The sequence below is a fragment of the Gallinula chloropus genome, assembly GCF_964237585.1.
Source record: "Gallinula chloropus genome assembly, chromosome: 19".
NCBI lineage: Eukaryota > Metazoa > Chordata > Aves > Gruiformes > Rallidae > Gallinula > Gallinula chloropus.
Window position 1 is genome coordinate 9,941,628 of NC_140104.1, and position 71,079 is coordinate 10,012,706.

The 71,079-nt window shown below is 48.7% G+C and overlaps 1 protein-coding gene across 1 annotated transcript; it reads right to left on the reverse strand.

The window, feature by feature from the left end:
- Positions 1 to 16,907: 16,907 nt before the first annotated feature.
- On the reverse strand, positions 16,908 to 35,570 carry WSCD1 (WSC domain containing 1; the record flags this gene model as incomplete). Its single annotated transcript, XM_084272928.1, has 8 exons — positions 16,908 to 18,029; positions 19,747 to 19,947; positions 20,676 to 20,840; positions 22,231 to 22,396; positions 27,562 to 27,683; positions 30,519 to 30,703; positions 31,776 to 31,890; positions 35,150 to 35,570. 8 exons carry the CDS (start codon positions 35,568 to 35,570, stop codon positions 17,677 to 17,679), a joined length of 1,728 nt encoding a protein of 575 aa, XP_084129054.1. The 3' UTR covers positions 16,908 to 17,676.
- Between the last annotated feature and the right edge of the window lie 35,509 nt (positions 35,571 to 71,079).

The window sequence follows — 71,079 nt, forward strand, 5'->3', positions numbered from 1 at the left end:
GCTTGAGGGGAAAAAAAGGTTTGTTTTCCTTTTAAAAGATGTATCTTATTTCTGGAAAGACCTTGTGGCTGGAAAAATGGGCTGCAAAGTAAAATGCAAACCCTCCAAATGTAAGTAATTGCACCACGTTTTTTGTACCTTTCAACTTATAGAGCTTATTTAATGCTAGCTTTCTGCTTCATAGCCAGCCCAACTCTAGATAAAACCTCCCTTCAGTAGCACCAAAGATCAATTCTGCCTTCATTTGGGGTTGTCTTTCAGTGCTGCAAGCTCTGTATTAATTTCAGCATGTGTATCTAGACACTCATGTTGGACCCTATGAAGGGACCATAAGGATCAAGCTCCCCTTCATCCTTACCCCAAGGCTCTCAACTGCAAGCACTCTATGCTTTGACACCTCCCCTCCATCGCTGCCCTCCTGAAGAGGCTGAAGCCATGTGTCAGGGCACACCAGCCATGGATCTTATCCCAGCAGCTTTTGCTTATGCTGGTTGCTTATTGTTCCTCTTATTTATTCCTCATGCTGCGTGTGTTAGTACAGAGACATTTCAAACATGGTGGAGCAGACTGAAGGACCCTGCTAGCACTCCATCCCTCAGACATTGGTGTCCTGCCCCCAGGCTTATCTTTACTGAGCCTGGTTTTATCCCTTTCCCCCTTCAAATCTAGTTTAAAGCTCTTTCAGTAAGCCAACTAACCCCTGCACAAAGATCCTTTCCCCCCTTTTAGAAAGGTGTGCCTGGTCTGTCACCAGCAGGCCTGGTGTTGTGTAGACTGACCTGTGGTCAAAACCACCAAAACTCTGTGATGAGGCCAGGCACAGAGCTTGGTGTTGACATGTTGGGTGTTGAATGTGGCGTCTGCCTGTTCCTTCCCTGGAAGCAAGGTGGAGAACACCACTTGTACAGTAACCTGTGCCCCCCAGCCCCTGAAGTCTTTCCTGAGCTCCTGGGGCTTCTTACTGCAACTTCACCACTGCCTGTCTGTGACCCCAGGGACAGCCTGTGTCCTGAGGGGTTGTTTTCTTCTATGGGGGAGCTTGGTCGTGATGGCTCCTGGGCTCACATAGGACTCCTCAGCCACTGACATCCACTGCCCACTACCTTCAGCTCTAGCAGATGACAGCAAGTCCAAAGAAGGTGTTTGGTGGAATCGCTTGCGCTCTATTTAGCCAGTCCTTTACATACCTGGGCTTTGCCTGAAAGAGCACGCCTGCTCCCAGTCCCAAAGCAGCTGCCCACCAAGGACCCCCCAGCCCCATGTTGGGTGGTTTGAGGTGACAGCCCCTCAGGCCAGCAGTGGGGTTCAGTGGCTAGGACCGAGCTGGCTCTGTGTGGCCTGTCCCTGGGCTGCAGGAGGTGGGAGGGGGTCTGCTGGGCCCAGCAACCAGTGGCGTCTCCCACCCACTCTGACAGGGTCAAAAGCAAGGTGCTGGATAGGTGCAGCAGGGGTGCTGTGACGGGAGAGACACAGTGTGTTTGGAATACAAAGATGGAGGCCAGGGCGGCAAGGACAGGGCAGAGGCCTGCACGGGGAGCGCACGGGGCGCTCGTCTGTGGCTGCTCGAACCTGCTTTGTCTGGCCAAAGTGGGTTTGGGGCTTAATGCTGATGTTCTTGGCCTCTCTGGCATCGTCTGTGCAAGGACATTCCCGGAAATCGATGTGCTGCTGCCAAGTGCATTGCTGATCTAGATTAACTGGGGATTTGGCCTTGAACGTTGCATTTGGCCAGGGCCAGCGGAGCACTTTGCTTGCCTCAGGACTGTAAGATCTCTTGACAGCCTTTGAATGTGTATGTCCTGGGATCATCTTGTCCAGCCTGAGCTGTCTGGAGGGTGATGACACCTGTGGCTCTATGGATCCTTTTAACAGAAGCTCCCTTTCCTGCCTCCATCACTCGGAGATCCTCCGGGCTCACGCTCAGCCTGAAACACCACAGTAGTTGTTTTCTTCCTTTGTTGGGGTTCAGGTGCTTCTGAAGGTCTGACTTCTCTCTGCTAAGTTGATGATGCTGAGCTGTTTCATTGTTTCATGTGCCAAGACCTTCTCACTCGTGTCACTGTGAGGGGAGTTTGTTCCTATTAGCTTATAAACTGATCTGGAACAGCAGGTACTGGCTCTGAAAAAACATCACTTCTAAACACAAAGTTTGGAGAAGTGTAAATGCTGTCTAGCATGGATGTATAATGTGCATCAAAGGAATTGTGCAGCAGTGGTGCCTGTCACTGCCAAGGGTACTAAGCTGCTGAGGCTGAAAGGTGAGTGCCAGTGCTATAATATCTTGGTCCAGGCAGACAAACCCAGCCCAGGTCTGCTAGCAGAAAATCAGGACTGTGTCCCTCCTGTGTGGAGGAGCAAGGTGGACTGATCCTGTAGAAACCCTTGACGTTCCCGTGGAGAACCCTAACAGAAGCACAGGGAGCTTCTGGATTAATGTGACACTCAGCTCACAGGACACAGGCTGTTTGCTTTGTGGTCACAGGTACTGCACTGTGCAAAGCCCTTGCAGTCTCAAACTGTGAAACCTGTGGTGTCTGCCACAAGTAGAGAAGATAGTCTAACATGTTACTGCTTCTGGATAGTTTTCTAAAGCTCAAGGAAAACGGTGTCTTTGAACCTTGTCCACTGCCAAAACGCTAATCCTTGCAAAATGAAAATTACCATCTGTCCCTCTGATCGGTGACTGGCATCTGCCTCTAACTGCTCTGGTGGGTTTGGATGGGGTAGTGGGCAACGCACATGAACGCGTGGCATTTCCATGAATATTTGGTTTATGTTCCTCCACAACATTATTATGTATGACATCTGGCATATATAGTAATTTAACACAGCCATTTAATTCTCATTTCTGTTTCACAGAAAGCCAGCGTGTAGGTAGTCCACTTCTTCTACCTGACTCTCCTGGAAGCGGTAGTGGCTATAATGACTGTGACAGTGCCTTTCTCTAGCTAATCTCATTATCATTAAAATCTTCTGAAATCTATGCTACTTCAGTGCAGCACTTTCCCCTCTATTTGCCCTATGGTGTATCCAAACCCAAGTCACTTTGTGACTCCCTTGTCTGTTTTATTGCACACATGGTGATATAAAAATATCATTGAGGTATCTCTTCAGACTTACAAACTGCACTTAGAAATCTTCTTTAATGTTTCCTTGCATGGACTGTTTATCAGTCATAATGGGTTTTTTAAACAACCTTTTTATTACCCTGAAATGGCTGAAGGAGATGATCCTCAGCAGTTGATAAACCAAAAGGAATCTGTTTGAAGTCGACAGAATGATGCTGACTTTACCAGCTCAAGAAATGGTCCTTAACAGCACTGGAACAGCAGGATGACTGACTCCTGAGCTATATAACTTTATGGCAAAACTCAGGTGAATTTGTGGCAGGGAGGAGAAGCAGAGAGCTCTTTATCTGGTCTTCAAAGCAGGGACAGCTCTCCAACATTAATGGCATGCTCTTCCTTTAAAATCTGGTTTCTTTGGGCACCATTTACTGATTTTTTTTTTCAGTCTTTTCTCAAACTGAAAGGTTGTTCTGCTGCCTCTTTTGGGTTTGGATTCAGTAGTCTGTGTGGCAGGAGGAGTTTCTGGGGAAAGGTGTTTTAGGGTCTGTGGCGCAGAATTTCTCCTGCTCTGAACTGAAATGGAACACAAGGTTTATCTTATAACATGCCTGATCTTTGCCATAACAAATGTGTTCTTGTGTGTAATAGCACCTTCAGCGGGGTAGGAAGTGGCATTGCTGCTTCCCTCCTCCTCCCCTTTCACTTCCAAGTGCAATGGAGGGATGGAAACCCCAAACAAACTGTCCCAGCTCAAAGTTCTGTGTCATTCGCTTCCCTCAGAGGTGATGCTGTACCACGGTTTGTGACATTTGCTCCTAAGGTGCTAAAAAGATAAAAACCTCTCTGGCCTGCAGAGACTTTTGCTCCAGCCCTGAGGCTGTGTCCCCTCCAGAGACCCCTGAGTCACAGACCTGGCTCTCCCGGCAGCGCAGGCATTGCCCAAGCAGTGAGGGGATTCCCTCCACCACTCCCAGCCTCCAAGGCTGCTTGTCTCTGGAAATTGCAGTGACCTTCCAGCTTGTCCCCTGCCATGCGGCATGTGCAAGGAAGGCAGGGCCCCAGCAGGCAAGGGAGCATCCAGTATCCCCAGAGCTGTCAGGGCTGCGTGTAAAACCTCATTTTGTGGTGAGCAGGTTGCCCATATTTCACTGCTGGTGCAGTTAAGGGGCAGCTTTCTAACCCCTGCCTGCTGGGTTCCTCCCCCTGCTGTGCTGGCACATTGTCCCAGCTCTGCAGAATCCCACCAGCACCTCTGGCTGTTGCCGCTCATCTGCTGCTGGCAGATGTTCAGTCTGGGGAGGGGGTGGGAGCCAGTGGCCCCCTGTGTCCCAACCTGCATGCTGTCCTTGAAAAGCACAGCATCCTCAAGAAGGTTTTGTCCCCCCTGCCAGCAGACTTGTAGGGGGGGTGGGGGGATGGGGACAACTCTGGCCCAGGTTCTGCAGGCTTTCAACTTGTGTGTCAAGCTGTTCCTTTGCGGAAGATGCTGGTAGGATTCATTGTGAACACTGCTCTTTCACTGGAAGGTGAAAGCCAAGCAAAGTTTTAAATTTCCAGACGCAGAATCTGGAGAACAAAACCTTCTAGAAGCTGAAGGGCAGCTCACAATGGGCTTTTAGTTTGAAGTCAAATTCAGAAGAAACCAAAGAGACCATTTTCGATCCCGGGAAGGTCAGACTGTCGCTGCCTCTTTGATGTTGCCTCATAATGGCTGTTAGGTTAGTTGAGTTCCATTAATGTCTCCATGCAGCTCTCGACCTGGAGACTTTTTTCCTCAGGAGTATTCTTCAAATGTATTTCCAGATGCCCCGTTTACCCTTTAGCGATGGCTGGCTTCACCCTTTCACGTACCTCAGTGAATACAGAGTACACAGCACCTTCGTGTTACCTTGGGCTAATGGAGCCATCCTTTTGTAAGCATCCTGGCTTCTTCCCAACATCAGTTTGCAGACCACAGGATGCTCAACACGCACGTGCCTGACTCGTGGGGAATCCAGCCTGATCATCTCCGGTGTTTGGAGTCTTTCCATGGTTACAAGCTTGTTTTATTGATTGCTGGAGATGTGCTCATGACTTTTAAAAAACATTTATGGCTTTTGTTAAAAGTTATTTCATTCAGGCGTTGACAGGATGGCTCCTGGCAGTATTCCCCAAGTCTGAGCACTGCACAGGCAGGGAGTAATGGGCACTGTGGTAGTGAAGAGCGTCCCGCAAAGCTTTACATGTGTGTGCAGCTCGTGCTGCAGAGTCCAAGGGCTTCCATGTTGGTCTTGAGTTTTTTTTAAAGTTGCTTTCTCAACTACGTGGTGAAATGTGGTTTAAGATTAAAAGAAACATGATGATTTTTGAAGCTGAAGAGGACAAGCATGGCCCTTTTTGTAGAGTCTTGTTTATTTTAGTCAATAAACAGGCACTCGGAAGACACAAAGCACTTCTCTATGCAGAAAACAGCAGGGAAGAAATCTGAATGGAGTGCAGATAGAGGGGATTAATGAATTAGTGGCACAAAGGAGAAATGAAAGCATGTAGCAGTGCCGAAGAGGCTGAACGGCCCCTTATCTTTAAGCTTGTCAGATAGCAGCACAGTTATTTCTAGACTGACTTCTTAGAAAGAAAACATTGTTCAGTGACAAAAAAATTCAAAAGGCTGTTTTTAATTTGGGAGAAAATGAGGCAATATGAGAAAGCTGTGCCTGGCCTAATTAACTAAATCGATATGTTTTCTTTCCTGAGGCTGGGGCACAATTTTGTTTACACTGCTGTTACAACTTTCAGCTGTAGCTAGTTTTATTTTGGGTTCAGCCCCAGGTCAGTGTGGTTGTGGTGATTTTCATCACGTGTGAGGAGCCAGTCCGCCCTCCTGGCAGACCCCTGCAGCAGATCCCTACAGCTCCCTTCCCTGCTGCTGCACACCCATGTGCCTGGTCCCCTGGGTGTCAGAGTGTGTCCCATAGCATCTTTCCTCACCCCATGGCGAGACACATCCTGGATGTGGAGGTAGATGGAGAAAACAAAATGAAATGATAAAAGTGTTTGAGCCACGGCCGCTACAGGAGCCTGTGGCATCATCCTTGCACTGCTGACACCTGGGTTTGGCTCCCCACTGCCACACTAACAGGCTGGTTTCTGTGTGTTTCCTCCCAACCAGGACCATGTTTGGTGTTAGATCTTTCCTAAAAGCACCATGCAGCCTAAACAAAGCACAGCATCTGCAAGAGTTGTTCTGGTTACATCACACTCCTGCCTCTCATCAGCCCTCTCTGGAAGGAGTGCTGCCCTTTCTCTTCCCACCCTACTCACTGAGAAGTGCTTCACCTGCCCTTGAGCTGCAGCTGTTTTCAGAGGTGAGAACAAACTTTGGGGCTGGAGAGGGAGCTTGCAGGGCACAGCTGGGGCTCTTCTCCTAAACAAGGTGCTAATTGGGTCTTGCTGCTGAGGGGCTGTGCTTTGGGTGTGGCAGTGCTGGTGGGAGCAGACATGGTGTGGAGCTCAGCTTCTGTGCCTAGGGGAGTGGAGGTTCTGCTCGTGGCTGAGTGGGCCAGTTAGTGCTGTTGGTGGATTTTGGGGTGAGGGGATGTGGCTCTGACAGCTGCTGGCCTCTGCCCCTTGGTGGGTAGGGGCTTGTGCTGTGCCCTATGGCTCTGCTTGCCTGGGTTGAGATGGAGAGCAGGCACTTGGTGAAGGAAACTCCTGAAGTGTGAAATGCCAGAGAACTACAGGACTGCTGGCTCTGCCTGTTTGTCATGTCTGCTTGCCTCTGTAAGTAAAACATTCTTATTTCTTTGGTGCTTGGCTCTGGGAAAGCTTTCAGCCAGAGCAAAGGCTCGGGTTTGCTCAGGTGGTGTTACAATCCTTTTGATGATTTTGTGAAAAAATAACCTGTTACTGAAAGTTTGCTGCTGGGGGGAAAGCTGTTACTGCACATGTCATGTCAGATGATTTCTTGGCTGTTGAGAGTGGGTGCCGGGCTGGTAGGACACTGGTTCTTGCTCAGGGCCCTGGCAAGCTTGGTGCTGTTGGCTTTGGGGAAGCTGAGTGGTCCCTTCTGCGTGCCCCTTCCCCGGGCGCTGCTCTAGTGTTACTGGCTTGTCCTGTCTTAGTAAAGCCAATGCAATGGTTCAGCTTAAATGTGCCATGGATGTTGCTTCTTCCTTCTGCTGTGACTAGCTAATCTGTGCTTCTCCTGGGTGTTTTGGTGTCCTGTTTGGTGGTGTGTTGAAAGAACATAAGATGTGTTTGGTTAATACTGTATGTTCTCCTTTAAAATGATGAACCAAACAAGAACTAGGCACTGTGCAGCTGGGACGTTATTTAAATCTGTTTGGAAACCTCATGCTAATATTTAAATTGCTTCTCATTTTAATTGAAATATTTACTTCTGGGAAGGTGGAAGATAGAGGCGTTGCTTGCAAACCTTCGCTGCATTGACACAGCCGGGGTGGGTGATAAACACCAACCTGCAGGAAAAATAAATATGTAGAAGCCTTTTCTCTGGAGGCTCAGCAGTGAGAAACTAGTGAGTTAAAATGTTTTAGTTGTGTGTTGGAAAAATTAGCAAGAGCCTGCATTAATTGAAATTCAGTTCTTCATGTATATCAATTCCTTATCCTTCTGGGATTCTTAGCAGTAAGAAAGAGAGCAACAGATTAAGCTAAATGTTGGCAACGACAGAGATAAATTGAGGGTTTAAAGCCTGTGTTGAGACAAATTACTACTAAAAACCTGCTTGCTCTTTTTTTTCTTGACTTCTTAAAAGACCACATACTCAGTAGTACAACAGACCTGCTGTTTGTAAACCTGGCTAGGGCAGGTACCAAAGGGAATCAAGCTTGGTGGATGTGGTCCTATTAACACCTTTTCTTCCATGACTCCAAAGCAGATGCTGTGGCACCCTTACCCTGTCTCCTCTCAACGCCTTTCCTTGAATCTCCTCTGCCATGTTATCCTTTACAATCAAAGACCTGACAGTGTGGGGTGAGCCAGAGCAGATAGTTGCTGGTGCTCTCTGCCTCCCCTGGTCCCAGCCAGCCCGTCAGCTTCGGCACAGCCAGTGCTCTGGCTGCCTGTGCAGCTGGGCTCCGGTGCTGCTGCCATCCCCATTGTGCACTGAGGTTGAAATTGGGAGGATGTCTTTTGTGGGGACAAAAAGAAGCCAGTCTTGTGGTCTTTGTGGTGTCTTTGAAACAAAACACGTGTTTTATGTGTGCCATGTGTAGAGTAAGCCAATTTGGTATTTGGTGGTGGTGTTCTGCTAATTTCCATCCCCTTCTACCTTGCAGAGAATTGTTTAATCTGAAGTCTGCAATCAGGCTTGGTAATATTAGTAAATTTTAAATCAGTGTAAATAAAACAGAGATTAAACCCCAAGAAAGCTGGAGTGATTTGAACACGGGTACTATCAGAGGCTTTAGCTGCTTCCTGCTTGTTGCTGACACACTGAAAATTATTTATAGAGCGTGTACATGCTATTGTTTCTAATTTAAATATGTGCACTGAGTGTTTTGAGACCTGGAGCCACCCCAGTGGAAGCAGGAAAGCTGCTCTGTGCTGTTAGTGATACTGATCAAAACACACACGTGGCCTGAATCGTGCTGTGTGGCAAAGGACAGTTCTCTGGGGTCAGGGCTGAGATGTTTCATGTCACACTCTGAGAAGCAAGTGGAATTTTTTCTATTGCTGGATGTGATTTCCCTCCTGCTCCCCTCCCCCAATCCCAGCAAGATGGTTAAAAAGTGTTTTATTGAATAATGACAATCAGAAGTGTTTACCCCTGGGACCTCTGCTGTGGAATCCAGAGGCTGAAGTCCAGGGTGCAGTGGATTCAGTAGCCACATGCGAAGGGTAGCTAGCCTCTGGGTATTGGGATTCTTCCTGTAAGGGTTTTTGGTATCAGCTCAGCATCGTCATGTGGATCAGCATGTGTGTGTAGGGAGCTGCTTGTGACTCTGCCATTAAACACATGATGGGAGAGGTAGAGCTGCGAGCAAACAGTGAGGTCTGGGGTCTGCTTAGGTGTCTGTGCTTGAGCGTGGTGGGGGCTGGTGTGATGCTGTGCCCTGTGTGCCAGCCCTGCTTTTCAGCACACTTGAGTCTGTAGACCTGAATAATTGCTGAAAACACCGTGCAGTGGAACATGGTTGCAGATGGTGTGGTGTGGGACAGGACGGGCCGAGTTGCACCTTGGCACAGAGAGAATCTGCCTGGGATTTCCTACCTGCAGGTCTGACCACTCAAACCTGCTGCTGCACTGGGCTCTGCTTCCCAGCATCCAGGATTTACCTATAGAGTCACTGCAAATTAAACAATCAGCATCTGCATTTGCAAGTAAACAGTTGTTAAATTTGCCCAAATATTCAATTTGTTCCATCCCAAGGATTTCCAATCAATATTGCATTCTAGCAGAAAAATAACGTAGTAAGCCATTATTAGAATAATGTTGTGTTCATTTGTTGATGCTCACAATTGACAGCAAATCTTTTTTTTAATTAATTCTGGGATTAGTTAAATAAAAGGCACTCTCGTTTTTCATTCTGTTCTTTTTAAAGTTTTATTATGTGTCTAGTACTGATAAAATTGGTGTAATTTTATGTTCTGATGCTATTTAACTTATTTCTCAGCACTGTTGATGCAGACCTACTGTTATTTTTGGCATGTAGTTGAGTGCAAATAGCAATGTTGGTAGAAACAAGTTGTGTTGGAAGTTCCACGTTGCATGGTTCTGATTAGAGGTATTTTGCATATATGCTAATACTGTTGCAATTTCCAACCTGGCTATATTTACACTTAGCGTGTATCTCGCAGGGTGTGATTAAAAAATGAGGCAGTTTAGCTTTCTTAACTTGAAAGTGGTATGCTGACACCGGGTTATGGTTATCCTATAAGCCAAGAACCTTTCTTGCCCAACTCCAGAGAACATCAGTGCATGGTTCCCATCTTCTTTTATATATATATATGCCTGGCCATATATTTATGTCAATAGCAAATAAAACATCAGCTACAATCCTTGGCCAAATATTGCAGAAAGTACATTGAGAATATTGCTGTGCCTGTTGTACATGCAGAGTTGATGGAGGTTGCATAAGTATTTGTAATAAACCTGTACTTTTAAAAAAAGATCAGAACTTAATTGTAACGCCTCTGTGGATATGAGCAGAAGAAACTTGGGACTTCTGCTTGTTTGCCCTCTTTACTCTCTCCCATTGCTGCTGTTTTAAATGAGAGATGGAAAGACAATCTCATAACAAACAAGCAACCATAAGCCAAAATTGCAAAGCTGCTGTACTCTGAGCTAAACCAAACCTTTGTTGATGAGTGCTGCTTTGGGAGTTGCAGTTTTTCTATTTTTTTTTTTTTTTTCTAAGTTTTCTTAATTTGGGACACTTTGAACGGGACCTTTTTCCATAAGTGGGTTTTGACAGAGCAAGAGGAGGATGTTCTTGTCAGCATCTAATATTTGGTACCTTGCCTCTCCCCCAATGTGCTTAAATGCCCTGAATTGCAGCCCATGAGACGTATTGATCTTGCTTAGCAATGTAATTAACTGTAGAGATGCTTAGGTACTAGTTGTGGGCATCAACGTAAAACTGAGACTAAACAAAGCACTAGATAATAACCTGGAAGCCCGGGGGAATATCCTGTGCTATCAAATTGCTGGACTGGAGATCCTAACAGGATTTCTGTCCCTGGCAATTAGGATTAATCCTGTTCACGGCTGGTAAAGAGTTGTCAATGGGTAGAACTTCTAGTCTCCTTCCTGAATGAGCATTAGGAGAAATGAATGTGTGCTTGAAGCTCAGGCCCAATTCACCCATCAAAAAGGAAATTTAGTGGTGGCTGTGGGGGGAGCAATGACATCTCTAGTACTGACCAAAGAGCGCAGAGTTCACAGAGGTATTTTGGGTTTAGAGCAGGTCTTGGTATCTCAAGGTGTGAAGAGGGCTGATTTATCCTGACGGGTTTTTCTTCTTTTGTTTCTTACAGTCACATTTGAGGATGCAATCAACTTTTGTTTCCATGAGCTGTTGATGACTTTCCCACTGCACAGCTGTCTGGCACTGGGAATTGCTCCATCCGCATCCACGCCAGGGCCGTTAGGGACTCGGCCAGTTGTGCAGCCTGTCTTTATTACTTTGTTCCTCTCTTTCTCCTGGCTTGCTTGTGTGTGGCTGAAAGCAGGGACTTGCATTCAGCACTTCTCTGTGTGTTCTCCCTCACACACCATGAAGGTTTTAAGAGCAAGCTGCTGCTGTCTTTCACATGCTTTGCATGCTTGTCTTGTGAGTGTGTCGGGTGAGAACCGAGCTGCTGCAGACAAAATGGGTTAGAAAAGGTCCATTACATCTTGTACTGGAACTTGAAAATTAGTCAGGCTTAATTTTAATGTAATCTCACTGTAAACTCCTCGAGCTGAGGTGATTACAGGTGAGTACCTTCACAGAAGCCTCCTCCTCTGGCATGTGCTGCGCTGTTGATGCTCCGAGGTGCTTTCTGCTGCATGAGCTACTACGGGGATGGTGGGCTTAGGAGGGAGGGCGGATGGAGGTTGCAAGTTCTGTGACGTAGGAGGACAGGCTTTCATTAATCCAGGCCAGTGTGTACTAGGTATGCTCCAGATGCATCCTAATATTGTAGTAATCAAATACAAACACTAATTGGAACTAAATTGTCATTAGTATTCCTGAAAATGGAAATAATAGTACTACTAGATCCCCGAAGACTATTAACTATGCCAGGAAAATCCTTGCAAATAGACAGTTTGACAGACTACATAGTTAGTCAATGGCAAACTGGCAGCTACAGAGTTTTATGCAAAATTAAAATGCTTAATTCTTCCCTCCTTTCTGGAAAACCTCACGCACATTTGTAGCCTGCCAGTTTTCTGGGCAATGTGTCGATGCTCCGTACTGAGAGGAGAAGTATGTGCTCATTTGGGTCACTTCCCCCCCCCCCCCCCAATCTGCTGTTGAATATTAATGATGTAAATTGCTGTGTCAAAATATTAAATAGTCATAACCTGTATAAGAAAGGAGTTTTATTTTAACCTTTGAAAACTATATTTCCGTGTTTTAGTGTATATGAATAATGCATAAAGTCAGACACTAAGGTTATTTTCAAAGTCAGTCATTTCAGGATCAAGCTGTAGAAAACAATAAAAGAGAAGAGTGGTTTCTTTTCTCTTACTCTCCCCCTTTCTTTAATTCCCCAGGATTCGGGAAATAGCATTGAAGTCTTATGCCATTGGGATTTCTCTCTAAACTTCAAAGCTTAATTTAGTCTCTGCTGGAATGGAGAGAGGCATAAACCAGGCACAGTGGAATCCATTTAAATGAGTGACTGCGGACGAAATACAGTTTCTAAGAAAACAAATGTTCTGTGCAGTCTTTGAATAAGAACCACTCCACCAGGGTGGTGGGTGCCCGTGCGGTGCTGCCGAGCTGAGCCTGCCCCAGCGTGGGGCCAATGGAGCCCGGCTGGGAATGTGGGCTGGAGGTCCCGACCCTGCATAGCTCAAAGCAGGGCTGAGCCTCCTGGTCCCTCCACAAAGGACGTGGGACCATCTGCCCGTGTGGTCACACGTGCCCGTGCTAACGCGCATTGAGCAATTTTCCAGAACATCATTTTAATAGGCTAAGTCAGCATGGAAGATTTGGTTTATTTTCCAGCGTATTTGATGCTTCATGAAGGATGCAGTTTTACTTCAGACTGCTCCTTTATAACCCTACTCGTCAAAGAAATGTTCTTGTCATTAGCAAGGTGTTTCCTTTAAATCATTTCCCTATCTGTATTTTTATCCATTGTGACGTGAATTTTCTCCTACGAAACGAGCTGTGTAATTTTGCTAAGGCAGTGTTAAGTGCTTTATTTTAGAAGCATTATAGGTTAATGCAGACTTTCGACATATCTTAAAAAAAACGAAAGGCTATGATCATTTGTTCTGCCTCTGTAGTGGTTTTATGATAATTGCTTGTAATCCAGTCAGTGCGTATCTGCAGGAGGTGCTCCAGCTACGCAGTATTTCTTCTGACCCACCCCACTGATGCAGAACTGACCTTGAAAGATCTCTCCACTATGGTCCATGAGAGAAAATGATTCTCCTGTTCATAACTGTAAGAGCTCATGGTTCTGTAGCATCTCCAGCCCGCAAACCTCAGCGTGTTACGTTCAGCGCTGCAGATGGGCAGAGCAATAACCAGGTGGACAGACAGTTATCCCTTGCAGGGGCAGAACCCAGAGGAGCTCTGGTGAAGGCTTTTGTGAGCCTCCAACCTCAGAGAAGTCCCTTCTAGTACCCTCAGGAGCCAAACTGGAGGCTGTGGTCCACCATTCCTCAGCTGGTCCCCAACCACAGGGAAGAGGTACAGCTCTGCGGTAAAGGGCAGGGTGAGGGTGAAGACCAGCCTGATGAAATGAGATAGCATTAATTAGAATGGATTTCATTTTAAAATCTTGGGGCCCATCACGCTATCTTAACTATTGCATAAAACATTTCATTTTAATAATGCACTTTAATCTCATCTCTTCATTTATGGGAGTGCTTGACACCGTTTCATGTGGCTGAGAACAGCCATCCTTCTCTTTGCTGCTCTTACAGATGGCTTGGTCCAAAATGCCTGCCTATTAACGATGCCCGTGCCCCCACGTGTCGAAATGATGTACCTTCTAGTACGGTGCTTGCATTTTCTTGAGCATGTGTGTGAGTTGCTGTATGTGTAACAAAGCTGGCATTACATAATGGTGCTTCTTGAGAGCCCAGCAGATTGAAGCTGAGTGTTGTGACAGGAAAAACTTCCAAGAACCATTAATTGGAAATAAATAGATGCTGTAAGGAGCAGAACAAATGCTGAGATAGATATGGGTGCTGGTCTGAGTATGAAGCAAGCTAAAAAATGCCTTCCTACGAGATGTTGTGGTTCAAAGGGTAAGAGCTGATTTACAGTCCATTATAATTTGTACATCTGGAAATTTGTTAGAGTAATTAAATGTTAATATAAAAAGGAGATTCAAAGGGATAGCTTCCTTTAAAGATTACTCTCAACTACCCAGGGTCAAAAGTAAATTATAAGTAATGCAGTGGAGAAGTTGGATCTTTCTGGCTGAATAAATGTCACAACTGAGAAAAGCAGTAACTCAACTTTCTATATTTGAACATCTCATTATATTCTGGGCCATTGAAAGACACATTAGGTTCCAGAGAGGTGACACGTAAGGTCTCACGCTGATAATCCATCCTTTAATTATTTTATGGAGGTTAATGTTGCTGTAGTAGAGTAGTAGCTTGGTCTTAGCAGTGAATAATAGGTTTTAGGAGAAATGAGTTTAATGGAAAATTAATAAAGCAGGACAGAATGGCTGAATTGCACACGAAGGCTGGTGGTGACGTTCGTGCTTTATTAGTGTTGCTTTAAACACTTCATTTTGCGGCTGGTTTCCAGGAAGCAAAACCATTCCCTCTCCTATTATGTCCTCTGTTCCCAGTAAGGTTTGCCTCCTTTTTTAATTCCACCCCCTCCACCACAGAAGAGAGGGAGCACACTTGAGGAATAAGCAGATCACGAATTGAGACGCCAACCCAGTCTCCATTGGTTGTCTCCCATATGTGTGTTAAAAGTTTTCCAGGACCTCAGCCTTGATGGGACAGAGGGGCTCGTTGTTCTGTCTTCAGGCCAAGTCTGGCAAGCCTTGGTTTTGGTGTTGTGCTGTTACGGTGTGTGTCTGCAGTGAGCTTAGGCCCAGGTGGTGGTTTCGTGTTCGGCCTGGTTTGCAGGGAGCATGGCGGCCTGCGCCACTGCTGCCTGTCGACTTCGGGCACGTGATGGAAGAGCCTGGTTGCTCAAGCTATTGGAGCACTCTTTGACACCATGGGCCTCACTCAGCTTGCAGGGACATGGTGGTGGAGGGGGTGGTCTGCAGGCGCTTTACCCTGTAGGTCCTGGCAGCGGCTGTTCTGGAAGGAGGGGAGAAATACAAACTGGGGGCAGCTTCTGTCTGCAAGAGAAAATCCAGTCAAACTTGGTTGTGTGGCTGGAGGTTGTTTTGAGCTCTTGGGTCAGCAGGAGAGTGGTCAGGGTAACCTCAGTGCAGATATGTGCAGCAGGACAAAATGTAGCTGCTATTTAACAGGGAGTCAGGATTCCTACTTGTTAACTGGGACAGTTGTTTGTTTTGAAGAATTCAAGAGTTAAACTCTGCTCCTTTTTCAAATGTGGCATCTCTGCTCTTTCTAGTTGCCTGCTGATGACTCATCATAGCCTTGACTTCCTGAAGAAAGCCAAAAGCTTGAGGGAATTGCATGCATGTTTCCATTTCTAATATGCTGCTATTGAATTCAAAATTAGAAGGAAAATGTATGTGGAGTGAACATCAACATGGCTTTTAACAGCATGATAGCTTATTTTTTTTGACTAAAACATCCTGTTTAATTAAAGCTCAGTGTGATAAGCATAGAACTTGTTGAGTGTAGGAAAACCTCCCTTGCAGGGAAATTGCTTGGGTTTGGTTTTTTAGTCATTTTCTTCATCTGCCCCTGCATTTCATTAAAATGGATGCAGGGGGAGAAATAATTCAATAAAACCTAACATTTGCCAATAGACTTCTACTGTGTCACAGTCCCAAATGCAACTTAATTTGGCTGATTTTAGTAGATTTATTGCTCGTGTCACTCCCTGACCTGGCATGAAACAGAAGAGTCTCAGGAAAATTTGGTCCAAAATCTGTGCTGGATGTAACAGTCTGCTTCTGCAGAGCTTTTCTGCGCTCAGTCCAGGTGGCAGTTTTGGACTCTGACCATTGCTTTTCCTGCCTGGATACATGGAGACATTTACCTGGGCACCTTGCAATGAGTGTCTCAAATGGGCTGTTACATTGGGATAGTCTCGATTCAGTGATAACCCTGTGGAGGGTGGGAAGGATGAGCAATCTCTAAACCCAGTTCTAGGGAAGATGGGACAAATACAGCTACCTGAGGCAATTCTGTGGGTCTTAACTTGCTAGAAGTCTTCTGTGGTCAGAGGGAGGTGACTTTCCAGGAGAGGAAAGAGACAAAAACCAGATCCTACGAAGCTATACTAGGCTAGAATGGCAAAATAATAACATGTTGTTCTCGTAACCTTGCTGTTCTGTGTCAGACCCGAGTTCTGGTCTGTGGTCTCATGCACATGATCCCATGAGGATGAGAGCAGCTTCTTTCTGTGAAGCAGTTGTGCACCTCGTGTAGCCTGGGCCACGAGCCCCATGCATCAACAGCAGCTGGTGCGCAGAGGGACCTTAGAGGCTTTCTAATGCCTGGTTTAGAAAAGGATCTGCTCTTTACTAAGTCACAGTAAAGATGATGGTAGTCCTGCCTTCTGCCATCCTAATTTACCCACTTCATGCGTAAGTTTCTATTCCTGTGTGTTTCTCCCCTCTGTGTTTCTGTACCTGTGTGTTTATATACTGTCTGTGGTGGTTGCTTCATGCCTCGCACAACACTGTGGTTTCTCAGGCTAGCAGAGACTTGTGAAGAGAATACCAAAACCCTTGTGAACCGGCTCAACTGCAACCCTGCACAGCTACCCTATGGTCCCTGGGCCTTTGTTGCTGGGGGAGGAATTGGGGAGCAGAGATGAGGGCTCGAGAGCTTGGCAGCAAGGTTTCTGCCTGTGGGGGTGTCCTGAGCACAAAGAGAAGCAGAGGTGGAGGGCAAACAGGGAGAGACTCAGGCCGAAGTCTGCTCAATGTCCTGCATTTTTTTAAAGGGTCAATGATACACAGAGGAAGTCCAGCTCCCTTTATATAAACTTCTTGTTTTATTAAAACTAGTATTTTCACTTGAGTTTTTAAGGAATCCTTTATTTCACGTGAACAAAAGCATCTTGTAGCAGGGGACCCCTCGGGCTGCGTGGTTTGGCCACCTCCAAGCTGCCCCACAGGCAGCACCACGAGGCTGCCCCTGCATCCTCCACAGCGCACACATGGCCCAGCACAGGAGGGAGCAAACCCCAGGGAGCTGCCCGCCTCCCTGCCGAGTGCGTGTGGCCCAGGGCCGTGCTGCTCCCAAGCCTGAGGTCAGTCCTGAAGCATCTCCCACTCGGCATCCAGGGCACCTTTGCCCAGCTGGGGCTTTTCTCCCCTTGCACCACTGTGGCAGGGGACCTGGCCAGCAAACCCCGGAGCAGGAACTCGTCGGGCTATATTGAGAAGAAAGCAACTGATTTTCTTCAATGCACAGATGACAGTTGTTGTTGGCTGTTAGGATTTCATTCTTTTCCCCTCCCTCTCTGTCTGCATCTGCTGCTGTGAACACCAAGCAGCAGTGGGACAAGGCAGGATGTCCGCTGGGGAAGCGGGGATGCTCCACTGAAGTTCTGAGCTGCTTGTGCAGGGAGGGGCTGGCGCAGGTAGACTCTAATAGCTTTTTGCCTTGGTTTATAACCCAATTTCCATCCTTCACAGCTTGCTTTCTGAAACGCTTGGTGCCCTGAAGAACACCCAAGAGCGGAGAGAATCTGCACAGCTCAGCAGACTCCACAAGTCTCTTTGCTTGAACTGCTATAAAGCTCTGGTCTCTTTTTTGTTTTTTTTAAGAAAAAAATTATCTTATTTTTAAACACAGAAGAGTGTTACCAGGCTATCATCTTGGCACGTACTCTCTGGGCAGCCCTGTGAAGTTTCTTCCCCTCAGGGCTTCGTCCACTGTCAGGATGTATCTGTTGATAAGATCTTTCATTTCTTGGGTGAATGGCTCAAAATCCTTTTGCTTAGCACCAGACCGCTTGAAATTCCCATCCCTGTTGTTCTCCACACAGAGTAGCCGGTCCTCTGTCACTGTCATATTCAGGAACTCCACCATTTCCCTCAGCTTAGGGATGAGACTCTGCTTCAAGTCCTCATAGTGGATGACAAGCAGGCGCTTCCCATACTTCAGCCAGTCCAGGACGTGGGATGCCCACCAGGATGCGTAGCTGTTCACGAAATCGGGCCAGTCTGGAGGACCACAAAGCCAGGACAGAGAGACACCATTAGCCATGCTGCCTTCCAACTGTTCCCCATGTGCTGGCTTGTGCAGCAAGGCTGGCATGGCAGGGCAGGGCCTGATGTCACAGGGACAACATGCTGGAGCAGCACATGTGGCTTGCTGCTAGGCTATGGCAGCTCCTAGCACAGGGATGGGATGCTCAGCCCTGCTGCCCCCAGTCACCCCAACTGCTTGTCAGAGCCGGCTCTGCACGCACCAGCCACATGTGTGCTGGGCAGGGGCTGGGGGCAGCAGGAGTGCCCAGGGAAGGGGCTGGCTGGATGCGGGAAGGGGTGTGAGCAGGGAAGGCAGCAGGGGTCACATGGGCCATGGCTTAAGCAAAGCTTTGCCATGTAACTTCAGGCAAATTGCTTCACTTCTGTGGTTTTCCTACCCTCTTACCTCCATTTCAAATGTAGACTGAGAGGTTTATTTTTTAATACCTATGTAAACAAATAATATTTATATAGCAATGTATTGACTATTTTATTATGTAAATGCAGCATCAAGACAGTGATCTTGGCTGGAGCCCAAGTTGTTCCTGACTTCCAGGTCTGCCAAACAACCTATCTTTCTGCATGCCTACCAGCCTGCTTACAGGGAGATGGGATAAGGAAATGGGATTTACAGGGAAGATTCTTCTGTTCCTGGCATGTGTGAGGGATTGTCACCTGCCAGGGTCACCAGGACATAATTTACTGGATTATTTTCCCACCTCTGCCTTGGCCTTTAATGACACCTTGTTCTCTATTTGCTGTCTGCAATAATTTAATTTTCTAAGGGTCAGGACAGTCCTAGGTGAAGCTTTTGGGATGGACAAAGAGCATTTGTGGCTGAAATGTAACAGCTCGTAGCTTGCAATACAGGAAAGCCATTCCCCCCAGACTCTTTCTTTTTTCTGAGGGCTATTTTGCCAGCTTTTTGATGAATAGGTCTTGAGTTGTGACTGATGAAAGCTGATCGTGAACTTGGGAAAGAAATCTGCTGTGACAGAGGATGCTTTCCCCCCCTTTCCCCCCAGCCCTGTGCTGCGTGCTGTGATGCCTGCAACATGCATGGGGAGAAGCACGAGCCAAATCCCTCCTCTGCTGTGGGGTGCAGCAGCGTGTGCGGTGCGGTGGCTGTGGTCATACCATCCAGCTTGCCAGCCAAGTGTGTGACATGTCAGAAGCCTTTCTGTGCGCCCAGGGGAACAGGGACTCTCAGGTCCCCTTACTGCTATTATCCTTATTTATCTGCAGTGCAGTAGAACCTGTGCGGTGCTGTAAAATTTCCTTCAGGAAATGTCACGCTCCATTGAATCCTCCAAATCTTAAATTAGATTTCTCACGGTTATTACATGCTGTAGGGGCAAATTTTCTTCACCTGACATAGCCTGGCAAATGGGCTGTACGCAGGGGTGTTGTACCTGGACAGGTCTTCTCTGCCTGACAGCAGTGTTGCTACACTACCCTCCTCTCTGCAATGGGGATGTGCAGCAAGACCACAACCACTCCCAAAGTGCAGGTCTGAGTGCTATCGGGATGGATCTCAGCTGTGGCAGGACTCAAGTCCCACAGAATTTGTTTGCAGTGGTCGTTTGGGTCCCCATGTGTCACCCCCTCCCTGGCATGCTGAGAAGATAGGTTTCAAATGGTGTCCAACACAGCAACGAGCACCCCCAGCCCGTGTGGGGCCCTGCATTACCTTTGCTCTTCCAGTTGCGGTCGGTGGCGTAGCCCAGGTGCCCGGCGTATTTCCTGTTGAACTCGGCCATCAGCGACTTGTACGGGTTCCTTATCAACAGGATCGCAGAGTCAAACATCTCGATCTCTGTCTTGCCGCTCTCATGTGTTTTCACACAGATGGTCCTTCTACTTCTCCAGTGGTCTTTTTCTCCTTTAAAACCTGTTTTACAAGACAGGATTGTTGGCTTTTCCCTCCTGTGCCTTTTCACACTCCATTTCCTACAGGGGTGTCAAACTGCTGTGGAAATACCAGTCAGTTAAACCAGGACCTGGGACCAGGGCTGGATTTTATTCCTGGCCTGATGCTGACCTGCAAGGCTTACTGACTTTGCTTGGTTGGGAACCTGTCCTTGTGTGTGCTCCACACTGGTCGCTGGCGGAGCCCTGGACACAGGGAGCCAGGCTTTCCCCTGCTGAGGATGACTGGGGCGCTGTGCTGCAGCAGGGCTGTTCTTCACAGGGTCACTGCTTGATGCTTGCTAAGTCTGGTGTGCCCTTGGGATACTGGCTTCCCTGAATAATTAGTAACACTTAAAAACTTAAGCTTCATGTTTCCTGTGCTACTGAAGGGTCTTAGGGGTTTAGTCAGCTGGTTTTAGTCAGTTTTTCTGGATGGGAGCTGCACACATGTGTGTGCACGGCAGCACTAGCACTGGCAGCAGGCAGACTTTGCAGGTCGAGAGCCTGGCTGCTGTCTTTGAATGCAGCTGCCCCAGCACTGGGAGCAGTCCCTGCTGCCAGCACCGCCTGAACCGCTCACTCATGGCCTTAAATTTCACCAAACACACTGATGGTGATAGCCTTTCCTGGCTCCAAGCAGGATGCCAAGGGTAAGGAAGCATCGTGCCTCAGAGGGGCTTGTGTATCCCATCCCTCTGGATACGGTACCTTTGTTGTAAAGGGCTCCATCGAAGTAATAGCTTCCCGTGTAGTATCCTGTGGCATGCTCTATCAAATGGCGAGCCCACGTGTTCCCAGCGCCAGGAAAGCTCGACAAAGCAACGAACACTTTGGATTTGGTGGTTAAGAATTTCCTGTCCGTGCAGCGGGTGTCTGCAAGTACAGAAGAGATTCATTGTCAGCAGCATGGCTTTTTAATAATGCCACTGACAGCTCGTGATTATAGTGTTTATTGCTTTTCTTCTCTCTCTTACGAATATAGGATATCAATTTGAGTCCAGTTGTGAGGCAGCTACTCCCCAAAACTAATTCAGCCATGAAGATTATCCTCAAAGAGTTTCTTCTGGCTTTGTGTTAGGCTGCTGCAAACCATTGTACTTGCCAGCAAGTTGTGATAAAAGCCCCTGGGTGCCCGTTTGTTAACAACTATTTGCCTGGCAGGTTGGCTCTTCAGTGAAACCCTAAATGTGCTGTTACACCTGGAAATTGCGAGTTTTATAACCAGGAGAACCCCTCCTACTGCCAGGAGTGGCGTTCTGTCAAAACTCCAGGCTGTCCTTCTCCAAGGCAGCGCTGAGCCCACGTCGCACTTGTCTCCCGTGGGGCTTTTGTAAATCCTAACCTGATTTCTTAGTGGGCCAATAAAAGCAAGGATAGGATGAGAACCAATCTTGAGCCTCTGTAATGATTCAAAAAGAAGCCAGGAAATAAAACAGAAATTACTCTCTTTATTCTTCATAGCAGCCTCTGGATGAAGCTGTGGCTAGAAAGTACCAGCACAGGCCAGAGGAGGCTGTCTTCCACTGCTTCTGATCCCCAGAAACATGGGAAGTACTAGTGATGTCATGAAAACAAGTGTTCCTCTCGCATGATCTTTGCAGTCTGCCTCAACTGAGAGATGGAGGAGGGGAAAAAGGGGTGTTGGAGAAAAACAAGCCCAGTACCAATCCCTAAAAACACTTTTTTAATTTTTAAGCTTGTGAGAACTTTCACCCACACAATGATTTGCACAGAGCTTGGTAAAGCTGCCAGAGCCACCTGGGTGGCTTACTGGATGGGAGCCTGACTCTGCTTTATTTTCTGGATTTGAAACTTGTATGCAGATGAGTATTTCAGAGGGAGATGGCTAGAGCACAATTAAGAGTCTGCAGAGCTGCCATGGAGGCTGGGTGTGGGTTTAAGGAGCAGGACATGATGCAGAGTATGGGGTCCTTGTTCCCAGCTGCTCAGGGTGCTGCATGGCTCGGGGTACACCTTCCTGGGCTGTTTTGCCTCTTCTCCATCTGCAAAATCATCCTATCTTTCCAGGGTGGGAGGAGGTTGTGCTGTTTCCTGAGAGAATGCAAAGCCACATATTTGAGAGTGATTGCAAGGGGGAGATCCAGATAAGGCTATTTCCTAAATTCCTGCCTGTGCTGTGATGCCAGCCGCTGTGGCTCAGGCTGCTGTGAGCTGGATGCTTTTACCCACTGCAAGAGGGGTGCAGGGGCTATTTCCAGCAGCGGTGGCTCTGACCCTGGCCCGATGAGGCTGGAGCTCATACCTTGCACCGGTGTCTGATAGACCAGGCAGTATTTTCCCTCAGCAGTGCCGCTGGCGTTGTGCGTCCTGGTGCAGAGCAGCCCATCCGCGCTGTCGTGCAGCGAGAAGCGGCCGGTGGGGTAGCCGCAGTAACACTCCTGCCCTCGGATGACTGCCAAGGGAAACTCCTACGGAAGAGAAAATAGATCAGTGTGTAAATGCCACGGCATCGACAGCCTGAGGGGAATGCTGCTGCTACACAAAGAAAAATAAATCTTCTCAAGGCCACTGTCAAGATCAAAGCAGTGTTTGATATATCAGGGTAAAGCTCATGCTTCTTATCCTACTACTGTCTCTCACATGGCAATTTCTGAACAAGTGGATTTCAGACACAAACCTCATAAAGCTGGAAAATTTGCAATATTTGTGGTTTTTTCCATTATTCCTACTATGACATTCCTGCAGCACGCAATATGTAATTTCACCTCTTAAACATCAGTGGGGGGAAATTTCTTATTTGACCCCAAATGAGTATTTTGAACTGGATCGTCTCGTCAACTTCCCTTTGATTGTCCCAAGCTGATGAGTCAGCTGTCAGGAGGTTTTCCTTATTCAGTTTATTTTTCCAGAGTGTTTGTGTAGAGGAAACCTGCCCTTAAACTTAAAGAATTAAGGGAAGAAGGTAATTTAGACCCATCAACTGATTTAATCGTGTTTAAAAAGCAGAAAGTTGAGCCTTAGAAGTCTACATCTTAGTGTGACTCCTTCCCAGCTTGGAAAAAATGAACGTGTATGGGGGGGGGCTGACAGAGGGCTTGGAAGCTGTCACATACAGTCTGGAAAAAACATTTAGAAACAGGATCCCAAGTAATTTTTGGCAGATGTATTCAGAGGGACTGCAGAGGCAGACCTGCAGTGCCGAATGCAGCCTCAGCCCTGCCTGGTGCTGCTGGGGTGAGCTCAGGGCATGCACAGCTCTGCCCAGGCATGAGCCCCAGCCCTGCCAGCATGGGGGTCCATCCCCTGGCACAGGTGCTTCTTGCTTAGTGCTACCTTGCTGTGAGGTGCGTGAGATCCAGGCTGACCCCTGCCAGCATGCAACTGCAGCAGAGCTATAGGTCGATTTCATTGTGAGGATATAATTCCCAAGAAACGCTTCTGTCTGTAAGACATTTCAGTGGATCTGGTGAAAGATAATTCAGGTTTTGGTACCAGCCTGACCCAGAAGAGGCCACAGGCTGCGAGGCAGCGCTGCTGTGTGGTAGCAGAGCCTGGGGTTGGGTTGCTCTGCTGATACCGATGAGAATCGAAAGAAGTTTGAGCAAATCGTGTGCTAATTATTTGCTGAGGAAATCAGCAGTTGCTTAGAAGCTCAGCAGGAAAAGCATGCTTACTGCTGTGCTGAAATGGGCCCTAAAGTGAATTTTTTTCTCCTGTTTCCTGGGAGGACAGGGGTTCTGCAGTGCCCCCGCAGCTGGCTCGGCACCCGGGGATGTGCTGGCGTGCAGGGCAGGCCCAGCACAGCAGCAGGATGGCCAAAGGAAGCTTGGGGGTTATTTGGGTGCAGAGTGTTCAATCCTACCTATTCCGCTTCAGCACTTTCTGCCTTTTAAAAGTCTTTTGGAGCCTGGGAGTTCGTGACAGGACTGCTGAGCAGCTTATCTCTTACTCTTCCCCACGTGTTCATCCTCTGATAAGGAGTCAAATACAACACATGTGCCATCTGTGCCCAAACAGCCAACATTTGCTTAGCGAATGAGATATGACATTGTCAAAAACTATTTACAGATTTGATGCAAGGGCAAAACAGTTCTGTCTCTGCCTGCAAACAGGAATTTTCCCTTTACGATGAAGCGGTGTTCCTCAGTTTGAGAAACTAGTGAGTGCATGGCCCTCAAACACAGCTCGGAATAGATATGGGCCTTGCCCCTCATGCCAAGTGGCGCTTGCAAGCGACTGACCTCCCTGGAAGGCTGGAGGTGTGAAGAGGCCGAAGCGAGCGCTCCTCTGTGCCCGGGCGGCTGCAGGGGTGCTGGTGGATGGGGTGCTGCTGTTCTGCAGCTGCTGGCTGTGGTTGTGGTAACAGTGAAGGGCTGGGCTGACCCCTGCCTATGCGGCCTTCCTGCTGCTTGGCAGCGAGCACTTGGAGGGAGAGGAGGGAGCAGGCTGTGTGTCTGAGGAATCATGACAGTGGTGTGGGAGTCGTGCTGGGATCTGCACCATAAGCTTTTTCTGGACTGAGCACATGCCAGGACAGGCTCAGGTGTCCATCTGCGAGCGGTAACTCCCTGAGAGTTGATGTCAATGGCACTATTTGCATAATGATTAGCTAGGTGAAGCCTCAACCGATATTTAAAAGTCTGAAGGGAAGCAGTCATTCTTCCATAGTAACACAGACGATGTGATGATTCAGTCGCTGATTTATTTTTTTAATTAGATTGCATCCAGATTAAGAATTATGAATAGAACAAAAATACGCTTATCTGGTTCTCCTCTGATTACTCTGTTTAAATTCTTTTCGACTTCTGTACTAATTCTCCTATCTGATGCAGTTTGAAGTTTGGGGTTTTCTTTCTCAGGCTACCAGAAAGAGTAAGAGATGGAGGGCTAACCATGGAAGGAGATTTCTCTCCCAAGTAAAAATGTTTGGGTTATTTAAAAATCAACATGTTCATTTTGCAACAAACCTAAACGTAATTCTTCAAGTCTTCACTGAACTGGATACGCTAAGAGCAAAGAAAAAATACCCCAAAGCAAATCATGCCCTTGCATAAAGATTCCATCTTGTCTGATGCTGTGATCTGACAGTTCCTCCCTCCACAGCTACACCCGCTGTGACCCTGACTTACAGTGCCCCTTGCCCATTGCTGACATAAAGTTAGCCAGGCTGTGGTTATCTGCATCAGTTGAGTTCTGGCCTACTTACTGTCTTTACTGTCTTAAAAAATATCCAAATGAAGCTATGGAAACACTGTGTATGAATTCACAACGAGGTCTGGATCAAAATCCTGGAAGTCTTTTGTTTCTGGGCATGTAACAGCATGTAGCTACATCTGGAACTCAAAACAGCAGGTCTGGTTTTGAAATCAGAAGTTTGCTGTATGTTGCCGCATAAAGACACCTTAGAACTGGTAATGCTCAAGCACACAAACTTGCTGGCATGGCTTTGGGATGCACTGAGTTACTGAGGTTCTCTCCTCAAGGCTTGGTGTAAAATTTTCCAGATTCTTTCCAGGAAGAAATAAATAAGAGAGGTACCAACCCTTCTCTTACCTTCCTTCAGAACCTTTCCTCTTAATGTTAACACTTCTGCAGCCCTCTCCATGCCATCTGTGCAGGAGTCTGCTTAGATAATCCTCGAGAATATCTGGGCTGCTGATGGTTTTCTTGTACAAGCTTCATCAGGTGTTGACTCTTTGGAAAGGCACTGGCTGCTCTTGTGGAGAGTTTCCTCTATCCTGCTGCTCTCCCCTGTCCTAGTCCTGTTCGAATGTCTCACTAACATGGTACCTCTTGGTTGTGGTTTTCTTCATATCCTTCTCACCCACCTGTCACTTTAGATGCTTCTGCTTTTTGGCCATGTGGCCAGAAAACCTTCCAGAAACTGCACTTCTGCAAACCCACTTATTTAGAAAAGCAATCTCCTAAAAAACCCCAGTGTGCCATGACTGTGCTTAGAGACACTGACCTCGTGTTTGAGCACAGCTGAAAACAGCTTCTCCAGATGTTTCATACCATTCTCCCAGATGCAGGCACAATCATTAAGTGCACTTCATCAGTAAATATTAATAAAATGATGTTACATGTGGGTAAATTGCCACAGAAAGCTTGAGATTTTTTTTTTTTTCCCCTCCATTAACCAACAGATTAATGGCAGAGCTCAGGAAGAATCGCACGCAATGTGCTGCTTTACTGAACGTTTAAATGCATCGAGGGCAAGAGGGTGTGTTGGTAAGCATGTTTCTACCCTGTACTATATACAGGGTGTCTGGGTGACTCACTGCACGGGCTGCACAGGGCTAATTCCTTGGTGCATTCTTAAAACGATGATGAGCTGGTATAGAGTGTATGTTGACTGGGCAGAGCTTTCCCACTCTACCTAGTAATTCCGATTTGTTGTTCATGCCTTAATAGTTTTAATCAATTTTGTGATGCCAGAAGACAAAGTAATTGAATGTTCAATTTGGTGCATGAAGCTGAGTGTGGCTGCAGGCTAAATGTGACCACACAGTGAACCCTCCTCTGTACAAAGGAAAAAGCCCCATCGGAGTGGGGAGGAAGGGAACCAGCTGCAGCAATAGCCATTAAAGCAGAGGTGGCCCTGGGCCAGTTGTTCCCTCCTGAGTCCATCAAAGTCAAACTCCTTCAGTTCTTAAATCCATGGCCTTACTCTGTGATCAGCATGGGGGATGCGCAAAGGTGATGCTTCAGGCCAGGAGTGTGCACAAGGACAGCAGGTGTTAGCATGTCCCTTCTCACCTTCTGTCCAAAAGCCAGTGAGCACATGACTGACCTTATTCATTGCTTTCTTGTAGCCTTGAATATCATCAGGAAGTTCTACAATGATTCCATCTTAAATGGAAATAAATTAGATTTAAATTATATAGGTTACAGTGAGAGTAGTGTCAGTTCTTCTGGTGAGGAGACGCATTTGTGTAAAGTACCAGGAAAGGCTGCCTGCTTTCAGGGTGCTTATTTGGGAATTCTCTTCTCTGGCAGATTCTTTTCTTTTTATATGTATTTATGATTTATAACATTTCTAGCCAACAGTTAGATACTGGTGTAAAAATAGTGAGTGGATACCTTGGCATTACATCCCTGTTCACTACAGCAGTGCCTGCCTTGGAGTGGAGCACCTGGGATGCATGAAGTGAGGGGTGCTGAAGATCACTTCTGCCTGCCCTTCCCACACACGGCTTCCCAGACCCGACTGGGGACCAGCTCCCTGGAGGGCACTAGAGCCCCGTTTTGGGTGCTACCAGCCTACACCCACCCTCTAGCAGCGTGTCTCCCCGAGAGCCACAGCTGCCAGACCTCCCCCAGGGTCAGAGCTGGCTCTGGGCTTGGTTTGACTGTGACACAGAAATGGTATCGATTTCCTCACAGTCGATACATGTCACTTGGAATGGCTTTTCTGTGCATCACGTTTAGTGGCATTGCTGATGGCTTTACCCTCCCACCTTCCCTGCTTGAGAGTGCCTGGACCACAAGCATCACTGGGTGTTTACTGAGTTTTATCCTTTAGAAACTCACATACAAATTCAAGCTTCTAAGGCACTAATCGCTGCTGGTCCCTTAGTAGGTTAAAATTTAAAACAAAAAAGAAAGGATGTGAAATGAGAACTGTTCTTACTTTCTTGGAGCAAAATTCAGAGCACATCTCCACCGTCAAATTGGGCTGTATCAAAGAGGCTGGAAAGGTGTCTGTTAAATTTTCTGGAGCTCTAAAACATCCTCGATAGATAACATTCCTCCCTGCAGGGATATGAAATAGGTTTCTCTTGAGAAAACAATGTCCGTAGTATCCTGCCTTTTCACAAAGAACAATATTAGGTTCAGATGCTGAAAATAATAAAATAAACTTTATGTTCTAAATGCTGTAGAAATAAGAGAAATACACTAGAAAAGTGTGTTGCAAATGCTGTGGTATTGAAAGGAGCACACGCCTCTAGCTTTGTACTAACCACCCAAAGCAGGGCTGCAGCAAAGAGTTCAAATTAAATTCCGCCAGTGGAGGGCATTGCTATTGTTTGCAAGTCCCGGTTTCTTTTGAAGACATGCTTTCCCCTGAAAGACTTAAAAGCCCCGGTAAAAATCTACAAAGCTTCCCGTGATCAGCACCAGAGAGGGAGAGGGATTTAAACGCATGCTGAAAGCTCCCACTGGGACCCACCTTCCCCTGCGTCGGCTCGGCTGCTGAGCTATCCCCCTCCTCTTCCCACTTGCTTTCTTTTCAGGCCAAGGGACTTTGCTGCAGCCTTCGAAAGCTACACGAGGCTTTTGTGGGCTCTTAGGGAGAGCAGCTTTCTTTGAGTCTTTAGCATCAGCCTCTGAGCTCATCTGCTCCTGCATAAATGCTGCAGAGCTTGGAGGAATTGCTCTGTTTTCTTGTATCGCTATGGCCAAAGGCAGGATTTGGTCCAAATGCTTTAGGAACAGCAATGCAATTCCCCCTCCTGCTTGAGAGCCAAAACTGTCCTGGGAACTCTGTCCCAGGGGAGGCTGTGCGTTGGCACAGACAGGTGGATGGTAAGGAGGAGAGTAACGCTGTGTGGCTGGCTAGAGGAGAGAAACCTCTGCCCGTGTGTGGTGCTTCTGGAAGTGGGAGATCTTGCAGGCTTCACAAAGCTTTTACTGCATTGCTCCATGCTCTCAACAGAATTTGTCTGGCATGACTCAGGAGGGGGAAAGGTGGACTTGGGAATGAATTTGGGTCTGAGTCCTGGGCCGCACCTGCAGGCACCTCAATACTGACCAGAACTGGGGTAGGGAATGTGTTGGGTGGCAGGAGAGATGCAGGGCAGTTTTGAGGGGAAAAAATTGATTCTGTGTGCATTTCCCAGACTCTCCAGCATGAGCCAAGAGCAATCTAAGGAGAAGCTGATTAAACACTGTTCTTAGATAACGTTCCAGCCAGTAGCTAGAAGCAGTGCTATATCTCTGGGATCACTCAGGAGGTGTGCCATGACAGAACTTGATGCATGTCTGGGGGAAACAGGAGCATCCCTGGGACAGCACTTGGCAATCTCAGGATGCTTTTGAAAGACTGCCTACTAAATCTCACACCAATATTGAAATCCTGAAACAAAACGTTTATGAACATGTTTAGAGTTGTCTCAGGTGGTCAGGCAGAAAGCTTGAACTGCCCACTCCGGCACTCAGCAGGGAGCGGGGCTCACAGAGAACATCTGACTACTTCCAGGGGAAGGATGGATGGATGGATCCCACCCCGAAGAGAAGGGAAGATCCCTGTGCCTCAGGGATCACTGGGCTGCAATAGCTGGGGGGGACCCAGCCAACTCTGTGTCTGGGAAGGTTTAAATGGGAATGCCATTAGATCCGCTCTGCATAGGGAGAAGCCTTATGTGAGGTCTGTTCTCTGTAGTGCACAGCGTAAATCACAGATGCCATTATAGCCTCAGAGTTACTTTCCAATACACTTGTTCATCGTGATTAATACTTCTGTTGGCCCCTCAGCTAGCTTGTGTCAGTGGGATTCTTCAAACAGTCAAATATCAGGTATTACTAAGGGCAAACAAAACACAAATCTAGCTCCAGGCTAGACTAATTTGATGACTAATTCATTAATACTTAAGAAAAAAAATAGCCGCCTTTTCCTGTGAAATATGTATATATATTTTATGCTGAAGATTTAAACAGTGATGCACGTCCTGGGAAACCTGCCAATGTGCCTGTCAGCCTGACATTAGCAATTTAGGTCTATGTACCTTTGATATATAATTTATATGCAGCTGGGTGGATTATTGTACAAACCTTGACTTGTCTTTAAGAAGAAATGAAGTACCATCAATACTGGCACAACCTAAGGTCTTGGAGCTTCTTCTCAGCAAATAACATCTGTAAGGTCTTGTGAGCTTGCCAAAAGTAAAGACAGCTCTGCTGTTTAGATATTTCATGTGCTTTGTGTTGGCCCAAAGGTTTATCTCCTGTGTCTGCTGTGGGTGCTAACTGAATGACAAGCAGAGTAAGTGGCGTCATCTAAAGATGAAACAAAAATCCCAACTGCCAGTAGAGCAGAAGCCCTTGGAAGAGCAAAAACTCTGTGGTTTGCCCCTGTCTCTGGCCTCCACTTACCTCTCCTGCTGCTGTCCCATAGTACTTATTTTATCTAGGATCATTTCTGAGCTGAGGGTGGCATTGATGCGAGTGCTTTCCCACCCTCCTGTTGTATGGCACCTGCTTCCAAGGTTGCTGCTTAAATACACGTGGATCTGTGCCTCCACAATGGATGCAAAAGGGAGTAGTTTCTCAGCTGGAATTCTGCTGCGGTTGCAGTTGTTGTACTTGTTTCTTCCCCAGTGACACTAACTGCCTGTGTGGCAGCCCGGTGGCAGCCGTGCCAGGGAAGTCTCACTGCTGCAAGGCAGCACTGTTATTTTGCGGAAGGGGCTGGGGACCAGATCAGCAGCGAATGGACACTGTGCCCCATGGGCACCTTTGGCCTTTGCTGTTTCAAGCTCTGGTGACCAACGGAGCGAGAGGAGCAGCGGGGACAGCCTACATGCTCAGCCCAGCCATGGCAGCATCCCCGCAGGAGAGCAGCCGCCTCTCTGTTGCGCGCACACTTACGTCGCCGCACTCCTGCCCGCAGCTCCTCCACCCTGTACACAGAGAGCCGGTTCACCCCGCCGCAGACGGAGCCCTTCTCCCCCTTGCACTCGCTGTTGCACTCCTCAGGCTTTGAGGCGGTCGCCGGGAGCTTGTTCCCGCAGTAGCACTCGGCTCCGTAGGCCAGGCCCGCGTAGGCGTAAGCCCTGTGGGAAACAAAACCAGGTGCTGTTGGTACTGGCACCTCCTCTGTGCCTGTCCCCACCATGGGGGAGCACTTCTGCCCTGCTCAGAGACGCAGCCAGTCATGGGGACCAGCAGAGTCTCTCTGAGGTGGGTAGCAGTGGTCAGAGGCTGCCCTGCATGGCCAGCCTCACCCAGGCGGTCCTCAGGAAGGCGAGTCAGGCTTTGCGTCCACTGTGGGTGTCTGAGCAACAGCCCCATCTCCAGCTGCAGAGATGTGTTTGTGCTGCTCTCACAGGAGCAGGGCTGGGCCTTTGCCCCCTCAGTGTTGTGGGCATGGCAGCCTCGCTGCTGGGGGTGATGCTGCCCCAACCAGAGCTGCCTCAGGTTTGTCCTTAGGGTGGCTTAGAGCGACCAAGAAGAAAAGCTCCTTTCAGAGGTTCTGTTAACTGGCATGTAGTGTTGGATCCAGCCTGGCTCCGTGTCCTCCACAGCCTGTCTGTCAGAGAGGGACACCCCAGGGATGCTGTCTGGAGCATCTCCAAGTGTCTACAGGGGACTGTGCTGGGGTGAAGGTCCAAAAACCAGCAAGAAGAGCTTGAGCTACAGTTCGGGCAGCCCTAAGGTGCTGGGCTCCGTGAGCACTGTGGACCAAGTGAAGCAAATGTCACAGGAGCTGTGCCTGGGAGCGACCCTGCTCCTTACCTCACACCTGTCCGTCTTCCTATCTCCTGTTTTGGGGAGTGCTAGTTTGTTGTTTAGGGGTTTTTTTATTTAAAATATTTTAGATCAAAGATTTGGGCCAGAAGTCAATACCTAACAGTATCTAACAAAAGCTTTCTAACAGAACAGTAATTTTTGACCAGGACAACAAACAATGTATAGTAAGTAGCCATATTGTAATAAAGAGAATAGGCAGCAGTGAAATAGGCTACTTTAAGCAAGGCAGCAGAGCTACACCATGCCTGAAGGTATGAGATAATCACCATTTTCACAGATGCTGTATGTTTAATGTATGCATGCTTCTCCCATTTCAAATTCAGCTCCATTCATTGTCAGGAGAGAGAAAACTTGCAGTGAGAAACTGCCACTCACCTCTCAGCACAAGCTTCCTGACAGTGAGATACGGTCATTTTCCTTAAGTCATAAAATACAGCTCCCTTCAGGGTCCTCTCCCTCGAGTCATCGCTGAAGCATCCCATGTAGGTGCCTGTGTGTGTGCAAGACCAGAGTTAGGCAATGCATGTGGGATGGAGACAGGGAGAGGGGAAAAGATCCAGCAGTGGTCCAGTGCCACAAGTTGCATCTGATCAAGTCAGAACCTGTCTGGGCTTCTGCCCACACTGCTCAGCAGCGCTGGTACCAGCCCTTTGTCTGTGCTATTGGAGGGTAAGCTCAGAAGTCCAATGTGATGAGAAGGGAAATTGGATTTTCCCCTTGCCCAGCCTTTGCAGACCCAGAGTCTGCGACTGACCTGGAGCCACAGCTCCCTGCTCAGTGCCCTCCCTCTGGTGACAAAGCATGGCACATTTCTGGAGGAGAAGGTAGTCTTCCAAATGATACAAGTCTTGTTGGATTTCTGCCATGTTTTCATGTAAATCTCTAGTTGATCATGATATAGTGCAAGAGAAATATTAAGAAAATCAATTTTGTTTGGGTACATAGAGCTGCATTAAAGCTATGATGGAAAGATAACTTCAGTCTTAACTAGGCAGCACTGTCTCGCTATCGCATTGAACTGTCTCTTTCTCTCCAGTGCAAATGAGTCTCTTAAAAGACATCTTGCTTTACTTAGTGTATGAAGGATGGGATGCAGTCTAAGAGAGATACTTATGTAAAGCCTCTTTTTTGTTGTCGTGAACAAAATGCTATAAAAATTCAGCCCATTTTTTAATGTACGATTGGAAGGATGATGTGGATGCCACTGTTATGCAGTATTTGTGTATATATAAGTATGGTCTATCATTAAAATATGGAGGAAAAAGGAAATTTAATTTTAGAAGTAGCAGTATTGAGATGATAACACAAAAAAGCATTATATTAGCAGTAAAATAATACAGAAGAAGTAGTTCAAGCCACTCCAACCATTTTTGGAACCAGGAGTGATAAATCAAACAGTGAAATGTTACAAACACAACAGTAGCTGCACAGACCTGCACACTGGTAATTTGCAAACATGCAATTAGAAAATTCACAAGCTGTGAATATACACCCACAGCACGCTGTTAATGAGCTGGGAGTCCCACACCTGCAACGAGGATGTTCTGTGTTTTACCAGAGACTTGATTTGGGCACTTTGCTGCTGCTGCTACCGGTCTGAATCCAACTCTGCATGCAGGGCCAAAGCATCGGCATGGGGAGGCACGGGCAACCCAGCCTGCACAGGCAGTGTCCGCCCTCCTCCCTGCATCCCTCCCGTGCTGCTGCCAGCCTGACAGCAGCGTCTCATTCACATCCTCCTGTGAATGAGTCACGGAGAGGCTCCGTGGTTGGAGCTGCACGTCACATCGCGTCAGCGATCCCGTCCCTGTGACCCCTGTGCGGTGGTGGACGCGGTCCAGGGAAGCGCCTCATCTGCTGGAGCGCTGGGAACAGAAAGCTCTTCCCTCTCCCCTGACAAATCCATTTGCACTGGTTGCAGTGACAGGCTCTGCCAGTCTCCCTGGCAGGAGGAGGTGTGGTCCCTGCCCCTTCTGAGCAGATGTGGAGGGGAAAAGGAGTTTTCTCACCCAGGGCTGCAAGATCCTGGGTGGGCACAGAACAAGGCAGGGGGAGTTTGCAGCATGCGGGAGCAGATGCCATGGCTTCTGCATGGGGCTGAGGGTCTGCCCCGGGCACTTGCTGAGCGCTGGCTGGCAGTCCCAGTGCATGAGTGGCCATGCTGTGCTGCATTGGGAGGCACTGGTGTTATTAGGGTGGCACTGACAAGTTGGCAGCCTCCATGGTACAGCAATGTGGGGCAAGGCACTTCCGCAGGCATTATGACCACAGAGGAGTTTGCTGTGCCTTGGAAGGGATCCGCAATGAAATGATGAGCTTGTAGGTCTACTGAAAGTGGGGAGGATAACATGCTCTACAGAGGTAGCTGCATTTTTAATTGATATGAGTGCAAGGCCTGGGCATCCTCAGTGTGTGAAGGTAGAGCTGGGCATGATGTCTTCACACAGTCAGGACTGGGGAAGAGCCAAAGGGCTCCAGGGCCCTCAATGAGTTCAGCGACTCAGGTTTACTTCACTGAAACCACCAAAACTATCAGTGTTGCCAGAGTACCTGCAGCAGTTACTGCCTGCCTGACTCACGCTGTGTAACTCATCTCCATCCTCCGTCACTGTCACCTTTCTGTTCCCCTTTCTGACAAAACACTCAGTAGGAGTTGTGAGGTGGCACCCATTTTGTGGGAGTTTTGCAGAGGGTGCCCCTTTGTTTGGGGGAATTTAGCCAACAAACTAAAGAGCAGTTTAATAACGTGGTGTCTAGTCACCCTGATCCAGTTCCTTTCTCCAAGAACAGCCAGCGCTTCTGAAAGGCAACAGATCGAGGGTTGCAAATGGCACAGTGCGAGCACCCAACACTCTGGGCACCCAGCTTTGTGCCCCTCCCCATGGCTGGTGAGTGGTGCTATCCCACGCTCGCCTGGGATGCGACAGGGACCCTGGGGGGACACAGCCATGCAGGAAACGTGAATGTCTACAGAATCCTGGTTGCTCCTTGCTTGCTTTGGATAGGTTCCTTAAAGGCTTTCCTACTGAAGAAGCCAAAGCAGCCTGTGCACGTATTTATCAAGCAGAATCAGGCTCACAGTGGTGTGAACTCACCTCTGAGAGACCTGCACAGCTTCCCGTTAGGCTGGGAAAGACCATGGTTTTGTACCCTGTGCCGAATTCCCCTTGACCTGCTGGAAGCTCCCAGCAAACACAACAAGCACCAGGAACCTGTCTCTGGCTTGGGAGCAGTCTAAGGTCCATGTCTTGTCCCTGTGAGGACAGTGGGTGTGCGGGGATGGTCACAGAGGTCAGGAACAGTGAATGTGCTTGCAATAGCAGAGTTTAGTATGTGCTAGAAAAGCTTTCGTAGCAGGGGGTAATTGTGGCGTTTTGAGTAGTTAATGTAATAAACCCCACTTTTTAAAGTGTTCCTGTGCCCGGAGAGAAAATCAGTTAAACAGTGTTCATCTCTGCCTGCTTGAAGAGAGAATAATTTAAATTAGGGAAGCATATTTCACTGTCTGGGCTTCTGTTCAATTAAGAAGACCACTTTTTGGTGGAATGTACAGCTCAGCATGACCAGGGAGATCAGGACCCTGCTTTGGTCTATGCATAGGCTCAAGAGCCACTTTGAGAGTGGTGGTGGGCCAGGAGGAAGGTGTCTGCAGGGACACTTTATGGCTCACCAGTCTCTGCCCAGGACGGTCCTAGGAGAGGTGCAGTTTACGTGCGTGCCAGAAAACGGGGCAGGGGCACATCCCTTACCTGTGTGTTCATCCGTGGGCTTCATGGCTTTAAACCCCACTGTTTGTATGGGCTCCTGATCGCTGATGAACCTGTGAAACCACCTTCGTCGCAGCTGCCTGAGCTCCGAGTTGCGGGACATGAGCCACCGCGGGCTGTGCTGCTGGTCCAGGGCCGGCTCCTGCATTGCATCCATGCCCACCAGCAGCCTGGGGCCGGCCCGGGGGTTTTGCAGCATCCGGGGGTCGAGGATCCCGACCCCAGCTATCCCATCCGGCAGGGCCTGATTAGCGGAGGCCCCACGCGAACCTTGCTGGAGAACCAGGCGGGTCCGCTGTAGCAGCAGGAGGCTGCCAGCCATCAGGTAAGCTGCTGTGAGGAAGAAGAGCAGAAACTGGGTCCGACGGAGAAACTTCTGTAGCCTGAAGAAAGCTTTGGCCATGCCCTTACTGAACACGGGCCCTTCACGCCTCCCGACAGGCCCCTGAATCTCCACCTGGCCAGGAACTGGTTCCTCCCATAAGTTCAGCCCATCACTCCGGTGCTTTCTCCTGATGAAAAGCCTTCCTTCTGGATGGCTGCAGCAGAGAGAGCAGCCTGGTGCAGCAGTGCCACCGACCTCATGCGCCCGGCTGGCCCTGGGGCTCCGCACACATCCGGGGCGATGCCATCGTGGTGCTCTGTCAAGCTGCCTAACAGCTGCTGCTGCGACCTGAAATACCAAGGGGGAAAGTTGGTTTGCATCCGAACAGAAAACACCCGCACCAGGGTGACTTTCCCCCACCCACCCCTTTGTTTTTTAGCCAAGCGTTTCTCCATCTGTTGTTTATAATTATGCACTTTAAAAGCTATAATCCAATGAGAATGATTGATTAAGCAGAAGCTCATTTCAGATCTTCAGCCTTACTTTTTCTTCCTTTCTTACAACTTGGAATGCACAAGAAATACCTTTATGATGAGGTTATTTCTCTTGGGATGTTTGGAAAAAAAGGTCTTTATGTTCTTCTGTCAATAGCCAACATCTCCATTCTTTGTCACTGGCTGGAACAGGCAGCAGCAGTGTAGGAATCTTTTTAGGAAGGTATTATCACATTCCTTCCTTTCAGCTGAGCAGTAGCTAAGCTGCACATGCAGATCAGGAGGAAACAGCCATGTGGGTTTGTGGGGGGGAAAAAATTGCATCAACTTGCAATAGATAAGATAATAATTAATCTCAGTGCAACAAAGTCAGGCTTTATGCTGGAAGGACATTTGGGGATTCTGTACTTACACCCAGGGCTGTGTGAGCTGCTGTGCTTGCGGCTTCAAAAGGAACCACAGACCCTGTATTTTTTTAGTAGATTTCAATTGCCAAATATTGATGTGTGGATAAAAATTAGTGAATATTTGAAAAAATTCATTTCAGTTTCACCAGATATCTCTTGACTGTTTCTTAGCTTCGCAGGCTTTAGTGGTGCTGATGTATACCACGATGGGATTGTCTGGGCAAGAAAAGCTCCTTTGTGCTCTAGGGAACCTTTAACCTCCTGTAGCAAATAAAAGCTGGCATCTCCCTATAATTTCCTGTTTTCCCAGTCAATCGCTTCTCTGTGGAGCCAGGCAAGTGTGGAGAAAAGATGCAGTGTTTTCCAGAAAAGAAAATATTATGGCTTTTGCTTAACTTGCACTCGGGGCATGCTCTTGAAATCCACAGTCCTGGCAAAGGAACTTCCCTTCACTGCATTTCTTGTTTCAGTATCTGAAGTTTTGTGGATGTTCCCTTACACCTCTTTCTTAAATAGATGCTACCAATTAGGTCTCCACCCATCCCCTTTTTCATGTAGTTGCGCAACTTCTTTCTATCTTAAGCAGCAATCAGAATCAAAGCTCAAAAACTTCTAGGCCAAAAATATATTAAAGCTCAGCTGAATCTTTTGTCGGTTGAGCCAGAATTCCTTTTGTGTGACCTTCCAGCCTTGGTTGCTAAGTGGGGTTGGCACAAGGCAGGAGTCTCTGATCTTGGAAGTCGGGCGCTCTTGAGAACCTGATCTAGGTGAGGTTTTTGCATTGTTTTGTTAAAGTTCATGGATGCTGGTCTCACCAGTATAGGGTTGAGTAATACCCTGAAATATTCTCTGTTTATCCCCATGCTTTCTTCAAGAACTCAGGAGAGCAGGCAGGTGCACAGAGCCAGGAGGCTGTAACATGCTGTAGTAAATCACGACCGCTTCTCCACTGCAGAAGTTAACACACCTCCCTCCAATGGCTCCAAAGCCAAAGAAAATGCATTGATTTACACCAGCTCGAGGGCTGCCCTTAAAGTTAAATTATTGAAAGTCTCTGACGAACGTTGTGAGTGCTCAAGAATTACAGTAAAAGGGTCAGAAGTACCTAGAGAGATGCACAGGAAATTAGCCATAATTAGATACTGCAGATTGCTCCTGTGCTAATTTACCTGAAGAAATACTGTCTATCAGCATAGGTGTGGTTTCACTCACCAGTTGTTCCTAATGGGGCTCCTGGAAACCTCAGCTATTCCCAAAAGAGTAACGTGAGAGAAAGATGGGTGCGTGCATTAGGTGTTTGAGATTCAGAGTGGGAAAGGACTGTGCTCCTGACAGGACTGTGCTTGAGGGAAGGCTAGGCTGGCACAGGAGGCGACTGCAGCTGTGGTGGCTGAGCAGAGCAGGCTGCTGGAGGTGTCATCTGTAATGCAAAAGGATGGCCCTTCTTTGTAAAAGCCCCTGCAAAGCCTCATCGGTGAGATGATAATGGCTGCAATCACGTAGGTATTCAAAAGGTTTAAGATTCCCCGCCCCAGCAGCAAGATGAGGCCAGATAAATTTGTCAGACTTGCAATCACCTTTGCCCAGCTGTCACTCAGGGTTTTGTAGCTCTCTTGGTTTATTCCCAAGGCACTCAAGTTGCAGTCTCAAGAACTGCTTCAAGCCAGAGTTCTCCAGTGTGTCCAAGCTGTTTGCATTGGAAAGGCAGCGCTGAGGCAGCCAGGATCCTTCAGTCCTCGCCATCAGCAACACTGAGTGGCACCTCGGCTGGAGAAGGTCCATCCAAGCTGGGTAGTGGAGGTCAGGCATGTTGCTGCACCAGTGGGCCAATTTAGTCCCTTTTAATGCCACGTGTGCTTGAGTGTTTCAGTGGATTTCAGTGTGGTTTCTCCATGTTCACTGGGACGTGAAGAAGAGCAGCTGGAAGCTGTGTCATCCCCATGACAGGAGGATCTGCCGCTTGCTTGGGCAGCATGGAGCAATGCCTGCCCTGCCAGGGGAGAGAGCTCTGGCCACCACCTGCTGAAGCCTGTGTGGGGCACTGCCACTGCCTCCCAGAAACCTATTCTGCATCAGAACCAGAGTAACTGCCCAAGATACTGGACCCATTTAAGTACACAGCGAGCTCCGCATCCAAACACCAAGAAACATTTGGCATTGCTCCTGTTGCTCTGCCTAGTTTGGTTATCTATATATTTACCAAGGAGAAGCTGCTTCTGGGTCTCAAAAGGCTAACTTTGCCCTTGCCCCATGGCTGAAAAAGTTTAAATGGTACAAGACAATTTTACTGCAGTCAATATGACATATATAAATTACCTCCAGATGCGTTCGCCCTCGGTACAGTTGCCATGACAGTACATTGTAGTAAAAACCAACCAAATAAATAAGCAGACTCTCTCCGCCCACAGCAACTGCTGCAAATGTGCAACTCAGAAATTAAATGTTGCTTTTTAGTGGGGAAATAGCAGAGAGTGCTGCTGACATAAAAAAAATGTCATTTGATTTTTCCATAAACTGCATATTGCAGTATCATCAAAGTATGCCTAAAAGAATTGAAGTGCATCACTTCTGATGATGATATTAAAAAGGAAAGAGTAAGGAGGATATGAGCTACTATCTGGTAATAGAAACTGTATCGTTTGTCTCTCTCATACATGTTTCTCTTAAAATGAATGAAGTGAAATGGAAGAAAAGTAGAGTCTTCTGTTCCCATTTCTCAGCTCGCACGGCCGGAGGGGTTTTAGGACTGTATTAATTGAGAGTCGAGTTAGTCAGCAAAATGATAGAAGGATAATTGAAAGGACACTGAGAGGGGTAGTGGGAACTGTCGAACAGCAGAGAAGAGGCTTAGGTGAGGACAGCAAGGAAAGGGTTAAGGCTGCAACCAAAACCAGGAAAATAATTAGTGCTGGCAAGGATCAGGGGTTCAGCTTGGAGATGTGAGTGGCAGCACAGTGGACCTACCGGAGTCTTCAGATAGGAAAGGATCCCCTGCACCACTAAAAAGTGGGTGCGTCTGAGGCTGCAGTTTTGGGATGGACAGCTATCTGGCGGTCAAGGGCAAGAAATCAATAGGGTTCAGATGAAGCATTGACTGACCTTATTTTATAAAATGTGAATTTATTCAGTTCGCTAGTGACAGGTGAGTTCTTACCTGCTCAGAAGTCAGGTAACCCTTCAGGTGTTTGAATGGCATTTTAGCAGCTGACAGAGATGCTCCCCAAAGGCTTTGCACGCATCCACACTGCTCGGACAAGGCACGATCCTGCCAGGCCTGTCACTAAGGGAGCAGGTACCAAGTTTAAGGGAAGGCTGAGTGCTTTCGGTGATGCTATGAAAGCCAGTGAAGACTGAAGACACTGAAAAGCAGCCCCAGGCTTGCTGGTGAAGAGGTGCTCAGCTGGGGGCTGCTTAGCACAGAAACTTAGTTCAGTGCTGCACTGATGTCCACAGCTCATCAATAGTTGATCTTGTCTACAGACCAACAGGATTTTGCAAATTCAGAGTTCTTGGCACAGAAGCAAGACTATGTTTTCTATTGTAAACTGAAGGGAATTGGACTCATGAACACTATTTTTAGAAAAATCCATCCCTCTTCTACATTTCTCCTTTTTTTCAGCTTACTTTGAGGACAAATGTAGTCAGTTAGGACCTAGCTGAAGGATTCTGGCTCTCAGCCTTCCTTCTGGATGCACATTGCCATTTTCTTGAGGCTGTTTGGAATGTCAAGGCCAACATCATACTGCGTGAATGCACGTAGGAAGAAAAACTCTTGGGGAGATGCAAATTCAATTTCAGGATCCTGCCAAACATTTGCAGCTCCCTTTAATTCTGATGGCTGAAATCACCCTGAATAACACCAAGTATCTGCCAGAGTTGGTCCCAAGTCTGTGCTGCTCACAGCCAGGCTTTCACATGTGGCCAGAGCTGTCTCAGGTTTTGAGAAAGGGGTTGAAGATGACAAAGGTGAGCTGTCTGAGCTCCCCCTTGTACCTTGAGTGGAGTCAACAGAGAAATTCCACATTCTCCCAGTTTCCAAAGCGTAGGAAAAGAGAGAAAAATTAAACTGCAGATTGCATCTTTGTGGGAAGCAGCACATGCTAAATGTGAAGCTTAGGAGAAACATCACAGTACTCCACCGTCTTGAGCCAAAATCCATCAGCATCAACCTATATCTTGATCTGAGTGGATTATGGCTTAGGTCCATTGTTATTTTTTCAAGCTCCTTAAGGAAGTGGCATGCAGAGTCATCTCACCAACTTAATGTAATTTAGGAATTCATGAAAGGAGAGGAAAAGGGGTGGTTTCTTAATCCCATTGCTATTCCTAGGATATTCTCTCACCAAAAAGAGAGAAAACTTTTGACAAAGAGTTACTCTAATACTCATTTCCTTCACCAACTTGACTCTGTAGGTTTCTATGGGATGATTGCTGGCTTTTCTGGAGGTTACTTAGCACAAATGAGATGTGCCTGAGTCCAAGAGCCTGGCCTTCCCCAAGCATTTGGCCCTGGGCAGGCATTCCCCACAGCCCTGCAGTCAGGAGCAGCCACAGCCACCATCCCAGCAGCGTGAGCAGGGCCAGGAGACAGCCTCAAGCCTCGCACAGCGATGTGCCACGTGCGTGGCTCCTGCAGCCACTGCAGCTCATGCTGTTGTGTTGCTCTCCAGTTCTCTCATCTCTGCCTTTCCTACAAGGCAAGCAGAAAACTCAAGTTGCTTTCCCTTTTTGTTCTGGAGGCAGGATGTCCAGCTCAGGCACATGAGGCTGAGGATGAGCTAGTGCCTGTGCTTTGCTCATGCACATCTTGCATCCCCCTCCACATGAAATGCATCATGTCAATTAGTTCTGCTGCAGAACTTGCTGAGGGTTTATACTTAAATAGAATAAAAGGGGTTTTTTCCCCATTTCTTCCCAGGTCACTGACAGTTGTTTGACTTGGAGAATAATTTGGCTTTTAAATATTTCTAGAAACAAACTTTCCCAGCCCTTTCAAATCACAGCTAAGCCGACTGTCTAGGGACTTTCAGTCCTGTGAGACATCAGTGAAGGGCCCTTTAGCCTGCCCTGACTGCTGATGCTCTGATGTGTCCTGCCAGCCTCCCTACCAGAGGCTTAACCTTACTATCTGGGTGCTCAGCAGCCACCAGCTCCTCTTCCAACATAGAAAGTTTTTCGTGCTAGAGGATGGAGTTGTGCTGACAGATGGACCTGCTCCTGGAGAGCAACTCCTTCCTGACACAATGCTGCTTTGGGTGTTACTGTAAGCCATCAAAGTAGAAATGAAGTCAAAGCACCACAATTTCTCCACGCTCTGTAGCGGCAGACGCTGCAGCTTGAGGCTTTCTAGCAAGTTTACCATTTCCTCCCTCACCTGTCCTCCCTTCCCACACTGTGCTGGAAGTACGCTCGCTACAAGATGCAATCAGATTGCAGAGTTATCTTTGATGCTGATACTGTGTTAAAACTTAAATAGTGATGAACTGTGATAAAGCAGGAAAAAAAAAAATCTTTGTGCAGAGAGAGTAGAAAGATGGAGAAAAGCTCGATAGCCTGTAAACCAGTCAAGTAGAGTTGAAACTGCACAAGTTAAAAATATATGTTCTATGTCTTGTATACAATATGGGAGGTGTTTTACAGTTGACAGATAATTCAGCTTTAGAGGTGAAAAAGCGATGTCACAGAACAGAGCTGCAGGCTGGGGAGTGCAAATTCGGTCGCAGCAGCTCTTCCCCACGATACCCCATGGTTTTGAGGCCAATTTTCTAGCATAGGTAGGTGTAACTCTAGGCAGTAATTTTGGTGGGGACGGCAGCAGCGTGTGGTGCGGGATGCGGAGGAGGCTGTAGGAGGCAGCGGGTCCGGGAAGGCTCTGGGTGAGGCAGAGTGCTGACTGGGAAAGTGTTTGGTGACAGCTGGCAACAGAAGGAGCACCATGGCAATAAGGGGTTTTAGCCATGAGCCTAAGACTTTTTACCTAGCTCTGTGATAAAGTAACAGTCAGGAGGGCTGATTCCATGCCAGTATGGAAAAGATGCAGATGTGTACTTACCTACCTTACATATATTGACATGCACACATCTATATGTACCTGTATGTGTATGCATTCTGTATGTAGAGGGATGTGTGCTTAAAAGGTTGTGCAGCCTGCTGCCACCATTCACTGACAAGCTGAGACCTATCAACAAACAGCGTTCTTGAACCTAGAAAGTATTTTGATCAATAATGAACCACTCATGCATAATGCACATCCCTTTGATATGTGGGACTCGAGCACCCAGCAAATGATGCTTTCTCTGCAATTTCCAGAACCCCCACAACATGGTTCTGGGGCTCCGGCCTGAAGTTTTGAAAGAGGTTGTTGTGAAAATGTGCCATACATCGATCTCTGCCTCATCCCACAGGAGCCAGAGCTGAGATCTTCCCCTGCATGCAATGAAATCTACTGGGATGAAAATAACATTCAGGTCTGTAACAAAATCATAGGTAAGCCTTCTGTAAGCCTCTCAGCATCCAAATTCCTGCAACATCCATCTACTAAAAATTGTTTGTCTGTTTAGCACAATGATGCTTCAGAAACTGTTTAGGGAAGCCGAGCATTCCAGCCTGCCTGCCAGGCTGTGCCACACACACACACTCCCAGTATCCGTTGCCTACTTTCCGAGTATCATGTTTCGCGGGTGCTCAGAAAAGGGCATCTCCAGAGCAAACCGCAATATTTATAAATAATGCAGCTCAGCCTCACTTGCTTAGATGCCGCGGATAAATCCCATCAATCAAACAGCCCTTCAGACCGCAACGAGCGTTAATGCCGCTGCAAAAAGTTGTCTGATTATATTACTCGTGCCAAGGCCGGCTGACAAACAGTTCAGGGGCGCCGGTACCGCAACCGTATAGAGAAGAGGAAAAAAACCCCTCACCTTTCTCCCGGGGCCGAGGAACTCCCGTTGCAGCCAGGCGAAGTCCTAGGCAATCCAGCGGAACGTTACGAAAAGCTTTACCGCGTGCGGAAAGCGGATCAATCCCGCTCCCGCCGCCCTTCCCCTAATCCCGTTGCCGGGCTGGAGCCCTAATCCCCGAGCGCCCGGACCGTGCCCAGCGGCGCTCGGCCCCTCCAGCTGTTGGTGTCGGTAACTAACGCGGCGCCGCGCAGCCCCGCACACGCTCACCGCCGCCCGGCGCCGTCCCTCGCCGGGGTCCCCGCGGCTCACCGGGCCGGGGCGCCGGGGTCCTGCGCCGGGCGGGCGGGGGCGGAGCGCCGCATGGCCTCCGCGCCGGCGGCCGGGATGGGGTGGGATGGGGCAGGATGGGATGGCGGCAGCCTGGATCCTCAGCCGCGGCCGCTACGCCCGCGTTTCGTAACGCCCCCGCCGCCCCGGGGAAGCGCGGCCCCTCCTTGCCGTCCGCCCCGCGGAGCGGCTCCGCAGCCTTCCGCCGCGGCTGGCGTTCCCAGCGCTCCCCGTGCGCTCGCTGCCCGCGTCCCCGCCCGGCCGCGCGGATGGCCGCGCAGGCGGCCCGGTGCGGAGGGGGCCCGGCGCGATCAGCTGAGCCGGCGCGGTCGTTCGCGGCGCCTCTTCCCGCCGCGGGCAGATCCTCCGGAGAGCCGGGCCCCTTCCCGGCGGGTCCCCGGCAGCCTCCCGGCACCGGCCCGAGATTGCAGGCGGAGGATTGTTATTCCGGGCACAGGTGGATGGAAGTAAATGATTTATAACCGCGAGAGCTGGCGGCAGCGTGCGCGCTGTGCCCAGGACTGCCTGCGCTGCTCACGGCGTGTGCGGGCTCCCCCGGAGACTGATCAATTTATAATTGTTCGTAAAGGATCTGTGTTTAATGGGAGTAGGCTGCGCGCTTGCAGCTGCCTGTGGTTTTGAAGCACCCCCACACGTGCATACGTAAACGGAACCTGTGGAGATTTGTCTCTTGGAGCCAAAATTGGATGCGGTTACAGAGACCCTCGTTTGCTTCCAGCACTGGGGAGTGCAGGCCAGTGATGTCTGACCCACCACCTGCCTGTGGCAGAGAGCAGCACCAGGGGCTTCTCGGATCTGGGAGGAAAGAGGGAATTCCTATGCTGCGTGCAGACTGATCCTATTTCCTTTCTTTGTGCTGTGCTTCACGCTCTGACCAGCCCCACAGGCTTTGTTGATGCTGTGTGTGTGGATCTCTCTCCGTACCGCCTGCCCCATGAGCAGGATCTGAACCTGCCAACACAATGCTAACACTACTTAGATCATACTTAGATTTTCCATCTCCACGTATTAGGGGAAGAAGGACCTTGCTGTTCGGTTCAGATCTCTGCAAACATGCCAGCAAAATTCAAAATCCCGTGGTTGTGCCACCCACCTGGGCTAGAAACATGCCCAGAGATGGGGGCACAGACTCATCTCGCTCCTTCACCACTTTGCCAGCATAACTGTGCTGTTTTTTGCAGGGTTTGATCCTTAGTTGGTGCCAGCATCAAGGGGTGAATTTCACCACCCTCCTGTTTGCAATGCTTTAGTACACGTGTTTCTTCCTGTAGGCCCCTCTGAGCAATCAGTGCTGCTCCAGGAGTTTGTCAGTTTACTTTCTTCTGAGGGATGTTTTGTCTTGTGTTTCGATTTAAAAGCAAACGTTTGCTTCTGGCTACAGAACATGGGAAATAATCTGCAGTCATGGCAGACCAAAAAACCGAAATAGACTTCGTGTTTCTGCTCACTGCCTTTCAAGGGCCAGACACTTGACGCCCCAAAATGCCCTTGCAAGCAGCTTTGGTGGGCAGTGGCCAGTAAGCCCTGGCTGGGTGGGCAGCAGAGCCCCCTCACCTTGGCAGGGAGCCTGTGTGGGCGCTGTGCCTCAGGAGTAGGGTCCACGCTGCTGCAACGGTGCCCGGCAGCACCTCTTCCAGCCCACTATGCTTTGTGCCTGGAGCCTTCATAGAATCCTGGGGGTTTGGAAGGGATCTCGAGAGATCATCAGGTCCAACCCCCTGGTCCTGCCCTGGCATTGCCAGTCCTCCATGCCTTTCCAAGGAGTGAGGGTGCGGGCAAGGCGGGCACAGGCACTGTGGGGGGTGGCTGGGATGTGGGGGTCCCCTTCCAGCTCTGCCCCTGGGATCCCGGTGGCCGCGGGCAGTCTGTGTGCCTCCAGCACCGCGTTCCTCGTCCTGCTCTTCACATCCCTCACAGCGTCCACCTCACGCTGCAGTGCCGGGAGTGTGTACTTCAGGGCTCGTGATAGAATTGAGAAATACAAAATCATAGTGACAACTGCAAATCCATTTAGCCACGAGATATGCCTATATTTGTCTGTGAGAAAAAGATTGCAGTTGCTGGCAGAAGATCCTTCCATGAACGATTTTGCAGTAGTTGCAAATAGTTTTCATATCCAGAAATCCAGGAAGGAAACATAAAGAGTTTCAAGCTGTTACAGCATTCACATAATTCTGACGATCCTTCAGATTTGGTGAAAACGAACAGCTAAAATGCTTTTGCTCTCAGCAAATGTTTTCGGGGACGTAATGTATTGATAGGGCTGCAATTGTGCAGTGATTTTGTGAACTGTGATTGACGGAGGACCCCGATGCTCAGCGATGTGATGTTTGGATTTTGAAATACAGCTGTCTGGGGACGTGTTCTCACCCCGAGAAGTTGTGTATCTGTTGGACTGCCACCCAGCCAACCTCTGCGTGCGTGTACAGCTTTAAGGCTGCAAAAGTCTGAAATTAATTTAATTTTACTGGAATTAAATTAATCAGATGCTTAATGTAATGACATTTTTAAATGTTATGCTGGGTTGGGGCCTAAATCAATAGAATTACAGGAATCTGCCCAGGTGGAGCAGTGGCAGGAAATGAAGTTCAGCATTATCAGCGAGAGGGACGATGCTGAAAACCTACCGAGCTCCCGATTGGCACTACGGCGTGGCAGCAGCGCGACGCGCGCGCCCGCAGTGCTGTGTCTGAGGGTGCTGCCGCTTTCCTCTCCTGGAACTACTGCGGGGGAGCGTTTTGGGGTGGGGGTCGGAGGCACAGCACTGCCAGAGGCCGTGGTGGGAGCTGCCGCGGGGGTACGGCTGCTCTCGGAGCGGGCGGGGACGGTGGCAGCTCTGCCTGGCTTGGTGTCTGGAGGGTTTTGTGCACAAAGTTTCATTGGTTTAATTTCACTTAGGTAAAGTGTGCAAAAGGCAGTTTTAAAGCTCACTGTTACTTCAGGTTAGCTCGTCTAGTGAGACTAGAGAAGTGGGTAAAGCCCTTGGACAGGGGGATGTTAATAACCACGGAGAGCTGTGAAATCTCAGCCCTGTGAGTATGGGAATTATAGCAGGGTTTCAGCAAAGAAAACAAGGAATTCATAAACTGCAGTAAGGTTTGCAAAGACTTAATCAAGCCAGCTGAACCAAATCAATGAGTACTGTTACAAGGCCACCAGATCAGGTACCATAGCACAGTGCTTTCCTATCGCCATACTCAGCACTGGTGAGACAGGCATCACACTGAACAGTTGTCCCCCCCTTTTTTTAGAAAAAAGAGAAAGTTACTATTCTGTAATTAGCTAATTAACAAATCTCTTGTAGTACCATCTGGTAACTGACGTTAATTTTGCTTTCTTCTTACCCAAGGGTAACAAATAGGCATTAAATCCATGGTAGCTTTGGGAAGGCCATTTTAGCTTTGTGCCTTGTACAAAATATATCAAATCTGCAAGGTCTCCTCTACCTTTTGGTGTGCCAGCCCTTGATGTTTTCTGTTCATTGCAAGTACCTTCCATTCTGCAGTGCTCATGTCAGCTCTGTTACTAATATGCCATTACATGGAAAACATAATAATCAGAAAGTGTTCTGGTTGAGAAAATAGGAAGCCAAACTCTGCTTTTTCTGTGCTCTGTTGTAAATTTGAAGTGATTCCCACTAAGGTGGTGGGAAGCCCTCCAGATCTGCATCCCTGTACATGAGAGCAGACCCTGCCTGCTAGTCCTGGGAACATGGAGATGGATGATAAAAAGCATGGTGCTGTTAAAAAAAAGTAATCAGAATGTTAAAAGAAATGAAAGCTTCTGTGAAAATGCTGCCTTTTTTGGTAAATGGAGAGGCAGCTGAGATAATCAACCTTTATATGGAAACTGAGATGTGAAAACTAGGGGTGGTCATAGGAATCTGAAGGTCTTTTCCAAATGCTCATCAAGAGCACTTTGGTTTATCTAATCCAGGAATATGCAGGATACCAGTTCAGCAACATCGGGATTTCAATTAAATCCTAAGTGGCAGAACTGTTTTCAGCATCTTATCCTGCCAGTGCATCTAGTCTAATACTTTATTTCACATGGTGTCCATAGAAATTGAGAGACTTTCTAGGGCTGGGGATAGAGCTCTGACTGGTGAAAAATATCTGCAGGAACCTCTGAGCCAGGAGAGCATTTGAATTTTGACAAGGCAGCTGACTGAGAGGGGCACATTTCTGCCAAATTCTGCTCTCAAATGTGGATGAAAAAGAGAAACGTGACATTTTGTCTAAGACAGTGGCTGTTAACCTGGGGACCCGGGCTCAGTTCTTGGCTTTGCTGCACATTCATCACGTGGTCTTAAGATACAGGGTCTAAAAGCCTTGACAGGGACACTTCTGGTGTGTCTCAGATTCGGGAGGGAGGTGGATCCCTGAATACCCTTCTCAGTCCTGGCCATGATCTCTCCATTCCCTGGTTCCTGGCTGGTTGATAACACTGTCTTTCTCCTGTTCTCTGGGGAATTGTTCCGTTCCTCACCCCAGCAGAGGTTGTCCTTGCGATGCACCCTCTGCCTCAGGCGAGGGATGACCGCCCATCCCTCATCCAGCCTGACAGAGCGGGCTCCTGCTTTAATGTTTTCTCCCCGTTGCGGTTTCAGTGCCTCACAGAGAAACGTCTGCTCAGCGCCGAAGTGCTGACACAGGCTGGGCTGTGGCAAAGCAGAGGCATCGCTCTGAAGGGTGAGCACAGAAAGGCTACATGAAAAGCTTTGGGGTGGTTGTGAGCGATGGTCCCTGGCACCCGTCGGTTTTCACTCCTGGGCAGCTGTGGGTGCCTGATCTCTGGAGGAAGGGTGGAAATCCTCTGTGGGAAGAGGCAGAGCGGTGCTTCTCCTGAAGGATGCTGTGTGAGTCCATGCTGTGTATTCAGACTCAGACCTACGGGACATTATTCTTGGTTTACTCACCCTGTTTTCTCATCTGTGTCATCCCAGCGTCTACAGAGAAGCTGTACCTGGGTGAGGCCAGTGTAAGCGTCTCTTGCAGCTCCTGTTACGTGAAGAGAGAAATGGATCAGGTTGTGAATTCAGAGGACAATCTGGTGCTTTGCCTGGCAAAAGTAGTATAAGAATGAGCAAAAAAAAAAATAAAGGAAACCTAGGTGGAAAGCTGAGCAGGGTGCAGGCATGGAAAAATGAGATCTAATGGCACTAAGAGAAAAGAGGGACAACCAGGAAAATAAAGCACATGTGCATTACAGTCCTGTTGTAAAACCAGTCATGTGATGGAACGGGTGGCAGCTGGAGGCACTCTGCATCCGAGGAGAACCCTGAGAGCTTTCTCTGCTTGATGGTTCTGGTTGGTTGTTGCACAAAACACGGCGCAGAAATTACGAAATGAGTGGCATTACTTTTAGAATCCTGTTGTGGGAGCAGTTCTTGTGCTGAATGACTCAAACTTTCAGTCACTTCAGAAAATAGGCTCAACTGTAAAAGCAGGGATCACTTGAGGAAAGTGACAGCTTTTGCTAGTGTGGTTTCGAGAAGAAACATCTGAAAGGCTGCGTGGTTTCATAACTGAATGTAATGTAGCAAATAGTTTTCTGGTCCTTTTTATTTAATAACCTCAAGGCTCAGGGATTAGGCATTCCCTGTAATGCCTACCTACAATTTTCAGTTATTTCATGAAATGACTGAGCAAAACAGCTGTTCCGTGCAGTGGTTGACAACGTCATTCTTTTTCCAGAATGGCTGGTTTCATAACATAAATGCCACATTATGCATTATGTAGGGAAACCATCAGGTCTAATACAATTATTGGCAAAGCCCCCTGTGATTTCGGGGCACCCAGTATGTCACATGCCATGCACAGAGCGTTTGTTGGAGATCTTGTAGATGAGCGAAGAATTTTACATTCCTAAGACACGTCTCAGAATATGCTTCAGCCATGACAAGAAAGGCAGATGCTGAAGTGGTGCTGAGCTGTGTAGCAACACCGGGGGCTTTCTAACCAGTGGTGCTGTGCAGAGGGTAATAGGCTGCTGATGCGATGTTGGTGGAGCGCGGTTCAGAGTGGTGGGAAGAGGCGCTGGAAGGGGTGGCCCACATCAGCCCATCCGGGACTGGAGTCTCAAGCTCCAGAGTTCTCTCTTTCCTGCTGTCCTGGCTGCTGAGGTGTGCCCTTGTTTTGGGAGCAGCCGGTACCACTTTGCACTTTCAGGGGTCTGACAGGACAGGCGCTGTTCTGAATAACGAGCGCTGCAGGAAACAACCCCTTAAAAGATAAATGAGCAAAACAAACGATGAGGATCTCGATCCCATCCCTAGTGACAAAGTGGAGGTGAAATAGCACTTGAAAATATTAAGGAAAGTCAAGTTAATTTCCAAATTCAGGAGGGATTTGAAAGGTGAAGGTAGACGTTCGGCATAGATAGGGATTTCTCTAACTACAGCTGTTCCCATTGCTCAACTTCCAGCTCATTAGAGACTCAGGCATGCTGTGAGAAGGGAACAGGTAAAGATGGTGAGTTTGGTCACTAAGGTTTTGTTTCTCACCTTTAACACAACATCAAGTGAAATGGTGAAAAGAAGCTTCAAAATGACGAGCGGCGGCCGTTCTTTGCACTGTGTGTGCCTGAGCTGTGCTGCTCCTCACCGCTCCAGTCACCATCGCCAGCACGGAGTCGTGGGGCTCCTTTGATCCTGCTGAAATAGAAAAGCCTTATGGAAAGCAGCTGCCCTGTGCACGTTTTGGGACAGGTTTGCTTTGCAGCGAGGGGTGAGGAGGGAGCTCTGGCAGGCGGTGGGAGAGCGGGGTTGTGTAGTGCTGGTGCAGGGTATTTTTCCATTTCAAACGTTGTGAACTTGTTGATGTTCCCTTACTTCAGGCGTACATTATGTTGTGTTACGGTCTTTGTCATGTTTCATTTACACCCTTATAAGTTCCACAGATATTTAAATATTTTTTGAAGAAGTGCCAGCTACACAGATGGCAGTTGCACATACAGCTGTACGGGAACGTACTGGTGGTGTGGTTACCATCCCTGGGAAAAGGAGTGCAACTGCTGGAACAAGAGTTAGATGACAAGGTGGCTTTTCTGTACTGACCACAAGGAGCAGGACAGCTAGGTGTTGTCTGTGAATGGAAGAGGATTCAAGGCTGTCAGCTGCAGGCAGTGAGTAGGCAGGCATGTGAACATGAGTTCTGGCATAGAATTTAGTGCTAGTTTTGCTGTAAAAAAATCAACATTTTGCCAATCTGTTGGTCTTTGTGCTTCCAGCATCATGCAAAAGCCATGGAACTGAGGGTATTATTTGACCTGAAGGTTCAGCAGATGGTGATGCAAAGGTCTAAGTGCCTGCTAACTGTTACTTTGCACCAAGCACCACTCGAAGATTCGGACCAAAGACCAGAGTAGCACTGCTGGTCAGTGATGTATTGCACCACAGTGTGAAACAGTCTCCTGTGCCTGTCACTGGCAGCACAGGAGATGTCTCTGGTCTAGGATGGCTGCAGGACACAGCTGTGATGCCAGTTACTGGGCATTTAATGGCCTGTGTTCTATAGGAAGCTGGGCTAAATGGTCTTCATTCTTTTTGTCCTCAAAATCTGTGCCACACTTGTGGTCGCATCACCTGTAGCCCCCTCTGCTCTGCCCACATGTTGCTATTGGTTCCTGACCCCCACCTTCCCTTGCCTCACTGCTTCAGCCTACCGGGGTGGCTGTGTGTCGGGGGGCTGCAGCCCCCCCATTTGTTCTGTGACATTCGTGCCCCAGCCCAGCAGGACCCAGCGCAGCTCTGCGGTGCATGGATGGGCCCTGGCCATGCCATGGCTCCGTGCTCAGCCTGTGGTCCTGCCGTGGCTCAAGGAACGGAGCCAGGGAGCAATGGCAAAACCCAGAGCTTGGCTCATCCTGTGTCCTGGTCTTGAGTGTGTAAACACCGAGGTTTGGGAAGATCCAGGGCTGGAGGAAAACAGCATGTTCGCAATCAGGCAGAGTGGAGCGGAGTGCTTCCTGCTATTCAAGTGCCTTCAAACGTAACTGGAGTGTACATTCCTTCCTGACATTGTGTGTCTAACTGTGGGATCGCTTTGTGCCGAGCTCAGGGGAGATGGACAGTCCTCGGCCAAATCAGCTTACTATCTTTGTCCTTCCTATTCAAGTGGTTTTCAGCCTCAGAAAATACATTTAGCTTAAAGTACTGGTGTTTTTCTGAGTGGTGCCTTTTGAAGTTCTTGACTAGTATTATCTTTTAAATGCAGCTATTTGTTGGAGAGAAGAAAGACCAGTGTACCTGCAGGTTCACCAGCACCCTGCGTCACTGCTGTCTAAGGTATGCAGAGGGTCCTGCACCACAGCAAGCCCTGGAGATGTTGCCCACCCCCCATTCAGACCCAGAGCTGGATTTCAGGGGGTGCATTGTTGGAGCTGATCAGCCAGCCTGAGTGAAGGAGTGAAGGATCCAGAGTTTAGACAAGAGTCAGGATGCCATGCAGTGCTCTGGGCAAGCTGGCCCTGCAGTTACTGCTCCCACCTCTGCTCAGCTCAGAGAGCAGAATTGGCTGAGTTGTGGTGATTAGTCAGTGGTCCTTGGTGCCCAGCAATTAGATTCTTGTCTGGCAGCACTCTCAGGTTGCCCAGTTAGGGGGTCTGTGGCAAGAGCTGCACCCTCCTTCCAGTTTTAAGCGCATCACAAACAACAGGCATGGCAAGCTGTCAGAAGTGAGTCCCAAAAGTCAGGCACTGCAAAGGAAGGATGAAGGCACCACTGCAGGGAAATGAAAGGAGACAGGCAATGTGAAATGGGGACCTGGGGCTGCTGAGTTCATTCCTCTTGTAACTGCAGAACAAGTGGAGCAGGTGTGCAGCAGTGTTCAGGGTGAGTTTCAAGGCGTAAGGAGCTGTTTGCACAGTGGTCTGGTGGCATACAGAGGAGTGAAACTTATTTATAGGAAGAAAAAATAACAGCCCTGTTAGTGATAGTTAACAGGATGAAACAGGAGTACAGCAGAACCTTTTTTCCCTCAGTTCTGCACAAAACCATTTTCCTGTGCCCTCATAAAGAATGTGCAGGTGCTCAGCACCAGTGACAGGATGCTGGATCGGGTGGGCAGCTGGTTTATGTCCCCAGGCCTGTTTTTTTCACATGATGAACAGAGTGGATATAGATGGGCATTTTTGGTGTTGGCGTCCTCAGCCGTCTCCTGCAACATTTAATCACTGTCTTCCTGTTAATGTTTCAAGTTGAGATGTTCGAACCAGAACTCCACTCCAGACAGCCTGAGGGGCTTGGGGATGCATGCTGCCAGGGTGATGCTGGGGTGCTGTGAGGCTGTGAAGCTCTGGGGCCAGTTCTCTTCACCAAATGGGTGGAAATAAAACCGCTCAGCTCTTTGTACAGCTTGGATATAAGCTTAGATTTTTGCCAGCTCAACTCTCAGCCTAAATTAAGCACATGTTGTGCCTAATTCTCATTTAGAGCAGTAATGGAAGTAGCAGAACAGCTCGTGGATCAGATAAGTGTAATGATATCCTTGTCTGGAGTTACTGGGACAAAATAGCATGCAGCTCTGGACCCGATGGAGTTGCAGGTTTCCAGCTGCTCACGGAACCAGCCCTGACCCCTGGGTCTCAGGGGAGTGGATGTTCCTCCTTCCCCAGTCGGGTCTTGCCGAGCACTTCAGTGGGCCCAGTGCAGGTGGGATCTCACCTGAACTCGGGGCTCTGTTTGCTGTTCGTGCCGCTCACAGATAATGCTCACAGCTACTCCCACGTACAGCCAGAGCGCTGCGGCTGCTGGGCTCATCGCAGGTTCCCTCCTCTCCTGTTGTACCATCAGGCTTAGCCCAGCAAAACATGTCCCTCAGCTTGCTGTCCAGGTTACTGCCCGGGCTGCGGCAGCGTGGGCAAGGCTGGGCTGTGGGGAGCACGGGGGACCCTGTCGCTGCTGGGGGTGCTGGGGTGCTGCCCCCCGCCCTCGCCGGGCTGGCAGCGCTGCTGGCAGCAGAGCAGGGGCTCGGCTGTTGCTTGGTAACCACAGCCACATTTCAAAAATGTTCCCTTTACAGCCAGCTTCCCGGAGTAATGGCTTTGAAAGGAACAGTTGTTCTTTCAGGATCATTTTCATTTTGTTCTTTCTTGAAAAAAAAAAAGAAAAGGGGGGGCAAAAAAAGAGTCTTTCAGCTCGAGCTTTGCTTTTCTTCTCCAGTCCCTCTCCTCGCATCTGGTCCCACAAAGGGAGGAGTGTCACATGCCCGGGACAAAGGCCTCTCATCCTCCTCTCCCCGGGGGCTACCGATGCCGCTTCTGAATTCCAGCCTGCACACCTGCACCTGTCTGACCCCCACGCTGCCAAGCAGGGCTCCCCTTCTCAGCAGTACATACCCCCACTCCCCAGGGAGGAGGGTGCTGTGGCAGGGATGCCCAGCACCATGCCAGCCTTCAGTGCCGGTCTCAGCTTTCACCACCGTTTGTCGTTTTGCTCTTGGGCACTGATCTACCCCATGGCAGCCTCTTCCTCTTCAGCCCCACAGGCAGCTGCATCTCCACAAGGCACTGCACTGCTGCTGAGGTCAGCAGAGCCACCTGCCAACCTTCCCGGGCACCATAGGTTGGCTTGGCTTTGATCTTCATGTTCCTGGCCACATAGCACCTCGGTCATGGATGATGCGAGTGCTTTGATCCCATGGGCAGCTGAGCAGCCATGTCACTCATATCACTGTTATTCCCAAAGATGCAGGATGGAACAGTTGTTAGTAATTAATTTCTAGCCAGTCTTAAGGTTTTGTATGGCATCAATATCAGGATGTCTTCTACATAATTACTTTCACAATGCTGGCAATAAATACCAGGGAGATGATCAATCTATCCTGATCCCTTGATTAGCAAATTAGAAACTTTCCAGATTGCACACACAAGGGTGTGAGTTCTCACACCCATTAAATTGCTGGGGACGGAGAAGCGGCTCTGCAAAATAATCAAAGTTCGCTGGTGTAATGAAATATAAACCTTTATCATCAGAGCAGTGAGAAGGTCTGCTCAGTATTTTCATGCCAAGGCAGGTTTTTCAGGTTTTAATGATAGCTCTGCAAGCTGTAATGTTCCTTGGCTGTCCAAATGGCACTCTTCCTACCTCTGAAAACATCAAACACTGTTGCTGTTGGTTTGAATTTCAGTCCAGGCTTTAGAACAGGATGTCACGCAGCAGCAGATGAGAAGGCCAGACACATTTCCAGCAAAAGAAAGCCGTAGTGAGGTATCTTTCTGTGCACGGGCAGAATAACACCACGTTCTTTTGGCCACGTCCAAAGCAAGTTGGAAGTGCCCTGGGATGAAGGCGTTAGCCCAGTGGTGATGTGGTGCAGGATGCTACAGCCCTTGCGCCTTGGTGCCAGATGCTCAAACACCATGTGTGAGCCCACAAGGGGCAAGCAATGGGTCAGGGTCTCCGTGCAGGTTCAGCGCTGGGTGGCTGGTGATCTGAAGCGGGTGCGAGAGCCCACGGTGACTCCGGGGGTACAGTCCCTGCACCTTGCTGGGGTGAGCAAGTAGCCACAGTTCCAGTGTCAGTGCTGAGTGTCTGAGGGGGCTCCTGGGTGTGGGGGCACAGCCCCTGTCCAGCAGTGCCCAGATCACTGACTGACGGGCAGCAACAGTGCTATGGGACGTGAGGTCATCCCTCACATTCCAAACGGCAGCGCTACGTCTCAGGCTCAGGGGTCAACTCCACCAGCCTTGCTGAAGCCATTTAGTGCGTCTGACGAGCTGCATTCAGTTTGTGCCAACTCCATCTGTTTAAAAATTGAAATGACAGTGTCTTAACAACACTTGACATAGACTGTCACTTTTTATTTCACCGCTGCTGTCCCATCACCTAGAAGCACACGCAGCTACAAAAGAGGAGATGGCAAACAGCGCGGAGAGCATGTTCCTGCGCCGCATCCCAAATCCATAGTGTCCAGCAGCGCAACAGGTGGGGCACCAAGACTGATTTGGTGCCAGAGCCAGGGATGCCTGGCTTCGGGAGTCCAGCCCGCAACAGGGACCGGGGGAAGGCTGACTGCAGGCATCTTTGTGCCTTCTAGGGCTGGGCACCATGTCCTGAAGGGTATCCATTGTGGCTGAGGACTGTTTTGAGTGCCTGGAGCTCTCTCGGCTCTTTGGGGACTATTTTGGGGATGATGTGTGAGTGAGCAGGCCGTGTCACAGCTGTCTCCCCTTGGAAATGCTGTGCTCAGTGCTCTGCTGTTTGGCTGCATCACTGTGGACCAGGTTTCTGTAGCATTTGTGGGAAACAGTGTGAGTTCTGTTCATCGCCTTTCCTTTGCCCTGTTGCCCTCTTAGGAGGGCAGGAGATGCTCTGCTAATGTGTTTGCTTGTGACCTGCCTGAAACTCTCAAAGACAGTGAAGTGGGATGAGGGAAAAGAGATTTTCTAGAATAAAGTCTAGGAGAGGAAATGTTTCCTTGGTAGTTTCCTTTCCTTTGTGCTTTTCTTCTTTTTTGTTTTGACTTTCACTGTGGTGAACAATAAGTCTATACAAAGTCTCTATGCATCAAAAAAATGCCAATGCATAAAACAAGAATGCTGTTCCGTAACACAATTAAACCCAGGTATAATTAGAGCAATATCAATATTCTTTCAGGAGGCAGAGCTGCATTTCAGAAGTAAGCACTACTCACACATTTATAAGCATCTGTCAGAATTGTTTCCTGAAGCAGGGGAAGTGGCATCCCGCACCACCTCTGTCCTGAACTTACCCCAGTTTCCACGTCAGTGTATGCAAAAGAAACACTCACAGCAAATACCACCTCGTGCTGTGCTGCTTTGGGAGCTGGGCTGGAGGAAGGAGTATGGACTTGGTCTTCACCCATGCCAGGAACACCCTCCACCAGCCCAGGGTGCCCAGAGCCCCATCCAGCCTGGCCCTGAACCCTGCCAGGGACACAGAGACAGCCACAAAATGTATCTGCCTTCATCCATGTCTGTTTTCTTTGTCCCCTTCAGCTTCCATGGAAGTCCCCAAGCCCCTTCTGCACTGGCCCCGTGTCCTTCTCCATCAGACCTGGCTGGGTGTGATTCTGGAGGCAGAGGGGCCTTTATTATGCCCCAAGCAGCACGACACCCATCCCCGAGACTATTATTTGTGATAATAATCATAGTCATTATTATATTAGGTACCCTCACTTGTTTTTTATCTTATGTGATGGGACAAAAGACTTGAAGGTCTCTGTACCCTGGGCGCCCTTCCTGAGCCATGTTTCCACACCAATTACCATCTCTTCCAGAGCAGGCATTCGGGGCATCTGCTTGTAGTCTGCACTTCATGGCTACCTTCAGTTCACATCAGGATTAACCACGGGCAGTCGGTGGTGGAAAGACAACTCTTTGTCTGTATTAGTTGTGGATCACCCATAGCTTCAGCCAAGCCAACCGATACTCAGTGTTTAAGAATGAGATGGGAAAATTGTCCATCTTATTTCTAGGCTAGCAATTAAAACCATCCAGAGCCACGGTGAGAGCGTGTGATGCAGAAGAGCCATGGAAGAAAGCTGGGTGCTCTGGGCACTGCAACGGCTGGGTGCAGAGACAGCAGAGCTGTGGTGCTGAACAGGGTGTGAAAACAGAGCTGGCAGAGCTCAGGCAGGGAGGTGTCAGCGCTAATGAATACTGCATCGAGAACAGAGAAGGATCTCTGGCTGAACGTGTGCTCACCTCCTTGTAGCAGCAAGCACAGAACTGAGCACTCACTGCCTGGTTTCATCCTGCCTATTTGCTTTTCATTTCTGGTTCCCCATTCTGGGTGGTTGCAGCCATCTGAACCTTTGGGTGCGTTAATATTTGAGCGAGATGCACAACAGGAGGCTGAGACATGTCAGTCATCTTTGAAAAGCAAGAAGGATTTGGAAGGGGAAGGTGGGCAGGTGGTTGTCTTAATTCAGTATTGTAACAGCCAGATAAGGCTGACTCCTCCTTCTGCCTCCTCCCCTCCCACACATACTCACGTGGAAAGGAAAGTAAAAGACATTTGTGTTCCTCACGAGCTGTGGAGTGCCCAGAAGGGTCCTTATCCAGCCGTGAACAGCCGCAGCTCTCTTCCCCAAATTCAGGGTGGGTGATGTGTTTCTCTTTGCTTCTCAGGTGGATTAAGCTCTACAAAACATAAGCATCGAGGTAATAAATCAGAGAGAGAGAAAAAAGAAGTGCACACTCATCCTGAGGTGTCTCAGAGGACCTGACCAAGACAAGCAAAAATGAAGTCAGGTGTCACACTGCTCAGCACTGGCATCCTCAGAAACCTGGAGTCAGACCTTCCAAGTCCACACTTAGTGTCCTTTTAGGAGCTGTTCATTCATCAGGGCATTTCACATAATCTGACAGGAAATGATATTTACGATGCTTTTAGCTCCATTTGGGACATTTTTTTAATAGTACTTCTGGGATGTAAATGATTTAAAAATCATCAATTTAGTTCTTCACATGAAGAGATGAAAGCTTAACCAAAAAGCTTTCCTGTTCATGGCAGCCTTAAATTCTGTGGGACATCTATGTATTTTTGCTTAATTGAACACCTAAAGGAAAAAAAAAAAAGAGCTTGGCCTCATAACATTTTCAGTAGAAGTAAATGTTAGATTTATTTAGCCCCATTGACTTTTGAAATACAACCACTAATAGCATCTGTTTAAATATTGTCCTCCAGAATGGATAAAACGTTTTATTGCCAGGCATTAAATTCACTAACGGAGCATTTTATATACCTCTGTGTCCCCTGCACGGCTCGTCTGGCAGTTCCAGCCATGCACTGCTGGGTGGCAAGTATGGATGAGGTCCCTGGGGAAGGGGCATTCGGCTCTGGAGGGCAGCCAGCCCTGAGATCCCCCTGCAACAGGGGGTGCCCCCCGCCCCCGGGGTGGCCGAGGATGGTTGTGGCTCAGGATGGAGCCAGGGACACACTGATCCCCCTGCCCTTCTGACTGGTGAGTGCCACTGTGGCAGGGCAGCAGCTCCAGGACTTTGGGGGAGATGGTCTGCACCCCCGGGTTCTCCAGCTGGGCTCACCCAGCCTCGTGTGGACGGGGCACCATGTCCTTCCCCAGCGCCCGCCTGGGCTGGATGCTGGCAGGACGTGTGTCTGAAACTGGTGCCCTTCTTCCTTGGGAGGTATTTCTGGTGGCATGCAGAATTACCTTTGTCTTGGTAACTCTTGTAAAGGATTATTTACTGGGGGTGGTGCTTAAGAAATACTCGAGCTCACGGCAGATATACAGCAGATGTAAACAACCTCAAAGACCAGAGTTAAATGTAACTGAAAAGTCTCCATATAAAAGCTGTCTGTCTGGATGCTGCTTTTCTCTCTGAACACTTCCAACCCCAAACTGATCCTCAGGAAGCAGTGTGGGATGGAGCCACAAACCTGATGGATCCTCGAAAAGGGACTGCTCCAGCTGCACAGAGAATTGCAGTCAATGGTGTTGATGTTCTTTAAATCCCAAATACAGAGAGTGTGAGAACGTGCTAAACATTCATGAATCTGAGTTTCATTTTCTTCCAGTTACAGATGGGCAGCATGGGATGTTTGCCCCCTGCCAGTTACTGGCTGTGATCCCTGTCGGTGCGAATCTGAGGGCAGAAGGACACGTTTCACATCAAGATGCTGTGCCTGGTGCAACCTCAAAATCAACGTGTGAGAAGTTGGTGGCTGCAGGTGAGTGTCTACAGATGCACTAGAGATGCCAGGGTTCTCCATCATAATTAGTGATCCCCCTTTTGTTTGGGGGCTTTTTTGTCTGTGAACCCATTAAATTGTGACCCGTCTGTAAGACTCACATTAATGCTCTGGAAAAGTCAGCGTATTTGCTATAGGTTATTATACTCCTGAGGCTGGAGTTGTTTAAATGCATGTGATGAGAGGACTGTTTAGAAATATTTCAAGTAAGAACTATAAAAGCAGGCTCCAAGGGAACTTTTTTACAGCCAGAATCTGTTCTCTTGCCTAAATGTGACATAGTAAAAAGGCTGCACTCTGTTTATAAAACCCGCGTGGAATCTCAATGCCTGCACTCATTGTTCCTGATGAATAGCGGGTGGCTACGGCACTGATGGAGCTTACTGGGAGGCTGGTTTGGCTCAGTTATTGCTTTCTGTAGGAGGACTTGGCTCTTTATTGTGCTACCCTGCCTAGAAAGCCCAGCCCCAGCACAAGGTGCAGTACATCAGCAGGGCTCTGAGTCCTTCTCCTTGGCACGCGCTCCTGTAGCCGGGTGTTTGGGAAGAAGTGCTGCTTGAGTAAGGTTCGATGTGGGTAAACATCTGTGTCCAAAAGGACTGAGACTATAAGGTAATTCTCCTCCAAGAGTGGAGGCAAATAAACTCAGTACTAAGCCAAGAACCAGCACAACAAAGGAACAGGTCACAGATCATTGTTTCAGTACATGTTTGGACTGGTCTGTGGTACAGAAATGCAGCGTGCCCTCGGTAACACCGATGTCCTGATTCATAAGTTGTGTCTGGCAAAGGCTGTCACACACTGTCCTCCGCACTGGCCCTTCAGCTGAGAGGCCTCTGAGCTGCTGGCTACCTGCAAGAGTGAGAAGATTTGAGTTTATCTTGCTGTGACACGTGTGAAGTGTTCAGCAAGGCAGCAGGAGCTGGTGAGCTATTGGCTCTTCCTTGCCCAGATAAAACCGTACTGGTGTGCCAGCTAACAGGACTTGTAACAAGTAACTAACTGGCCTTGCAAGAGAAAAGAGCTGAGAAGAGCTCCTGTGAACAGCTTTCCCAGCAACGAGAAAAGTCTGACACTTAGTCCTAAAAAATAACATGTTGTTTGGAGACCTGTAAGCTTCATTTCCCAAGGCAGAATTCCCCAGGGTGTGAGGATACAGAGCAATTCCCTAAGGCTGTGTGTATACCTGAGCCCTCCATTTAGGGATGACGTGGATTTAAAGGGTGATGATCTTCTCTTGGCTCTCTGCAAAGAGATAAATGTCTCCCTTATGTGCTACACAAGATTTAGAAGCTCTTCTGCACTGCAAGAAACCGGGTTAAATATATTTATTTTTAGGCCACGCTGCCTGGAATGGTACCCTCATGTTTGTGCTGTAAATACACAAACAGAAACCACACCTAAACTTCTCTAGAGGTAGAATAGCACATATTAGCATTGTGATAGGAAAATTATGGTCTACCCTGAGGATTTTAAATGATGCAATGGACAGTGATAACCCTGAGGGTAGCTATGGTAACGCAGAAAAACTTCCTTTGTAGACAAAAACATGTCTGCATTGTTACTGCCATCAGACCAGCAATTAAAGAAGGGATCACGTTAAGGAGGTCATGAGAATTCAAAACAGTTTTCAGCTCTGTGTGGGGTTTGCTTCCACGCTGGAAGCGTGCAGCACTTGTGCGGCAGCTGTAGGACCCGTTCTGTGCCAAAGGTGGGAATGTTGCACACAAAGCATCTCCCCTCGCTGCCTGCGGCGGGTCACATCACCTCTCTGCTGTGCTCTGTTGAAGCCTTGTTTGCCTGCCAGTTGGTCCCCAGGACTCTCATCCTCACCAGGGCGCGGAGCTGAATCCACAGTTCATCACTTCTGGAGCAGGGTTGGCGGGGGGTTCATGGATGTCAAAGCCGCCTGCAAGGCGCCCAGTTAAAAGGCTGTGAGCTACAGCTCTGGTTTGCCCCTGGACAAGAGACATGGAGCTGTGGGCAGATGTCACCTCTGGGTCTGTAAGACACGGAATTAGCATGCAGGACCTGGCCCACGTAAGATGAAAAACACCCACAAACCCTTCAGAGATCAAAACCAGTAATAGTGAGTTGTCATAATAATATTGTAGCTTTTAGTGGGGAGCTGCCCTACAGACAGGGTCTGTTGCAGCACAAGTTGAGTCACTGCTGCATCACTGTGCAGACTGATTCATCATCCACGCGCTGACGGGAGCGTCATCGGCAGATGGTGGGTTTGGTGTGGATGATGCACTTCTGGTGGAACGATGACGTTGTTGCAGCATCACACATCCTGATGATACTCACTTCCACTGATGCCTCCTCAAACTCCAGAGCTTACGTGGAGGCCACAGCACTGGCGTGCAGTGGCAGCTGAGTACAGCCCAGATTTGCACTGTGCAGACCACAGGAGGAAAGTAAATAATTCAGCAGTGTTTCTTTCCCTGCAGTTTTTACGCTCCAGCAGCAACCAGCTTGGGTGCTGCTGGGATTTCTCTGCTTACGCGATGCCGGTGAACTCTGATCCAGACTGATTTCTATCTGCTTTGGTAACAGTTCCTTCCCAAGTGCTGGGTGAGCAAAGCACCGAGCGCAGAATGAGGATCCGCACTACAGTGTCAGGGGCAGCTGGACTGGACACTGAAGGGGAATATGGATCCGACGGGGACTTGGGCCAGTGCTGCCTGGCATGTGGTACAACCAGCAGTGCTCTGAGCACCTCTGTGGGCAGCAGGAGCAAGGTGTAACCACAGTGATGGAGGGCTCACCCAGTGCCACTGACTGCTGCGTGCTCGGGGGGTTGGTGAGCAGCACTCGGCCTGGCCAGGGGTGCTGGAGAAATAGACTGAACATCTGACAAAGGTGAGGGCAATGCCAGAGTTGTGTGTGAGGTCAAACAGCTGAAGACACTCTCCAAACAATCCCTAACAGGAGCATTAACAGTGTAATGCAAAGCTGGCATGGCAAGAATATGAGTTAGTGTATGTTGCAGATCGAAGCTGGGATATTTGGGATCAACTGCAGAAAATCTTTCTCTTCTGTTTTCCAAACCGGCCAGGAAATAGAACCAAACATAATTCAGTTGTCTTTAGTTAAATGATTCTCTCAGCCTGAAACTTGAGTTTGTCAAAACCAACTTGATGATGTCAGAAACTGCTTCACAAACAGCATCTCTGTGTTCCAGTTGGGTTCCAGCTGCCCACTGCATCCAGGGATATTTGGCTGTACCACTGCTGACAGCATGTTCGCGGTCAGGATCAGAGATGTTGAAATCTCCTGGAATTATATGACTTCCAAGAGCATATGTTTTCCTCTAATTGTGGCTCTTTTTCTCTCTCTGCCTTCCAGTACAACGCCACTGACTGTAGCACACTCCCAGTACCACTGCGTTTGCACGTCTTCTAGCAGCTTAGTCCCTCATAATTCTGAGTCTGTTTCTGCTGCTGGTGGTTTTCTTTATCTGCAGATCGCAGAAAGAATGTGACAAACCCACGGCCTGGCACAGGACCTGGACTCACCCCACTCAGTACCGAAAGGCACCTCAATACACTCCTCTTCCCTCTCCTCTCCTGCCCCTTTACACCGGGCAGGATTTCCATGCGGAGCGGGGATCTCCTGGGGACATCTCAGAGCTCAGCTTCTGCCCCCCATGTGCCTGGAGCCTGGGGCAGGGCTGGCAGCTGCTGCTGCAGGGACACCGCCTTTCACTGTGCCCAGTGCAACAAGCTGTGCTGCTGGCTCGGTGTGCGGAGGGGAGGCAGAAGCAGCGGGGGAGAGGGGGGTGTCTCGTTTGGTTTGGGGTTTCTTGGTGAAATTTGAAGCTGAACATCATTTAACCTGGAGCTTTCAGAAACACTTGAATTAATTACGTCTTCCTCATCAAGCTCTTCCTTTCAAACAGAAAATGATGAGCAACTTCGTTTCCCTACGTGAGCTGTGAGGGCTGCCCAAGCTCAGCGTCTGTGTGGCTGGCAGGCATCTGAGGGGCTCTCAGCAGGTCTGGTACTGTCAGCTCTCCCCACGGGCTCCCAGAGAATATTAGGCACTTCGGTGGGTTTTGTGATTCCAGGAGGCTGCTTTCACTGCCCGGTTCACAACAGAGATTTCACACAGCACGGCAATTTATTGTCCCCACTCTTAGGCCAGCGTTCATCAGGGGGCCAATTAAAACAGTGCAGTGCTTGTTAATAATCGTTGGGAGTAACTTTTCAGTGGAGTTTTGGGTTGTGTAGCGATGCACGCTGGGACGTGCGCAGCGTGCTTCAAAGGACTCCTCATGGCACGGGCCAGCGCAGCTCAGGCTCTCTGCTTTGAGCCCGGACTCCCCCGGGCAGGTGATGGGCAGCTTCACCAGCTGGCCCTGGAAATACCAGTATGCTAAGGAGAAATTAGCACGAGGTTTAATTATTGTTTGTGTCCCTCTTACTCGTGGAGCTTCAGCTGAAAGGCAGTGCTGTTCTTTCAGTCCTGATGCCATTGTTTACATACCTTGGCAAGGAGCTCAACACACAACCATAGGTCTCCTAGCCTAGTGAAGCTCCCGTGATTTCACTCTCTCAGCTAATGAGCTGCTGGAATTAATTACAAATGTGGTTGATGCCATTCACCTGTATGTAGCTCTATTTAAACTCCATCCCAGTTTCAGTGAGGGTAGTAGTGATGGGTAGCACAGGTGACCAGGTTGGCCTAGGCATTCTGTACTGCATGACATCATGATGCCATAAGAGGGGCTGTGCTGTTGGACTGGACTGGACTGGGCAGCTGGATGGTCAGTCCTTGTGTGAGCAAAGTGCTGGGTGCTGTGACCACTGCGTCTGTCCTGCTGTAAGTGCTGCCTGTCCTGGGGGGTGGAGGAGGAGCAGCATGGTGAGGGGCTGCAGCCAGGGCTGAACACCACAGACCCTCCCTGCTGGGAGTGTGCCTGGCCTGCTATGGTTTAGCTAATGACCACCTGAAGTATTTCCCCTGACATTTCTTCCTACTACTAAGATGGAAAAAATCTGGGGTTATGTTGCTAGATAAAATGAAGCCTGGTAACTGACAGGATAGAACTGGTGTGTGTGGTACCATGTCACATGGAGTTGGCTCAGGAGTGGGAGAGGTGAAATGCGATTCCCATCTGGAGGGTGATGTGCTGGGGAGGCAGAGGCAGACCTGTGCATGCACGAGGGAAAACTGTGTGCTGAGGGGATTTGCTGGAGAGGCTGGGGGTGCTGGCTGGCTTTACCTGCCTGGGAAGCCTGCTGTGTGGTGGAAGCTGCACCGTCACGGTGGCTCAGGGATTCAGCTGTGCTCTGTGCAGAGCCAGGCTCTGTGCGTGGGAGGGCTGGCATCACAGGAGGTTTGCCAAGGTAGCCACTCCTGCCAGCACTGGGCAGTGGGGTTAAGGCACACAGTGACTGGGCTCTGCATTCGTGAGACCCCAAGAGAAGAAAATGGAGCTGAATATGTACGAGACCTTGAAGTGTAGTAAAGCTAACTGGAAGGGGTATGTTATTGCAAAGCAGACTGTTTAAATGCATAACATTTGCGTGCTGCCTGGCAGCACAGTCCTCTGAGAAACACAAGGATCCTTCTCAAATGTGACTTGCAAAAACTGTGGATGAATTTGGCACTCAGGGCCTTGCTGTGTCCTGAGCCCCTGGCAGCACAGGTCACTCCCTGCCCAGCTGGGTATGGGTCACCCATGCTGCGGTGCTGGCTGTTGTAGCTGGGTGCCCGGGGGGATGGTGGGCAGAGTGCCTGGCTGGCGACACACCGCGATGCGACACGCTGTGTGGCAGGAGCCTGGTGGTGGCAGGGAACTGTTGGTTTCCAAGGCTAGAGGCTGTAACCCTTTTGGATGAGCCATTAGCTTTACGTTTTCCTGAAAAAAGTGCTGGGCACTTCCTTTCCTCTGCCAAGGCCTCTGTCTCATGGGGCGGAGAAGTCCCATCCTTGGGAACAGTCTGCTTGGCCAGTACCAGCTCCTGACATTTTCTTCCTCAGGACCGAGACGTGCAGGAACAAGGATAATTGCAGTGGTTTCAGCCTTTCTGGTCCCAGGGCAGGAGCTCACTGGGAGAAGAGCTAGATAACCCTGAGGTCCCAGTGAGCATGGCACAGTGCCCTTGGGATGCCGCGTGCTCTGGCGCAGCGTGGGCCGTGGTTACAAGGGGTAGTGCTTGTGCGCTTACTTTGCTCTGTGACTGCTTTAAAAATACTCCCATCCTCATCTCTTGGATTAAAAATATCTCCTGCCTTTCGTGTGGGTTTGCAAATACTTCAGCTTTTCTGGAAACTCATTTCCAGGCAGTTTGTGTTTCTCAAAAGGCAAGCTTTGCTCACGGCTGTAGCTGAGCTGCCCATCAGCAATGTGATCCTCCAAGACCTGTGTTCCTACAGCTTGTGCTGTGTTTCCTCTGTGAGCAAGTTCAGTGAACTCTGTAAGGATGTACCAAAGTGCTGCCATTTTGGTACAATGTGGTTTTCTTTAAAAAAGTGGCTGCAAGTGTGAGTTTAGTCGACTTATTTTTGATGTCCAGCGAAGCTTTAGAGAGCAACTTAATCACTATTACAGCTGTTGTACAGCTGCTCTCTGGAGGAGCTTAAACCGTGTCAAAAAGGGAACCAACATAATGAGCTTGACAGGATTTCAGAGGGAGTGATTAAATTTAGGATAACGAGTTCTGATGAATTTTTCATGTTATTGTAACAATTCACACCACTGCAGCCCAGACTCAAACCCAAGCCATGCAGCTGGGAATTGGCAGTGTAGGTATGTCCTCCCCTGTGTCCGTCCCTCTTGGGGGAACCCCAACACAGAGATGAGAGGATTCCTGCGAGTGTGTGTGCTGCCCCACTCCCTGACAGGTTTCTGAGGTCACTGGGCTGTGCTGCCAGCTGTCCCTCCGAGGTCAGGGCCTGTGGCATGCAGACCTCCTGCCTGGTGAGCTGCTGGTGCCTCCATCCCGCTCCTCTCACGTAGCTGTGGGGAGGTCCCAAGCCTGTTTTCTCCTCTCACAACTACCCACAGAGCAGTTCCCACCAGCTGTGGCTGAAGAACCAGGGAAAAGAGCCGGGTTAACAAAGTTTTTTACCTCCACCCATTTGGTCCCTGAATATCAAGGACCTGTACCCCCACTTGTAGGGATGCACCGTGCCTTTGCCGGGCTGTGAGTAGGAGGCACCTTCTGGTGAAGCGTTGCTCCTGGACTTGTTTGCCTCGGCCTCTCTCCTGATGAGAACGGCATTGCTGGCATTGAGAGCAGTAATTGCCTTATCTTCAGTGTTGAACAGTGTGATACAATTAATAAAAGTAATGACAGCTTATTCACTGAATACCAATTAGTGTTCAGCTTTCTAAGGGAACAGAGATTGGGAATGGAAAGCAGATTGGTTGATAGCACATAAAGAAATTATTTCTTTGTTGTAAATGGCATTAAGAAAGCGTTTCATCCGCAACAGGATGGAAAATGAAGCAAGTTTTATGGAAGCCATAAATATTTTCATCTGCCAGGGGTTTGTCCTTTAGTTGAGCACAGACACCCCAGCTCATGTGGCCCTCAACATCACAGCTTTGCTTGGGGGTAGCTCTGTGCTGAGGCTGCGGTCAGTCACTGTAACAAGATTTCTTGCATCTGAGCAGTTGCACCAGCAGAAAGGAGGAGAAAGCACAGACCATCTCGGACTTACTACAGCAAAATGGAAGAAGCAGCCCCAAATTACACTGTTCCTTTGGTTTACCCAGCCCACCCCACAGCTCCTGCTAAACCCATCTGTGAAATGTGGCCTTGGAGCTGTGTTGGCTGTGAAAGGACAGTGTATCTAATGGTTGCTTAATCTGTTGTGTATTTTTTTTATGGAGTTCTGAGATGCCAGGGTGAAATCTGAAATGCCTCATTTATTAGCTCAATATTAGGAAGAATAAGGATGCAATTAGGATTTGGAAAAATTAGGTTAAATACCCATTTCCTGATAGAGCTATTAAGGCTCCTCCTGTTCCCCATTAAGCTCCAAACTGGAGGGCAGACTGGACGTCAGCCCTGTAATTGGTGCAGATGACACAGGACATGCTTGGAAGCATCTCAAGAGTTTAACTTCAGCTAATCTGCCTCAGAGAGCTGCGGGAGAGGCACAGATCCTCACGCTTTGACTGCAGGCTGAATTGCCTTTGTCCTTGCTTCCCCTTGTTCAGCCAGTCCCATCTCCAGTGCCGATCTCACTGGCTTCTTGGCAAAATGGGCAATGATCTCCATTGCTGCTCGTCCAGCCCTCACCCCGCGGATCTTGTCTGTGCCCCTCCTCTGCCCCTTGCCGGTTGCTCACCAGAGTTTCTGTTTGGTCTCTGATGCCCCAGTGCATGAGAAGAACCTGGTGCCACTACAGGAGGTGGCAAACGGAGAAGATTCATGGACATCCAGAGCATGCCCTTTGCCCAGCGCCAGACCACTTAAACCTGTTTCTTTCTGGATGCTTGTATTACTGTTCCTGAAGGAGCTGACTTTTGGAGATGCTGTAACATCTCTGAGTGGAGAATTGCATTTCTGGGCTCAAATCCTGGGGCCAGCTTGGAAACACATCTTGCTCAGCTGAAGTGAAGTGTACAGGGCAGATGGTCTTCAGCCAGCACTGCTCATTGTGTGTCGGTTATCTCCAAACACTGGGACAAAACGAAGCAAACCCTCCCAAATCCAGCCGTACCCCCTGCAGAATCACAAATGACTTTGAAGGTGGAGTCAGGAGCCATCAGTGTACAGCAAAGTACTGTCCACTGTTAATACACCTATAGCATTTCCTCTGGAGCACCAGTCTAACTGATGAAAGGCAGCTGCTAATTGGTCCCCAGATAAACACCCTCCCAACAAGGAAAAGCCTTTGTCCTAGAAAGCGCTCTTAGAAAAACATTTTTTCTTGCAAAAATGGTTTTTAAAATATGGTTACTTTTCACTGTGCGTCCCCCGGCAAATGGAGTGTGATGTTTAAATGCTCTTTGAAAAGCCTTCTTGAGATAAGATCATTAGTAGATAAAAATGGTTTCTTAGCAGCTTTTGTTAGAAAACCTTCATTGGTGGTAGATTGGGAGTAATTAAGTGCAGTGTAATTTAATGACTCAAAACAACAAACGAGCTTTGGCATGGCTCTTTATGAACATGCAGCATCCCTGGGGAGCTCTGGCTTGAAGAGGGCACAAGGTGTGGGGCTTCTGGGGGCTGGTCTGTGAGGGGCTGGGTGGGCAGGAGAACGGCTCCGAACTGCCAAGCAGCTCCAGTGCTGCGCACACCCAGTTCAGCCCCAGGGCTGCAAACCCTGCCCTGCTCCCAGCTCTCCAAATGCTGTGGCATCTTGTCCTGTCCAGTGTGGCTGGTTGATGCTGATGCTGCGGTTCCCATTTGCGTCTCCTGGTCCTTAAGATGCTGGGCACATGGATGTGTGCAGCTCTGGTTTGGCATGTGGCTCTTGGTCTGAGCTGTGAGTCCGAGCTCCTGCCCTCACCCATATCTCTGTGCACCCTCTGTGCATCTCCTGATCCTTCGTGTGCTGCTAAACATGAGAGGTGGAGTTTCTGCACCGAAGTGGGAAGCCAAACTCAAAGGGAGACAGTCTGTATGAGGACTCACACAGAAAACGAGTCTCCCTGGTGTGTTTTACTTCAGCCTCGTGATGTACCGCGGTGTCCCAGAGGACAGACGGTCCTCTGGTGCCTTTTCGTACCTCCCAGGGACGTGCAAAGATCAGAAGTTAATTTTCATGCCTCTTCTGTAGCTGCTTTATAATTAATTTCTCTGAACCAGTTTGTTTTTCTGCTGCCAAACACTTCAACACTTATATGTAAATTATCAACATCTGAAGCCTTCTTTCTTCAGAAAAGAATACAGGGCAATCATCAGATAAAAGTCATTACATATTCAGAGCTCTTCTGCTCCACTGATAATAAAACATTCTTAGGGGAAGGTGACCTTTCTACAATAGACTTATTAATGTCAGGACTTCAGAATTGTCTTTTTTCATTACAAGTCTTACCAAAAACATTAAAAAGAATGAAGTTTATGATCTTAAAGATGTGTCAGAGCACAACTGTTAACGACATTTTCACAGAATGTTATTTATATAACCCATTTTTTGTGTTTTATGTGGCAAGTATTGTGAGTCGTAGCAGAACTCTGTGTTCATGGCTACGTTCTGCTTCTGCCCTTATTCTAGAAATTACAGGCAAGGTTTCCGACACTCATGTTTGTAGGGCTGGAAATCTCCCCTCTGGCTGTGCAGAGTGGTTGAGTTGGCCTCTGGATGAGAGAGACTCACACAAACTGCTGCATTCCTCTCAGGAGCGAGTGTTGGGGAAGTTTTTAGGTGTATAACTTAGTTCTAAGTTCTAAAAAGCAACTGCTGGTACCAGCTTGAACTGCGGCAGAGGGTGTTGGCTTCCCTTGGGAAGGGCTGGAAAGCTCTTTGAAAGGAATTCTGTGAGCTAATTAGAGAGACAAGAAGGTTTGGTGCCAGTTAAGTGCTGCATCTATTGCCTCAGGAGCAGGATCTCCAAGCTGAGAAACCAGCACAGCAGCAGACACGGTTGGAGACCAGAACCAGCCCTTCCTGGGGCAAGCAGGACACAGTCACCCTTTGGCTGTCCTTGACATTCTCTGGGGCTGGGTCCGTTGTTGCCGTGACTCCAAGTACTGCTGTGCCCCCAGGTTTGAAGGCAGGCTCCCCACCACTCATCTCTGGCAGGGACCCGTCCCCCAGGCACGGCAGGGATCTTCACTAGGAGCCACTGAGGATTTGTCGTTGCTGTTAATGTTCAGGAAGGGCATTAATGTTATTAAGTACGTGCCCCACTACAGGTATTTGAGCTTTGAGGAAAGGATGCAACCCCATCCAGGGGTCTTGCGTGTTCTCAAGCAGAGGATGTGCTCAGGTGCACCCCGAATTGCCGTCTGTCTCGGGCAGAAGATGGATGATGTGTGGAGCCCTGCCCAGAGACGAGTCTGAGAACAGACACGTCTCTTTGTCTTTCATTTCACATCTGAACTCTGGCTGGCCAGGCACTGCTGTCGCTGTCCTGCTTGTCTGACGGGGCCACTCCAGCCCCGTATCCTGGGCAGAAGCTCTCCCTTAACAGGGAAATCATTTTTCATTGCCTGCTACATGCCAGGAGCTTGTGTCTCCAGGACTGGTCTCAGTGAAGCTCAGGAGGTTCCAAGAGAGAGACAAGCAGGCTTTGTGGCAATGAAAAGCTGATACCAAGTGAGTTGGGGTGGGTGAGTGAGGGTATTTTACTTCATTTTATTTTTTACTTAAATGAACCAGTTTGTGGAAGTGGAGAAGATGATTTGAAATGTTTTAACTAAAATGCGTGACAGGCTTTAGCAAAGGAAGAAAAAGGTGGCAAAAGAGAAAACTGAGACTTAATTTCCTAAATTTATCTTTGAAAACATTTGTAAGACTGAGAGTGGAACCCATTTATCCCGTGAGTTACAGTGATATATGCAAGTGACAACTTGATGGGTCTCTGTCGTCAAATATTCCTGTGCATGAGGAACATCAACTCCTTGGAATGTGAAAAGGATTTTGTGCTGCTGTGAATCTGTGCACCCAGCCAAGGTGGCTCTGTTGATGTACCAGCCCGGAACTGGCTGTGGCATGGCTGGTGATGCTCATCTGTCGGCTGCCGTGGCAGCAGGAATTCAGCCCCATGTGCCTGCACACGGGCACCTTTCCAAAATCAATATTTTAAAGACAGTGAAGTTATTCCTCCCAATGGAATAATGATTC